The sequence below is a fragment of the Pinus tabuliformis genome, chromosome 6 (assembly GCF_031772625.1).
Source record: "Pinus tabuliformis cultivar Carrire ecotype Pingquan chromosome 6, CPIR1, whole genome shotgun sequence".
Taxonomy (NCBI): Eukaryota; Viridiplantae; Streptophyta; class Pinopsida; order Pinales; family Pinaceae; genus Pinus; species Pinus tabuliformis.
In genome coordinates, this window is record NC_142292.1 from 1,825,600,646 (window position 1) to 1,825,672,734 (window position 72,089).

A 72,089-nucleotide genomic window follows, 5' to 3' on the forward strand; every position below is an offset into this window, starting at 1 on the left:
CCCAAGATCCATTTCAATTTTTTAGATCTTGGGGGTCTCCCCCCAAGATCCAGATCAGTGGTATCAGAGCATATTACGATTCCATGGGAATGAGGGTTTCATGCATATTTCAGTTTCAAATTTTTGTAGCAATATTCAACAAACTTCAGGCACACGCTGTGACCCCCATAAAGCATTTTCTTGGGCCAAGCAGGAAGAATTTTTCTTTTTTCATTTCTTTGCAAGAATTTATTTTTTGGGCGGTGAGTTTGAAAATCAGATATAAAAAATTTGGTTTAATGTTTACAAAAAAAAAAGTAACATATCTGGATTACTTACAAAAAAATACCGAAATTCAAACAAAAACAAATCAGCTGAATCGGAGTGTGGATTAGGGAGATATCGCTGATTTAAAATCAGCTATATTGTAGAATTTTTTTCTGACGACAACTGGTGGATGATGACTCTCCTATCATTTTTTGAAGTTTTTGCGCAGAATTTTAGAAAAGAGATAGTAGATCTGAGCTCCTCTTGAAAAATTACTCAATTTCAAAAAAAAAATGGGTTGAATCGGAGTTTGGATGTGGGAGATATCGCTCATTTAAAATCAACTATTTTTTTTAGAACTTTTGTGACGGTGGAAGACATTACAGCGCGAATATGAGATTCTGCCATGTCCAGATAAGGATTTCCAACACATAGGAAGATGCAAAATGGTCATTTTGCTTCCAAAAATAGGTTATAATAAATATTCTGAGTTATATTGACTGAGTTATGTCCATTTTAATTCTGGAGCAACATTCGGAGTGGGTTCCCTTTGGAGACATGCCCTCCCACCCCGCTTTAGTAAGCACCTGCTTCACATTCATCAGTTTCAGCATAGCAGCATTTGACTTGTGTTCTTTGGAGATGTGCCCTCCCACCCCAGGCCATGTAGGCACCTGCTACTTCATCAACAACCAACATCACGGTTATGGGTCTACCGCACAAAATCCTTGTCATCGAAGTCCATTTGCTAGGTTGTACACTGTTAGTATCATAGTTGGTCACAAGCATTACAAGGTATATCTATCCTCAAATCTTCATTTTTTATGGTTATGGGTCATCCACAAACCCACAATTCATCGAAGTCCATTTTCTAAGCTGCACACTGTTAGTATCACAGTTGGTCACAAGCATTACAGGGTATCTCTATCCTCGGATCTTATTTCATGATGGTTACGGGTCATCCACAAACCCACACATCACCGAAGTCCATTTGCTAGGATGCACACTGTGCATATCACAGTTGGTCACAATCATTATAGGGTATCTCTATCCTTGGATCTTTGTTCATGATGGTTATGGGTTAACCACATAAAACCCTTCTTTTCAGTGTCTCTTCATATTCAACAAAGGCTTCGCAGGAGGGAACTTCACGCAATGGGGACCATTGCTTCTTAAGGAGGGAGGAATGATCTGAATGGAAAATAGCATCAACCTATGGTATTCATCCACCCTTGGAATTTACCCATGGTATTGTAAGTGGCATCCACCCATGGTATTTATCCACCCATGGTATTGTAACTGGCATCCACCCATGGTATTCATTCACCCATGGTATTTGCCCATGGTATTGTGATATCCATCCATGGTATTATGACATCCTCCCATGGTATTCATTCACCCATGGAATTGACCCATGGTATTGTAACTGAAAAGGCTATAAGTAACAAGTCGCATTTTGTAAAAGGACAGAGAGTCTGCCACAATGTAGCCTTTATAGTTATTATCAGTTTTAATAAAAAGTTTCTTTGTGGTTTTGTTTATTGGCCATTCTCCTCTTTTTCTTCTAGAATTTCAATTTTTTAGATCTTGGGGGCCTCCCCCCAAGATCCATTTCAATTTTTTAGATCTTGGGGGTCTCCCCCCAATAGCCGGATCAACCTCCCAATGAAAATTGCGCAACCTTCACGATCAATCACACAGGTATGTTGCAAGTCAGTCCTCAAGTTTGTTTTGATTTTTGACTGACAGATTTCTTGAAATGAGCTTTGCTATGTCTCCAAGCATCACAGGTGTTCGTTTGTCTCTCAGCAGCATAACTACAATGGCCTTCAGGAGAGCACAGTCAAAGGACACCGTTGAGAGCCCAACGGGGTTTGCAGCCAAGCAAGTGTCTATAAGCTCACCTAGCTATGAAGACATCAAGTTGTTCATAGACAATGACATAAGATACTATGGTAGCATCGTTACAGCAAGCAACACCATCAGCAGTAGCAGAAGGCAGCACACCTGCATGCAATGAATACAAGAGGAAGGTTGTTGACAACATAGAGGCAGAACAAAGTTGTAAGCTTAAGAAAATCCACTTGTGGTGAAAGAAAATTTGGAGACTAAGGCTATGAGGTGACAGCGTGACATGAAGATCACGTGAAGGTATAGAACAAAACAGAGAACGAGTTGCGTGTGCTGAAGTAGAAACTAAATGAAGAACAGGAGTTGCATAGACGAGAGAATGAGTTGCAGCAGGAACAAGTACAACAGGGGGCGCAACATGCACAAATGGATGAAATTGTGCCCGTACAAGTTATAGATCCATCCTAGTAGCTAGAACGAAGCAGACAAGGTGAGTAGTGTTGTTGATCACATGCAATGGAATTCAATAGCATGCACGCATGCAATCCCACCCATTTGGCACACTCACCGAGGTGAAGACAAGAAGAAAGTTTGACTGGGGCCAAACATGAAGTTTAACAATTGATGCACATGACCACCAGCAAACACTTGAAGATCAACACAGACACTATGCATCAACATGCTTTCAGTTTGGCCGCACCCAAGAAGACCAACGATATCAGATGAGTTGGACGGAGGAGCCATATCAATGCACCCAGATGCAATGGAGGCAAGATTTAGCTTCAACAAGATGTCACCGTTGAGTTCACACACACCATCATGGACGACCAAGCTTGGCATCAGCTCACCATCTTCACCATCACAAGGATGTCGAAGAGTTGGTCTCACCACAACGGTCTGAGTGTCAGTGATGTCTTGCATGACTTTCTCATGCCATTTTGTCTCACATGGGAACATCTGCTTTGTAATGTAACATCTTGTCAAGTGGAAGTTCAAGTGTCTATAGTTGAATGTAACAGTCATAGAGTAGTTGAAGAGTCATGAGGGTAGATGAATGGTCACAAAGGGGAATGTCAAGGGTCACCCCACCCTTTGTTATAAATAGTCCCTCATAACTCATTTTAAAGGATTTTGGTCAGCCAAGCTTCCAATAAGACTATCTTAGAGAGAGCTTGGACAATATTATAATGAGCCTTGGCTTCTCCACCACACATAGCTAGTATATCTCTTTGGAGGAGTAGTCGGTTGTGGCTGTAACGTTATGATATCAGAACTAATGGTTGGACATGGATGTATTGTATGACTCGAACTTACACTTCTTAATATAACATAGCCAACATTTTTCATGCATTTGTTGTATTGTATTTCAGCTATCTTGAGTACTCTAAATGATATATGTATCTATTTGGTTACGCATGCATGTGTAGCTATTTCTATATATGTATGTATGAATCTTTCTAAAATGTGTTGTTGGTTTAACCATCACTTTGGATTGATTGCTAACTTTCCTTCCATGTTGTGATGCATCTTTGCTTGTGTATGCCCTTCTTAACTCCATGCTATCATAGGTTTCCAAGGGGCCCACTCACCTCACCTTCCGTGTGTTAGAACTACTCATGCACCTTCCTTGACTTACCACATATGTCACACCCTTGCTACCAACAGGGACATTTTACTTGCCTCCGTGTGAAACCATGGTCAAGGCATTACCGTACAACCCGCTACTGGGACTCCTACACCAAATGGTCTGAGGTCTAATTGGGACTTCTTATCAGGGAGATCCTCTAACATGTTGGTGGGTCCAGCACCATCAACATTTTGGCACTAGAAGGAGGGCCAGATGACAAGCTGAGCCCTCACATCTGTTTTGAATCTCTACATATCCATCATGACTAACTACAGAGTTGCTCTTTCATAATGTATGTCTTATGGAAATGACTTCATTATCTCAGAAAATCTCTCAGACATCTTGTCACATAAAACATACGATGGTGGAGGCCATGCAACCTTGGTTAGTCACACGGTCGGCGTTGTAGGCTCATGCAAAAGGCATGGAACCTTTGAAGAATACATGACCTACACATTGTTCATTTACACGCTTCGAGGGCACCCAATGCCTTGGTGTGCCATGCTTCCTGAAAAATCTATTCATTCTCTTGCTCATCTGGTCACAGAGATAGACTATGCTTTCAATAACTTTAACCGTAAAGCACTCGATCAAGGAATTATGAAAATATGAAAAGCACCTGATGAATCCATTGAACAGTTTTACACACACTTTTGTAATCTTGCATACAGATTTCTCGAAGATGAGATTGATTGGGAATTTCTCAATGGAAGATTTGAGTATCTTCTTTACATAGATGAAAATCTGCAATTCTTGAAATCATTCGGGTCCCGCTCAGCATACTTCGGTGATGGAGCTGCACAATCACAAGCAGGCACAGTTGCTATCACAAATGACTGTCCGCCATCACCTCATCAAACAGTTCCACCACCGCAGAGTGATGTGGGAGATTATGCACATGCATATGTTGAACTGTCACATCCTCCCACCCCATCTGCTCTTGATATTTGCTAAGACTTGGCTTGTAAGCCTATTCGTTGTCACGTGGATTCGTTCCCTCAACCTCTGTCCCCATGTTCTATTGATCCTCTAGATTGCATTATATTGTTCTCTTCCATTCTGGACTCCTCACCTGTTGTGAATGAGGATCAATCTGTTGACGGAGTTAGTGTTGTGCAGCCAACATGCGCCATCATTCATGATGATTGTGTGTGGGAATATAAAGAAGAACCCACAGTGAAGTATCACTCCCTTCCATCCGCACCTCACCTGCTTTATCCTAACATCGCTTTTGATTCTGCCACTATTGATTTCACCTATGAAAACTCATTTCTAGATGTTTCTACTTCTGATCGTTCACAGGACACATCAGATTTCAATCTGTCATTACATTGCGATGAGGACACATCTTCCTCTAAAAATCCATCCAATCTGTCATCTGTCATTTCTGAAAACACAGAGGGTGAACATCCTTTCTTCTCATCTACCCCTCTGCACGATTCATCAAATCATGAGGATGCTGAAAAACATCCTGAATTTTCTGATCTTGGTTGTCATGATCTCTCTACTTATTCATTGGATCATGATATTGATTCAATCATTATCAATTTGTCTAAGACACAGGTCTACAATGATCTATCTGTCGACGAAGTCGAAACCCCCCAGACTGTCGAGGCACTTCAACCCGAGCTGATGGTTATGTTAGGCCCTCACTGTCCTGAGGTTGGTTTCACTTCCGATCAGGAAATTGTTGAAACATGTAAGGCTCCTCATCACTCTCTTATTTGCATTGAAGATCAACCAAACACTCAGATTTCACTTCCTCCACTCGAACTACACAATCCCATCGCTCATGCATTGGAGGAATCTTACACAACAAGCACACTTGTGCAACGTAAGTGGTCTACCTTTCTCACATTTGCTTGCATGTCATAGTCAAGAGAATGCATACACTCAACATTTGCACGCAGTGTAGCAAAACACCATGGCAAGTCCACAGAGTGCATGTCATGCGCTTTCACTTACTTCCTTTCTATGGATGCACTTAAGCTCGGAGTGTGTTCATCTTCATCGTTATATATTTCATGCTTGCTGGTTTGCGCAACTGCGAGGTTCGTGAACCATGCCTTCACCAACATGGGTTGACCAATGTGTGGGTGGTTGCATTGGAAATATCACTTGACCTGATTAGGCCCATGCACTATTAGCTTAGGAGTAGGAATTATGTTTTCTTTTGAGTTGTTTTCCTGCATGCTTGTTTGCTTACTTACTTCGTATGTTTTTTTGTCTACTTTCTTGTTTTCTTTCTGCTTTGCTTTCACATTTACTTCAAGAGGAAGGTTGTTGACAACACATTGGCGGAACAAAGTTGCAAGCTCAAGCAGATCCACTAGTGATGAAATAAACTTTGGAGGCTGAGGCTATGAGGTGAAGGTGTGAAATGAAGATCATGCGAAGGCAGAGAACGGAACAGAGAAGGAGTTGCATTTGCTGAAGCAGCAACTCAAGGAAGAGCAGGAGCTACATAGATGAGAGAATGAGTTGCAGAAGGAATAGGTACAACAAAGGCTGTAACATGCATAGACGGATGAAATTGTGCCCATACAAGTTATAGATCCATCCCAATAGCTGGCATAGAGAAGACAAGGTGAGTAGTGTTGTTGATCGCATGCAAGGAAATTCAGTAGCATGCATGAGAACCCATCCATTTGGCACACTCACCGAGGCAAAGACAAGAAGCAAGTCTGACTAGGGCTGAACATGTAGTTTGACAGTTGATGCGCATGACCACCATCATACACTTGAAGATCAACACAAACATTATTCATCAGTGTGTTGTCGGTTCGGCTGCACCCAAGAAGACCATGCACATGCTATTAGACGAGTTGGACGGAGGAGCCAGATCATTGCACGCGGGTGCAACTGAGGCAAGAGTTAACTTTAGCAATATGTCACCGTTGAGCACACTGACACCATCACGGATGACCAAGCTTGGCATCAGATCACCACCTTCACCATCACAAGGATGTCAAGGAGTTGGTCTCACCACATCAGTTTGAGTGTCTGTGATGTCTTGCATGGCTTGCTCAAGCCATTTTGTCTCACATGGGCACATGTGCATTGTAATGTAACGTATTATCAAGTGAAAGTTTAAGTGTCGATTGTTGAATGTAATAGTCATAGTGTAGTTGAAGAGTCATGACGGTAGATGAACGGTCACAAAGGGGAATGTCAAGGGTCACCCCACCCTTTGCTATAAATAGTCCCTCATAAATCATTGTAAAGGATTTTGATCATCCAAGATTCTCATAAGACTATCTTACAGAGAGCTTGGACAGTATTGTAACGATCCTTGGCTTCTCCATTACACAAAGCTAGTATATCTCTTTGTAGGAGTAGGGGGTTGTGGTTGTAACATTCTGATGTCGAAACTAGTGGTTGGACATGGATGTATTGTATGACTGGAAATTACACTTCTTAATATAACAGAGCCAACACATTTCATGCATATTTTGTATTGTATTTCAGCTATCTTGAGTACTCTAAATGATATATGTATCTGTTTGCTTACACATGCATGTGTAGATATTTCTATATATGTATGCATGAATCTTTCTGAAATGTGATGTTGGTTTAACCATCACTTTGGATTGCTAACTAACTTTCCTTCCATGTTGTGATGCATCTTTTCTCATGTGTTCCCTTCTTAACTCCACGCTATCACAAGTTTCTAAGGGGCGCACTCACCTCACCTTTCGTGTGTTAATGGGGAGATATTTTTGCAAGTAAGAGGAGATCTATGCACTATCAAGAGGGAGTTATATTCGTAGCTCAAGGAGGAAGTCTAGTCATTGTTCTAAAAGGATATCTAACCATGCCCTAAACGTAGTCACAAAGTATGTATAACTACTATCTTGAAGGTGGCATAATGTCCTAAACGCAAGCCTTATTCCACAACAACAAGAGGTCTAATCAGAAACTCTAATCTATTGTTAAGAGAGACCCATACGTAGTCTTGTGAAGCTCCTATTTGCTGTCATAAAAAGATGCTATATGCAACTCTCTTAGATGTAGTTGGAGAGACCCTAACCAGTAGCACATGAAGGCCTAAAGTCGCAGTTAGACGAGCCCTTATCACAACATGTAATGGACCCTTAGACGTAGCCAGAAAAGTGAACCTAGCCGTAGAAAAAAGGAGTATCTCATCAGTATGAAGGGTCACATTGTTGTAGGTGATAGCATGGTATAATGCAAGGTTGTTTGGGCATGTTAGCATTGTTCTTGAGCTCGATTTGAAGGGCAGAAGTATCCACAAAAAGGAGGAGCTAGGGACTGCTTTTTAAGGGTTGTTTGGATCATTGTTTGAAGGGATCAAAGCTACAGTCCACTGCTGAGCTAAGTCGTAGGCCATAGCTAGCAGTTGGAGGCCTTTTAGTAGCTGTGTTCAGAAGGTAAGCATCCCTATAAGGCAGCGTATCATTGGAGGATTGTATGAAGGCTAGCCATAGTAAATAGATGAACTGTGGGGTGTGTTTAGGGTGTTGTAGCACTCAGAGCTTGTGCCCTAACCAGTGACTAGGTCTACCATGAAATGCACCAATCCTTGCAGCATATGAAAGGTGCCAGATTATAAGCCTTGTCATGATTAGTGAGGCAGTGAAATACATATCTTTAGCAAGTGATATCAGAATTGCAACCTCACTATGTCATTGTCATGGAGAAGATCTTTGATCTCCTATTTGTCAAGTCAAGCATTGACTTAAAATCATTGTACTCTATCTCTTTCTCTCTGGTGAACTATTGAAGAATATAAGAAGAATTGATCAAGGGTTTCCCCACATTGGGGTTTGTCCCTGGCTGGTGCCACATCTTGTGTCCTCTTGTCTTGGCTTGTCTTCTACTATTTATGTTTATGTTCTATATGCACTTTACTATCATGCTGATGTGATTGCTAATTTGAATATTGTCATTGGGCTAATATGAAAAATTGAAGTAAATTGCTCTAAGCATATAACATACCAAAATTTAACAGATATCAACCCCAATGAACAATGTACTTTTAGGCATATAACAACATGAGTTTCCAGAATTACTATACAAAATTTAAGTGGATTGATACTCACTTCCTTAAGATCTTATTGTCGACATAAAAGGACAAAGTATAAATGTGTACTAGAAAAAGTGATAATCTAATATGAAGCTTCCCATAAGTGTTGTTAACTGTCATTGGAATTATCTTATCATTGATTTGATTTTTACTTTGGAAAATTATGAACCTTATCTCAATGCCCATTCTGAGTCATCCAAATTTAAGTACTTGATTGACTATCATGCCCGGAATCACTTGGATAGTTCACCAAATACCAGGGCTCAAGATTTGTGGTATTGTATGTAATTCCTAGTTTGCATGGAAGGAGATGGATTTTGTAGTTATGGGTAATGTTTTACATTATGCACGATTGTCTACCCATATGCTAAATGTACTTCCTCAAGCTGAATAGTTTACACATTATGGGCAACAACATACAAATCTATGGCAGAATATTACTCATAGGGAATGAAAATTGAATGTTCCCTTTTGTCCGGGCCACTAGATGTCAAATATTGAATTGACATATCAAAATGACCTCATGTAAGCAGCTGCATGGTCTTACCAAAATGACCTCATGTAAGCACCTACATGGTCAATAATGACTTACACAGTTTATTACTCAAGCTGGTGTCATGATGCTTGTTGCATGACTTGTGTGATTTATTATTTAAGCCAGTGTTAGGGTGCATGTTGCATGACTTGCATGGGTTTTGTTGCATGAAATGAAAGGCCCTTGCCTCAAGCAATAAATTTATCCTATGGTGTTTCCTATACCTATGTCTTAGTACCCTTTTGCATAGGTCCTAACCCATGGTTTTGCTAAAATTACTACAGAAATGTTGGGTTTTGATATACATAAATATACTACAGGGGAGATTACCTCTATAGTTATTGGAAATCTATTTGGAACAATTGGAAACAACAATATTCAGTTATCTATAGCAAAATTATCCTATTTAGACCAGACTTGTCACTTTTCTGCATTCCAAAAATGTACTGAAGATTAAAATACACAGTGTTGAATAGATATTGAACTCATTAAAAGGTTTACCATTGTTCTAATACAAATCTTTGTGTAAATCATGTTGAAATACTTGTGGTAAATCTACATGCATACAAGCATCTTAGTTTAGAGTCTAAAAAGTCTTATTGACTGCTCAATGACAGGTTATAAATATTATTTATGTCCAGTTAAGGAATCAACCATTAATAGTAATAATAAATACAGTGAAGACAAATCTAATCATGTAGGTTTATACTCTCTTTCAATTGAGTATATATTTGTTTTACTGTGTATTGTTATCGCTTTAATCCATGCAATTTCATGTTACTGAAAGTATCAAAGAGAATGTTTAGTGTGGAGTGTATGAATACAGATAGAAGAAATCAACCTAGATATTGCTAGAAATGAAGGGGTGGAGAGGGAACACGTGGTAGTTTCCAATTTCTTATGGATAATGGATTGTGTTACATCTTTTGCAGCCAGTAGAGCACATTTGCAATGCCACAAATTCCACAAAGTCTTATCATATAGAGTAATAGCTGCACAAATAAATTCATACTCCCAACATATTTGACCCCTAAAGAACTTCCAAATTTTGGAAATGCTCGGAGTTGTATTTGTTACACTAAAAAATGTCACCATGACTATTTACAGTTAGTATGGCTCTATCAACAGTCATGCTATCCTCCTGGGCAAGTCTTAAGCCTCTGCTCTCCATGTCAAACTCCAGAAAGAGAGAAAGTCTTTATAAATGTATTTATCTCTGGGTACGCAGGTTCTCTCAACCTTGCCTGCGGGTACGCACCTAATGTTCACAATAACTGCGTACTTGTACGCTCTGTATGTAAAGGGGCAGGTGCGTACTCCTGTAAAGGTCAAAATGCGCAAGTTTCATATTTAAAAAGTTACTTGTGGTCATTTCTAGAGCATTCTAGAAGGTTGTTCGACGTGTATTGAGCGCCTCCAGATGGTTCATGTACCCCTACCAAAGAGGAACTTATCCCATCAATAAGGGAGCTATCCCATCCAAAGAGGGGATTATCCCATTGATGGTGGACCTGATTAACTTCCTCTTGAGCACTATAAATATAGGCATTGGGCCAGAAGGAGGGGGAGGTTGAAAGCCAAACATTTCTAAGGGTAGATGCTGCAGGAATTAGGACTCCCATTTAGAAGCTTGTGAGGAGAGATTGCCATCTTTGCTTGTTCTATTTGGAAGTGGGTGAGCTTTGTCAAAGTAAAGGAGAACTCTTGATGGACCCTGGGAGGGACTTGCACAACAGCAAGGCTCAGGTTGTAATTGTTCCTTTTGTTTCCTATTAATGCAAATGAGTCCATTCTTCTCAATAACTTGTTATTTATGAGTTGTTTCATGTACTCCTTGGTCTATGTGTTAAATATGTTTTATTTTATGAGATTATCAAGTGCTATTTAATCGTTTGATTGTTAGTGAATGCAGGTTTCGAAGTGAAGGAGGAGCTCATCCGGATCAGCGAGGCTGGACTGCTACAACAGCGTTGGACTACAGGTAGGATCTAAACACTTGATTTCTTATATAGTAAATGCATGTTTAGAGAAGGATTGCTCTTTTTTGTCTTGTTTGTCACTAGAGAGTCTTAGGCTCCTAGGGAGGTTGATTTGTGTCCGCACTATCGACTCTTTCCGCCTGACAAAATGGCGACTCCACTGGGGAATCCATTGATGTGAAAGTCTTTTCCTTTGTATGCAACTTTGATCTGAGAAAAGTCATTTATTTTCTGGTTTTTGGCTCTGTGACTTTGTATTTGGGTGGGTTAGCTTAGGGTTAGATTGAATTTAGTTTTTCTTGGCTTTTTCAGTGGTACGCACCCTCTGAGTATTGCACAGTGCGTACATGTACGCACTGTTTCTGTGTGCACAGAGCGGGCCCGCACCTGTCTTAACAGGTTGCTTGCGTACCCTGCTAAAAATTAAGAAATTTCCATTTTTTACATTTGTCCTCTTAGATTTTGCTTTTTCTTAGTTTTTACTGCCCAGATCCATTAGTCTCTTGTCAAAGATCTTCACCTGCACTTGTTTCAATAGCATTGAGTGTTTTAGTGGATTTCATAGAAGTTTAAGCCCTAGGGTTGGATTTTTGAGTAGGTCCTATAGTGACTTTGGCGGTAGAAGTTGTCAAGCCTTAGATCTCTCTGGTGTTGTCAGCCTTCTTAGAAGTCGGACCTGCCATAAAGTCTACCTGTGAGAGCAACTTACCTTTGAGTGGTCTCTTTGGAAAATTTCGAAGTGCTTATTGATTGAGTATTGAATTCCATTTTACAAAAAGAACAAAAAGATTTGAGTTTTGTTTTGACTGGTCTTTTGATTCTGCATTAGCTGGTCCTTGACTTGATTGTGGTCAAGTAAAACAACCTAGAATCATCTTTGTAGGCTTTTGCCTCGTTAGGTTTGCTTAGAGTAAATTTCTTTTTGATTTGCTTGTGAGTCAATTTTTCATAGATTTTATAGATTTTGAGATTGATTTTTCGTTAAAATAGATTTATATGCTTTATTAAATAAGAAAAATACAAAAACATCTCCTTTGAAAAGTTTTGTTTCAAGTAGCTTTGAGGCATTTTGAAAGAAAAAAGAATTTTTCGTGCACGTAAAGAGTGGTCATGTTTGTATGCTTGGAAAGATAAAGAGAATTGTTTCTTTGATTGTCTTTACTAAGAAAGTTGTTTTCTATAAAAATTTGCATTTTCCAACTCTCTTAGTTAGGAATTTCATCGAAAGAGAAAAATAGTGTAAATCATCTTAGGTGCATCTTTGTAGTGGTTTGAGTCGAGTCTACACACCATTGGTTTCATTTCCGCTACCTTTTGTCTTTAAGAAAAACCATAAAATTAACGCTTAAAGTAAAATCAACTTAGTAACTTTTATTTACTAGGGCTCTGAAACACCAATTTAGATCAGGCTAGTGTCTTGGAGTAGGAGAGTAATTAACTCTCCAAGACAACAAAACCAAACAAGTAGCTTATCTTGTGATAGAATAAATCCAATTGTCTCATTTGTACTCTGGGAAAGCTCCTCTTAAAGGAGAAGCACGAGCTCGTGTCCGAACCAGTGAGGGGATCAATCCTCCCTCGTTGGGAACGACGCCAGACACGCACGTATTACAAACGGTAAACCTCGGATTAACCATTGTCGAGGAGCCAGGGGTCACTTGTCGGTAAACCTTGGATTATTGTCAAGGAACCGGCAAGGGGATTGAGCTTGATACTCTGCCCTTGCGTGCTGTCGGAGTGTAGACTGTTCCCCCAGGTGCATTTGTTGCGGTTGGTAACCTTAGTGACCATTATCTTTAGGATTCTACCGAGGTGACGGTGGAGGGAAGATCCCACTGTACCTGGAGCAGACGTCGGCTTGACTCACTTGGATTTTCCGGGGGGTTCACTTCACTCGAGACGGTTAAAGTGGAGGAACTTGTGCCGGTCTATTCATTAAGCAGGTTGCCGGGGTAACTGTTCCACCCACCACTTCTGTACTGAATCCGACGATGTTGGGTTTCATCTCCAACTAGCGTTTTCGGTCTGGAAGGCTACTGTTTGTGCTTGGTTTGACGCCCTAGATTCTTTAGGCGTGTGATTCAAATTTGTTTGGTTCTTTAGCGACTTTAGGTGGTTTGATTTGAGATTTTACTTTGTTTTCGTGTGTAGTAGTTAAAAGTTTTTAGCTGTGGCGGAATTACCGAGACAGTCCCGTAGACTTCGGGGCCAGTCTCCTGAAGTTGTTTCTGTGGCCGAATTGTTGAGAAGATCCCGTAGACTTCGGGGTGAGCCTCCTCGAGACGACCCGAGTAATCTAGAAGGTTTGAAGGTCCTTGTAACTCCTCCTAGTGGTAGTAGAGTAGGTTCACCTGAAGAAGGAGAATCTTCCTTGGTAGTCCATCCAGATTACCAAAGTCTAGAGACAGGTTATAATCCTGAAGCTGTTACAGTTTCTGAGCTTGCTGGTAGTTTTTCGTCTACTAGTGATATAGGCGAAGAACCTGAAATATCTGAACCTATTACTCCGACTTCTAGTGTTCCAGATTCACCAAGAGTAGAACGAGTTATCACCGAAAATCTTCCCACTGGTTTGATTGCTATTGAAGAACTTGCTCCGGAGGAAGAAATAGGCGTCTCTAACCTTGAAGATCAAATTACTATTGAGCTCAGGGAGCGTGAATCTATCTTTTACAGTCCTCCTAGAAGTACTACTTGGTACCTTTCGTTAACCAATTATTTAGACAACTCAGGGATAGGTTTTTCTCCACCTCGTACTCCTTTTCCACCTGGAGGTATTTATACTCCTGTAAATATGTCTGGTCAGTCGTCCGTGTTTACTCAAACTCCTGAATCTTTCTTACACGGCGGTCCTTCTGTTCCCACCGAGTATCAGTCACTTTCTGGTATCTTTGCGGGGGAATCTCCTCAACCAGTCGATCATGGGTTATTAGCTGGAAACAATGGTAATAAACCGTTGGGTATAGGGGACATTTACATGATGTCAGGATCAGTTCCCATTTCTCAACCTCAAGGTGGCCAATTACCGCCTGGGGGGCAGCCTCAGTTAACGCCTGGGGGGAAACCTCAAGGTACACAAATTGTGTCTGGGGGGCAGCCTCAAAGTCAGTATGTGCCTATGGTGCAATACATGCCTCAGGGTCAACCCCAGCCTCAATATGTACCCCAAGGTCAACCTCAGTATCAATATTTACCTCAAGGGTATCAACCCCAAGGGTATCAACCTCAAGGGTATCAACCTCAAGGTCAAGGTCAACCCCAGTATCAGTATTTACCCCAAGGTTATCAACCTCAAGGTCAATACTCGAGTCAAGGTTATCAACCACCTCAAGGTCAGTCATATGTTCAAGGTATGGGAACTGTACCTTTCAGTTATCAATCCTATCCTCAATCCGGTTATGGACCTCAGTATTCTCAACCTGTTACGGGTCAATACCCCGGAATGTTAGTGTGGGATCCATCACAGGATCAACAGGTGTTGCAGCCAAGTATACAGTTGGTACCTCAAGCTGGACAACCCGTAGTTTCTGGTTCACCCCAGCAACCGCAACCTGTCCAATCAAATGTTCAAACTTCTGTAACTTCGGTAGTTACTCAGCCGCCAATTGCACCTAGTACTCCATCTCAAACGGCTGCTGCAACTACCGCTACATCTGCCGCACTTACTTCTGGAGTATTGATAGCTCCGGTTTCTACTGTCTCTGCAACCACTCCTCAGGCATCTTTACCGTTTTCTGGATCTACGATTCAAACCACGGTCCAGATGCCTATAGGTCAGCCTGGTATAAGTACGGTTGTCACTACTCAACCTCAATTTGTTCAACAACCGTACCAGGGACAGTACCAACAAGGGCAAGCTGTCCAACAGCCGGTTTACCAGTATCAACCGTATCCTGGGTACACTTATCAACAACCTCAACAACCCCAGTACGGTCCGGTTAATCCTGGTTTTCCAGGAGGATATAATATCCCTAATGCGATTCCTGTTCCTAGTTATCCTGGATATCCTCCTCCTGGGACTGGTCTTGTGACCCAGAGTTTTAGAGATCCTAACCGGCAATTACCGTTTATCGCAACTTTGGATTTACCAGACTTGACGCGCCTAACGAATGATCCAATTCAATATCTTCAGTTCTGGCCGCCAATGCCAAATAAGTTGCCCAGTGATATACCCAAGTTCGAAGGTAAGCCTGGAGAGGATCCGTCCAATCATGTGATGACTTACCACCTCTGGTGTGCTTCAAATTCTATCTCGGATGATTCGATCCGCTTACGTATTTTCCAGCGTACACTCATTGGTCTCGCGGCCAAGTGGTACATTGAGTTACCACGGGCCTCTTTTTACAATTTTAGCCAGTTAGCTACCTCATTCTTAACTCACTTTCAGTTGCCGGTCAGATACGATAATGGCACGGAGTTATTAACTTCACTAAAACAATCGACGTCCACGTATATTTCTGATCACATTCATGAGTGGAGACGTCGAAGATGGTTAGTGAAAGTTTTTATTCCGGACCAAATCTTAGCTGAATGGTTTGTTAAATCATTGTTACCGAAGATTACTGAAGATGTAGCTAAGGCCGGAGTAGTTACTGAGGAGCAAGTCATTGCTCAGGCGCAGTACCTTGACTTAGTTTATACTCAGTCGGGTACGTTACACGAGAAGATCCCAGATCTTCCAAAATCGAATCAAATCGCTGCTGCTCCTTCGGGATCTCATGCCACTGATGGTATGATTGGTACGGTGAACACAAAGAGCAAGAAGAAGTCTTCCAAGAGTTCTACTACTCCTATAATCACCTTGCCTGATTCCCCGACAGGAGAGTCTTCTCCTGAACTTTCCGCCGATATTCACGCTGTAGAGTCATCTACGACCAAATCAAAAAACGGTGGAAAGAAGAAAGGGAAGAAGAAGGCTAAAGCAGACAAGGCTCCGAAGGAGAAAACAGAAAAGTCGGAAACCAATGACGAAAAACGCAAACCTCGATATCCTTGTCTTATTTGTGAAGAGGATCATTTTACAAGAGATTGCCCTCATCGGGCCGAAGTTGTGAAAATAGTCAAAGGTTCTCCCACTCCTGCTGTGTTAAAGGATCCATTTCCAAAGCAGGAGAGTAAGATGATAGGTTCTTCCTCGACTGCCAGTGAAGAACCCATTTTGATGATGTCTCATGTGAGGATTGCGACTCGGTCGCAAGATTATGGTAGTAAGAGTCCTGTTGATGGTAAGGAAGCAGAATCTTCTCATTCTAATCCATCAACCTCAGCTCCTGGTTCCGATCCACTACAGATCGAAAAACCTAACCCGGACTTAGTAATTAAACCGCCCGCCAAGGGTGTACTTCGAAGGTCTGCTTTCAATCCACATGCGAGAGCGGCCCAGAATTACAACATTGTTGAGGACTTAGCTGTTTCACCCTCAGCAATGTCGGCTTTAGAAGTGCTGCAATCATGCCCAGCACAACGAAAATTACTTTTGTCGGCTATCGGAGCTGTTGATGTTCAGGACCCGAATCTGATAATCTTCGATCTAGAAAATAGTACACCGCGTCTACCCCATCAAATGGCTTTCCAAATTTCAGTGATAGTCAAAAACAGGCCTATTCATCGGACTGTAATTGATGAGGGAGCTTCTACGTGTATTATGTCGATTCAATGTTGGAGATCGCTTGGTTCTCCTTCGTTGAACCAATCCCCGACCATCCTTAAGGCCTTTGATGGTCGTGGGTTCCGTCCGTTTGGTATTCTACAAGAATTGCCTATAGGGGTAGAAGGTAAAACCGTTAGTCTGGATGTGGAAGTGGTTGATGCCCCTCTAGACTACAACCTTCTTTTGGGTCGAAGTTGGTCATATGCTATGACAGCGGTCGTTTCATCGGTCTTCAGAGTAATAAAGTTTCCACATAACGGTAAGATCGTGACAATTGATCAGCTGACATACTTTTCATCCGACCCAGCCTCTTCAGAGAGTATCCAGCATGTCGGTAAGACGACAATCCCTTATAGGGATGTTGGCGTAGGTTTAGTTAAAGATTCTGGTTTACTGGGAACTTTTCCTTTCCCTCCAATCAACGCAGACCCTTCATTTGCATCAATTCATATGATTACATCAGACACTATTATTTACGATGATCCTTGGATTGTCCCATCTGAATCTGAGATAGACTCATTCGGTGATGCTATGCCTTTGAGTCCATATGAAATTGCTTATGAAGCCGTCATGTCTTTTACCGACTCGCATTCAACCCAAATCGACCAAATGAATGTGGTCAGTGAAGAATCACTTTTCACATCAACCTTGGAACGGATAGCGTTTCCCGAAGTCGTGTCATCTGACGAGCAACTTCGCGAAATCCTAAGTGTAGACGATCTACCATGGGAAGATCTTCATCATAGATCTTCGTTTTTACCTGAGGATGATGCTTTTGAAAATGATTTTTCATCTATCTTTACCGCTGAATATGTCAAAGACGCTCAGAATCCAACGAAACATTCTGATTCAGAGTTGAATTTAGGGAATATTTCTCGCACTATTCCCATTGACATTTCAGTGAAGCCCGGAATTGAGGAAAACATTCATATAGGTGCCTCATGTACAGAAGATGAAATTCAAACTTACAAGGCCCTATTCCAAGAATTCTATGATGTGTTTGCCTGGTCTTACGAGGAAATGCCAGGAATCGACCCTGCCATTGTTGTTCATGAAATAAAGACCTACCCGGACGCTAAACCCGTCTGGCAACGGTTGCGTCAGATTCACCCTCGGAAAGCGGCTGCGATTAAAGCAGAAGTCGAGAAGCTGTTGAAAGCAGGTTTCATTTATCCAATCCCGTTAACGGATTGGGTATCGAATATTGTTCCGGTTAACAAGAAACAAGGAACAATAAGAATCTGTATCGATTATAGGGATATAAATCGAGCTTGTCCAAAAGACAACTATCCAACGCCTTATATCGATCAAATAATTGATGATTGTGCCGGAAGTGAAATGTTTTCCTTTATGGATGGTTTTTCGGGCTATAATCAAATCAATATTCTACCTGCCGATCAACCAAAAACGGCATTCATTTGTCCATGGGGGACATTTGCTTACTGCAAATTACCTTTTGGGCTTAAGAATGCCAGAGCCACTTTTCAACGGGCGATGTCTTACGCATTTCATGACATCAAGCACATTGTGCAACCGTACCTCGATGATTTGCCTGCTCATTCTTTACATCGAGCTGATCACCTTGTCCACTTACGAGCAATCTTTATGAGGTGTAGGCATTATCGAATTCGGTTGAATCCCCACAAGTGTGTTTTCTGTATAGAGATGGGTCGATTGCTAGGATTTGTTGTTTCAAAAGCCGGCATTCGCGTCGATCCCTCGAAGGTCGAAGCTATCATCAAATTGCCTCCTCCTTCGAGTTTGCGCCAACTCCAAAGTTTGCAAGGGAAAGCAAACTTTTTACGCCGATTCATTCCAAACTACGCCGAGGTCACTAAAGGTTTTACACGGTTGTTGAAACAGAACGCTCAATTCTTTTGGGACGAGATTGCCCAACAATCTTTTGATGCACTTAAACACGCGTTGACCCATGCACCGTTGTTGCATCCTCCCAACTACAACCAGGACTACTTCTTATACCTCGCAGCTTCGCATTCCACTATTGGAATGGTGTTAGTTCAAGAAGATGAATTCGGAGCGGAACATGTGATATATTATCTTAGTAGGACATTAAACCCCACTGAGCTAAAATATTCGCATGTGGAGAAATTGGCCCTGGCAGCCGTTCAAGCTGTCCAGCGTTTTCGTCACTACATTCTTCTTCGTAAAACTACAGTTATTTCAGATTGCAACCCTATGATTTATATTTTGACAAAAAAACTGCTAGGGGGCAAGTACTCTAAATGGATCGTTATCCTGCAAGAGTTCGACTTGGAGTTTGAGAAGTCCAAGTCTAAGAAATCCTTAGTTTTTGCGGAATTGATGTGTGATTTCCCGCGTGCTGACACAGAAACTGTGGCAGAGGAGTCCATTGCGGACGAATCTTTGTTTCTTATCAGTACTTTAGATCCGTGGTACAGGGATATAATCATCTATCTCCAAACCCAAACCTTTCGGCCTGAAGCTTCAAAGTCGGAACGTCGAAAAATTCGTTTTCAATCCCAGCAATACAAGATTATTGGAGATACACTTTATCGCCGGGGGGCAGACTTAGTTTTTCGACGTTGTTTAACTCACGAAGAGGCTGAGAGGGTTTTGAATGATTGTCACTCTGGAGCATGTGGCGGTCATATGTCTGGGTATGCCACAGCTCAGAAGGTGTTGCGCGCTGGCTATTTCTGGCCGTCCATGTTTAAAGATTGTATCATTGCGGTCCGGAAGTGCCACAACTGTCAAGTGTTTGATCGCAAGATGCGCGCACCACCTGCTCCTCTCCATCCTATAATTGTCGTTGGTCCTTTCGCCAAATGGGGTATCGATTTTATTACTTGTAACCCTCACTCGACCGGGGGGCATGCGTATATCATCCTCGCGGTTGATTATTTTACTAAATGGGCCGAGGCGATGCCTACATTCGACGCAAGCGGCAAAACAGCTGCAGTTTTCGTATTCAATCATATTATAACTAGGTTTGGTGTCCCACAAGCAATCATCACTGACCATGGGAGCCATTTTCGAAACATCATGATGACTGAGCTTACAAGCCAGCTTGGTTTGCGCCACGATAGCTCTACTCCTTATTATCCGCAAGCCAACGGTTTGGTTGAGTCTATCAACAAAGTTCTGGTTATCATGATCCGACGAACCATTGGTATTCATCGGTCGAATTGGCACAACATGTTATTTTCAGCGCTATGGGCATACCGAACCTCAGTGAAAACTTCAACAGGGTTCACTCCTTTCCAGCTAGTTTATGGCTTGGAAGCTGTGTTACCCATTGAATGCGAAATCCCATCACTTCAAATGGCTGTCGAATTACTCCCAGCTACTTCCGAAGAGGAGAAACGTTTATTATACTTAGCTCAGTTAGATGAGACTCGACGTGACGCTGCATTGGCAATCGAGACTCACGCGAAGCGAATGAAAGCTCAGTATGATAGAAATGTGACCCCTCGAAGTTTTTCGGAAGGAGACCTAGTGCTATTATATGATCAAGCTAACGATAAGCTAGGTGCTGGAAAATTCGTTCCTATGTGGCATGGACCCTACATTGTAAAGCGAAAGCTAGCAAAAGGGGCCTATGAGCTAGTAGATTTTGATGGGGACTCTTTGGGTAAACCCAGAAATGGACTTTACCTTAAGAGGTATTATGCTTAAATGATGGGTATGGAGAATTTTAGTTAGGTTAGGTTTTCTTTCTAGCTAGTATGTTTGTTAGTTTAGATAGTGTGCTTAGCTTAGAAAGTGTGTTTTTCGTCGTTATTCTGGCTTATCTTGGTTTTACTCTTGATATTGCAGATGTCGACGCCTCTCCAAACGTACATTGGATTTTCTGATGGTGCTTGTCGTAGTACACGGAATATCTCTTCCGCAGCTTGGGTTATCTATTCGCCCTCTGACGAGTTAGTTTCTATGCATGGGGTGAGCCTCGGTCAAACAACGAACAACATTGCAGAATACAGTGCAGTGGTTGAATTATTGTCTGAATCTATTTCATTTGGAATTTGACGTTTGATAGTGAGGTTAGATTCTGAACTCGTTGTATTACAGCTTAATAGAGTATATGCCATTAGAAATCCTGTGTTATTAAGGTTGTTTTTGAGAGTGCGTCTCTTGGAACGTGAATTTGATTACATTGAATATCAGCATATTCCAAGGTCTTTAAATACATTAGCAGATGCAATTGCTTCTCGAATGTTGGACAGACATTTACGATAATCATGCAAGTAAATTTAAAAAAAAACATTTCATCACATATGTTAAACAAAATGAGCCGGTAATAATGATATATATATAGATAGGAGTGTGTCAAAAAATATACATCGTCTTCGATCATAGGTTGAAAAACACCTTATGATCGGCAAAAATGATAAGTACAAAAAACCAAAAATGTCATGTGTGTCTACAAAAGTGACTAGCCAATCACTGGTGGTGCTCTCTATACGAGACCACTGCCCGCGCTACCCTACACAAGAACCTCCTAAAAGGTCCTTGGATTGCGACCACATAGCGCTGAAGTCGAATGGGAATGTCATCTATGGTGGTCTCTGGTATATCCGCCGTCAGACGCTCTAGATCCTTTTCCAGCTCGGCTAAGGTCTCTGCGGCCGCATCCTGTGGGGCTGGTGCTGGTACAGCTGGTGCTCTCCTCTCAAAAGCCCGGAGGTTGGCTGGACGCCGTGGACCTACATCTGCATTTTGAAAATTTGTGCTGTCAGTTTCGAGGCGATATATAAAAACAAAAAAAATACATAATTTGAAAACTCGTGGAAAATGAAATACCTCTGTCGTCCCACTGTTCTCCCTGTGGAAGAACCATGTCCAGATCATTCCGAAAATCCATTCCGGCATAAGGAAAATCCTGAATAGCAAAGACCTGGCCCTCTAGCCAGTGAAAGTAACCATCAGGAAATCGAACCACTGTCGTGCCCTCATCAGGATGCCGGGCCATCACTGTAACCCATCTCGTCAACTTAGGCTCCCGAGGAGCCCCAACTGGAACAGTAAGCTGCTGAGGGATCAACATGGGAACTCTCTCTAGGGAAAAGCTCACAACCAAAGGCCCATACCCAAAGGTCTTTAGTTTCCTAGTCTTTACCCTAGTTAGTTGGGCCTTCATGTTGGCCAGCACAGCTTCGCACCAGTTGAAAATGGTGCCTTGGTAGCAATCTATCGCTATCCGCATTTGGGACCCAGTGGCAATATGCAAGGCGGCTGCACCGCAGAGTCTGGTAACTGTAAAGGCAATTACCATAAGTTCAGGCAGGGATATATATTTGATTTCTATCCCTTTCTCCTGGTTCAGATTGTTGCACCACTCTAGCCGGAGGTTAGCAAGGGATTGGCCACCCGGCCTAGTCCCGGAGAGAGTCAGTTGCTCGCCCCTGTTGGGCAAACCAGTGAGAAAATATACATCAGAGGGCTCTATCTCGAGCCGGTGCTCTCCGATGTAAAAGCATTGTTCCTGGACGTTCCACCTTTCAACCAGCCACTCAAGGAATGTCACTTGGCCCCTCATGCCAGCTATGGCCCAGTATTTGTATAGTCCGCATGCCTTCAAAGCATCAATGGAGGGTTGATGATTGATTGCGGCTAAATCAACGTCCTCGTGCTCTCTTTCACGCCAATCAAGCATGATGTGCTCCCTGCACATCATAAAACATCAGTTAGGATCCATAAAATTTAAAAATTTTGGTCTATTTTGGAGGTATGAGGGTTTCAATTTGTTTTTTGCGGGGTACGCACCCCGGCCTTTGGAGACAGAGTGCCCGGACGCAGCTTCCCTTAAGGCCGGGTGCGTACACCCCGTAATTTTCCCATTAGGAAAATATCGGGGTACGCAGGTCAGCAGTGCATGACCTGCGTACCCCGAAGGGCGCATTTTGAAACCCCAATGCCCCCAAAAAATCAAATAAAAGCTTAAAACGGAATTCTAAACGGATGGAAAACAAGAGAGGGGTGTTGTAGAATACCTGGTGAAACGACGTTCGATTCTAACGGTCGGATTCTCCGCAATCTCCACGGGAAGTTTCTTGTCAAAAGCCCTTTTCTCAACCTCAACAGTAAAATGGTAAAAATGACATGGTAAGAAGTCTTTTTATAGGTTTTTTGGATGAATGAATGCTAAGTTTGTTTATTTTTCACCATGAAAGGACATTTTTCAATGTATTTTTTACCCATCTTAAACAGGTATGAGTAATGTGTCGTTTTTGTGCAGGACAAAGGGACTTTAGAGTAAAATCATCATTTTTCATGAACCAAAACATCAGAGTCATCTTTTAAGCTCTTTTCTGACTCCTAAAACATGAAAAGATTGCCGAGCGTTTCTTTTACACTCGTTAAAACGGAATTAAAAGACGGTCCCCTTATAGCTCTTTTCTGACTGTAAAAACAGGAAAAGATTGTCGGGTTTTTGTCGTTTCAAACTCGATATGGAAATAAAACGACGTGTCCTTGATCGCTTTTTACTTTTCAGATCAGAGACTCTAATCATGAAAGTACTCCTTGGTCGCAAGATCAAGCGGTTCTCCCAGGTATTATTTTATACTTTTTCGGGCTTGGGGGACACAAATTTACGAAAAAGTTCAACCTAGAGTCTTCTTAAGTTTTTCAGACTCTCTAAAATTGAAAAACGCCGAGTTTCTCCTATACTAGGCTCGTTAAAATTTCACAGTAAAGGACCTGTTCAATTACAAAAAGGAACGAACCACTCCTTCCTAGGGTTCGAATCAAAACTAGGTTGGACTCATCTGAAGGATGAGCTTATAATCAAGCATATGTTATCCTCCTCAAGTTTGTTAAAAATAAAGAGGTACTTGCCAGAAATGGTGGGGGAAAAGAGAGAAGAATGAGCCTATTTGTTATCCTTTGTCTCAGAAGAAACCTTATTACCACTCTTGGACACGACACTTTTCATTCACCTGGGTTGGGAAATCCTTTACCTCACAGTTGATCAAACCACATTGAAAGTCTTCAGCCGGGTTCCGGGGATTAACTTTGAGTCGTTTATCACCAAGCCATCTATTGTGTCGTTATGTGTTCAAGAGGTCTGCAAGCAAAAATTTCATCTGCAAAATACTTGTCATCCATTTGACCATCCCTGAGTCAGTCCTTACAGCAACATTTCTTCAACTTGAACAATGATTTCGTGTTGTGGGCTTGCCTGCAACGGGTCGCTTTCTATCGACATCAACACATTATCTAGAGAGATGACTTAGAAATCGTCAGTACCTTGAAGTCTTCATGCATCAATGGCAGGTTTCTCGCCTTTGACGTCAGTTTACATCATTGACTTTTGATCGAAGGATTCCGTGAAATGTTCGACATCAACTCATTCATTCACATCTCATGGATTGTACTGGGTACTTTGAGAACCATTGACATTACTGGTGGTCTCTCTCACACTTGTTAACAGTTTTCATCATCGACTGGTAATCAAGTGGTTTCTACCATGTTCGACATCAACTCATTTATTCGCATGGCTAGAATCGTACCAATTCGGGAAGTAGAAATGAAGACCCTGGATCTAGTTTCCACCATCCAGGCTGTGAGGAGTTTTGTATTCATTATCTAAGTAGACTAATCATAAACAGATGGCTGCGCCCATACTGTGTCTACAAAAGTCTATGATTATGATGTACTGTAAGATCATTCCTGTATCAGAGTAGTTAGTCTGTTAGTTAAAGTTTTGATCTGAGTATGGGAATGCCTACCTCAGCGATGATATAATCTTATACATGTATTTTCTGTTGAAAATTGCAGGTTATGACCAGGCTCTCCACGAGATAATCCTTGAAATGATAAAGCGCTTCACCCTTCCTAGATAATACAAAACCCTAATCTACTACAGGCTTCGCACTTTAGGGGGCAATCTGTTACACTAAAAAATGTCACCATGACTATTTACAGTTAGTATGGCTCTATCAACAGTCATGCTATCCTCCTGGGCAAGTCTTAAGCCTCTACTCTCCATGTCAAACTCCAGAAAGAGAGAAAGTCTTTATAAATGTATTTATCTCTGGGTACGCAGGTTCTCTCAACCTTGCCTGCGGGTACGCACCTAATGTTCACAATAACTGCGTACTTGTACGCTCTGTATGTAAAGGGGCAGGTGCGTACTCCTGTAAAGGTCAAAATGCACAAGTTTCATCTTTAAAAAGTTACTTGTGGTAATTTCTAGAGCATTCTAGAAGGTTGTTCGACGTGTATTGAGCGCCTCCAGATGGTTCATGTACCCCTACCAAAGAGGAACTTATCCCATCAATAAGGGAGCTATCCCATCCAAAGAGGGGATTATCCCATTGATGGTGGACCTGATTAACTTCCTCTTGAGCACTATAAATACAGGCATTGGGCCAGAAGGAGGGGGAGGTTGAAAGCCAAACATTTCTAAGGGTAGATGCTGCAGGAATTAGGACTCCCATTTAGAAGCTTGTGAGGAGAGATTGCCATCTTTGCTTGTTCTATTTGGAAGTGGGTGAGCTTTGTCAAAGTAAAGGAGAACTCTTGATGGACCCTGGGAGGGACTTGCACAACACCAAGGCTCAGGTTGTAATTGTTCCTTTTGTTTCCTATTAATGCAAATGAGTCCATTCTTCTCAATAACTTGTTATTTATGAGTTGTTTCATGTACTCCTTGGTCTATGTGTTAAATATGTTTTATTTTATGAGATTATCAAGTGCTATTTAATCGTTTGATTGTTAGTGAATGCAGGTTTCGAAGTGAAGGAGGAGCTCATCCGGATCAGCGAGGCTGGATTGCTACAACAACGTTGGACTACAGGTAGGATCTAAACACTTGATTTCTTATATAGTAAATGCATGTTTAGAGAAGGATTGCTCTTATTTGTCTTGTTTTTCACTAGAGAGTCTTACGCTCCTAGGGAGGTTGATTTGTGTCCGCACTATCGACTCTTTCCTCCTGACAGTATTCAAGACAGATCTTCGAGCTTCCATGGGACAACTATGCTTGTGGAGGTCTGTCTCTGAATATTAGTCACATATAATCACTATGTAATGGCCTATGTATCTGAAATCTCTCATCAAATTGTGTGTGATTTTAAGGTTGTAATGAATAACTTAAGTTGACAAAGATGTTCTCCATGTTCAACATCTCACTTGTAAGTGATAGATGGATCGACTCTTGTATCAATTGTGCACACAAAATTTCTCTTAAGTAATAAGAAATTTAGTAGCAATTAGCAACATAGTTTATTAGCAATTAGCAATAGACTTATTATATTAAAAACTCAAAGAAAAATAAAAAAAGAAGAATGGAGCAATCAATCAATCATCAAAAAAATTGTCGAGGATCTCATTAAAGAAAAAGAAATCAATTGAACAGTCCTTGGGAGAGCACCAAGTAGAGTGTCTAGAAGTTAAGTCAACACTTGCATAGAATAGATGATATGCATTGGGTGTTAGGTTGTCTTTGGATAACCCAAGATCTTATGAAGGGAAGAAAAAGAAAATAAATCAAAGACCAATTGATAACGAGCCTAAAGAATTAGTATGTTCAGAAAACCCCAAAGAGCATACAGAGATTCCAAAAAGGTTTCAAAGAAAATTCAAGGATTCAAAGAAAAGTGAGACAGATGAAATTCTTATATCTTAGATAGAAGAATATCAAGATGTTGATGAAATTAGTGATACAAAACTGGTTTCAAGCATTCACAATGATGCTCAAATGAGTTTATATCTGCAGTCAGGTGAAGATAAGTTTTTGAATAAAAGAGTGAAGACTAACTTGGAAGAGGATGCAGAAATATTTGTTGGGGTAGTTTCAAATAGATCAGTTGGAAATTCACAGTATGGTTTACATGAGCAGACAAACAAGGAGAATCCATTGAAGAAAATGGGGAAGAAGATGTCAAAATAATATGCTGTTTTCCTTACTAAAGGGAAATAATTGAATGGGTTGCAAGTTAACCCTAGGTTTGGTTCATGCCAGGAATTGGTTGGAGCAAAGCCATTGAAGGGAGGTGCTAAGAAGGTAGAGGATGCCAAAATCCTTGATAGGATGGCAAAGTCTAATGGAATTAAAGGTAGTGCCCAGCCCCTTATGTGCTTGGATGGAGATGAATGCAAGCCTGGAAATAGAAAAGCAAGGAAAGTAAAAGTTGATGCTGAAATCCTTGGTAGGGTGTCAGAGCTAAATGCTTTGCACAATAGTGATCAACCCAACTACCAACAGATAGATGAAAGTAAGCATGGGAAAAAACAAGTGAAGGAGGATAATATTGTATCCTTACCAACCTTGTCTTCCAAACAAGCTATTATAGCTAATAAAGTAACCACAAACACAAAACCCTCAAAGAAGCTCCCCCCTATGGCTATACCATCGGTTGCTTCTAGTTTTTCATTCTCTATTATACATTTTCTCTCTGTTGTTAGAACAACTATGCTTTTCCCCTCTACAGAAGATATTTCAAAGGTGGTCAATCATTCTAAAAAAAGTGATGGGGAGAGAGAGAGCTCAAACCAGGAGGGTCAGTGCACATTTTCTTCTGATGGGAAGGCTGAGGATCAAAATTTTGTTTTCTTAAATTGCTGCCTTGGTGGCCATCCTGACATGTGTAAAACAGGTATAGATCCAAGTTATCTAGAATGTAAAAGACAAGCCAGCCCATCCTCTATTCCTTTCCAAGAAATTTTCAAGCGGACACAGATGAATTTGGGGGATCCTTGTGTCCTTGAAAAGCAAGAGCCATTTCAGGATCTAGTTCGTGGAGCATTAAATGTTCGTGGGTTGTAGCGACTATTTATTTAGAGACCCAAGTTTCATCACAAAAATCAGATTGAATTTTTGGATTTCATTTACCTACATCAAGGTCACATACCAAACATTCTAGGGAGGAAGATTAATCCTCACAAAACATTCACTCAACCAAATTTGTCAATGTTTAACCCAAAACTTGTGCGCAAAAGGGTTATTAAATTTCAATTATATTCATTTACATTTGAAGCAGAGTTCAATCAATGAAAGAAGGTCACATTTTTGTCTTAAGTAAGGGCCAAATTCTTCAGCAAACAATTGCAAATTCCCTTGTTAACTCTCACTGGTTTCGCATCATTATTTGTGGAGATCATGTCTCTTATTTCTAGAGGTCAAGTTTCAATTGAAGAACAATATACCTGTGGTCGAGTTTGGCATTGGCACAAAGTGATCAATACCCTTGACATATTAACCTTTTTCATAATTTAATTTGGAGTGCTATCTTTGAAGGCCGAATTGTTTGGTCCAAGAGGTCAAATTCATGTGTAGTGGATTAGTAATTTTCCATTGATAATATCAATCCTATAGTAGACTTCTTGGAGGCTGAATTTTATTTCCTAAAAGGGAAAGTTGTTCCAGATTGCATGAAGTATAATTTCTAGACATCTTAACACTAGAGGATCCATGAATTTAATTCTTCTTGTCAACTGAAGCAAACTCCAAGTTTTGCCCTCAAATTGCATTGTAATCATTGGAAAACATTCTTAATTAAAGTTCAAATCACCTCGTGTTTTCCATATTTCACATGCTAATAGTTTGTAGAAATGTGTTAAAGAAGAAGTTCCAATATTGTAAAAAAAAATTTGCTTGAATTTTTGCTTGGGTACACTGCAATGGTATCAGAGCATGACTCTAGCCAGCTATGGGTGATATCAAGGAAAGGAATGCAAGGACCATAATTGAAGGCCAAGGGTAAAATGTTCCAAAATCTAAAATTTGAAGATTATGACTGAGACTTTTCAAACATATTAGAGCAAATGGAAGTGTGGCTATTATCAAAGAAAGGAAGGAGAAATTACGAACTTAAAATGCAAGATCTTGAAGCAGAAGATAAAAGGGAAGTTAATATATCCAATTGACGAGACAGAAGAAAACTTGAAAGTAGTTTATTTAGATGCAGTTGAAGCTTTGAAACACATATTTGATGGGAGCAAGGACATAGTGGATAGTGATCCTAAAGAAAGCTATACCCAAAGGGCATTTTTCTTGAATGGGAAAATACATGATCTATAGAATTTTCCCAAGGAAAAAAGGCATGGATTTAATCCTACTAAAAAGCTTATTTAGCATTGGGTAGCTAGGATTTAATAACTTTCCATCTGGAGATACAATTGTTGCATCGAACTACATTCTGATGGAACCAAATCCAGGGGTTGAGACAGATAAAGTAGCTCCAGTATTGGATTTTGTGGGAAGTTATATTTGTTTGGAATGCTACCCTGGAATGTTAATCACTCATAATGATGTTATATCTAGCAAACTTCAGTTTATATTTGGAGATAGTAAGCATCATCCTTTATCTTATTCTCAACATCTAAAATGGCCATGTCTCTTTGATCCTAGAGGTCCCATGCTCCTTTCCAAGAAAACACGGTGGGTATGGAGAAGACAACATGGGAGGTATTTATTTCTTATTAAGATTCTAAGGGTCGGAGATGTAATTCCTTTACCCGCAGTTGTTGTGGCTCCCATATGTTTCACTGGAAAAAATCGAATTTGGAGTAATAAATCAATCATATTTTGTTCCAGATCATGTGTTAGCGGATTTCTCGCTAATTGTACACTAGTTACCTGTCATGGATTTCTTAGGAAAGTGCAGTGATATTATGGACCAAAGCAATAGCCTATTGGTAGAAAAATCCAAACCAAAGGGAGCTTTCTTGGAGATTGATCAATGCAATGGAGCTAATGCTTTTGAAGTTTGTAGAAAACTTTTAACAATACAAACACCATAGTGCACTATGACTCTTATTGAAGGCTTGTCATTAGGGAACACTAAAGGAGATTACTCATTGATAATGAGCCCAAATGGAAGCAGTAAAATATCTATGTTGAGAGCTATTGCGGGAATGTGGTGTTCTTGTAAAGGCACCATTAGTTTCCATATTAAACACAACAATAAAGAATCAAATAAATCTACTTTACCAGAAGATGTCAAGCATATTCATCGACTTAGGTCATGTTGTGATCTTGAAGCTACAATAAATGACAAGGCCTGATCTGGAAATTTCACCTTAAGAATTGAAGGGGTCTTAGGGGACAACAATAGCTTGAAACATTGGAAATTTTCTTACCTATCAGTCAACAAACTGAAGCATACATTTTCCATGTGCATACCCATCCTACAATTACCTTTAACAAGTACACATATGTTCTTAGGAGAGGACACATATGCTCATGTTTTGACATGGAGGAGATGTATGATCAGTGGCCCACAGAAGAAAATTGCTTTGGGTTTGATGCCAATTTTGAATCTATAAGTATAGGCGCATGCATGTTATTGGAAGCCCTCTTGTGCATCCTTTGGGAGTTGATATGGTAGCAAATTTTGCTTCAAAGACAACACTTCCAAGAGTCAAGGGTTGGAAGCCCCTTGCAGTCTATGATAAATCTACCAGGAGTTGGTCATGGATTGGTCCAGTGGTATGATCGTATCTAGCTCCCCAAGGCACGAGTCCATGGAAGTCCAGAGTTCTCCAGAAGCATGGGGCATTTCTCAGAAGATGCTTTTAAAATTGGTGGAAGCATTTGCAAATTGGATGAAAAATGGGCAAGAAACTCTTCAGCAGATTGTTCTTCTACCTACCCCACCACCACCATCAATGCCAACATGTATAGATGAAAAGGAAAGATTTCGAGACTTGAGAGCTTAGAAAAGTTCAATCACTATCACCCCAAGTTCTGCTGATATGAGAGCTTATTTCCATAGAGAATAAGTTCTTCGATACTCTATTCCTAACGAGGCCTTCTCTTACACTACTATAGATGGGTGTAAGGTAGTTGTTGCTCCACTGAGGAGATGTGGTGGCAAGCCTACCTCAAAGGCTCCAGACCATTTTATGCTGAAGCTTGATAGGCCCCCTCAGGTGACAATACTATGCCTTGTGAGAGATGCAGATGCTAGATTGCCTGGGAGCATCGGCACAAGGGAAGATGTTTGTACACTTATCAGGGATTCTCAGTACATTGTAGAAGATGTATCAGATGCACAAGTTAATCAGGTTGTTAGTGGAGCATTGGATCGCCTGCATTATGAGCGCGATCCTTGTGTGAAATTTTATGGAGATAGAAAATTGTGGGTTTACTTACACTCTGAAAGAGCTGAAGAAGATTTTGTCAATAACTATGTGATTCAATTTGATTTTAGTTTTGTACTCTTCGATGTATTCTGGAGTATAAAAGATCATGGAGAGATCTTTGATGATCTTATATTCTCTTAATCATCATAGATAAAAACTCTAGTTGGAAATGATAGAAATCAGTTTGCATAAACAAGAAGTAGTCTGTGAAATATCAATTATGTTACACTAAATTCAAAATCATAGCACATGATTAACATGGAGCCAATCCTGATTTCTGTTGTTATCTTTCCACAATGGGCCGTGTAGAAGCTGTATTCCAAGTTTGGATAAAAATGAAGTTGCACACAAGTTCTTCCACAAATGTTTGTAATAGAGATAGTGTTATGGAGTGCCATGATTGTTGCATATGTACAAAATGGTCTCCATCATGAAGCTTTGAATCTCTTTCATCATTTATACGTTATAGGATTGAAGCCCAACTCTATGACCTTTGCAAGTATTCTCCCTGAATATGCTGATCTATTAGTCCCACAAGAAGGTCAGGAAGTCCATGCCTATATAATAAAGAATAGATTGAAGGGGCATTATTTTGTGGGGAATGCACTAATAGATATATACACCAATTGTGGAATTGTCAATATTGCCCACATTGATTTTGATGGCATGTCTCAAAGAGGCATGGTCTCATGGAATTTACTAATGATGGGTTATGTACAAAGTAAGAAGTGTAGTGAGGCCAATAAATTATTCTGTAAAAAGGGTATTGGATGTGGTAAAATATGATGAGGTCACATTTTCCATCCTTTTATTGACGTGTGTTCACATAGCTGCTCTGCAGCATTGCACAAAGACCCACAATTAAAACTAAATTTTATGTTTAGTTAATTTCAACCCAAATTTCCAAACGAGAAAAGGAAATTGCCATTAGAACATCTTACCTTCTCAGCTCTCTTTGGTTTTATATTCCATGATGGAATCATTTTGAGGATGACGGGACATCTTCTACAAAGAGATGGAAAAGGAAAAAGAAGGACAATGTCGAGAATTTGAACCCTGCGCCTTGTAATGATGGTACTTATCATGTCATGGATGATCAGGATGGTTGTGGCTCAAGCCTTGGGTTTGATTTCTGCTCTCTTGATTATAATGGCGACTCATCATCTATATATTCTGGTGGCAAGGCAGAACTTGTGTACAATAAGAATGGTTCTTTGACTCTTGTGCTCACTGCAGAGGATGCACTTGAGACAAAAAAAGGAAATCACTCATTTCTATAGGGAATAATGCCTTATCCCTCTCAGAAACCCCTGCAAGCGTTGACAGCCTGCCTGTACAGAATGTTGATGGCACTATTGTCCCTATGATCAAAAGGTCAATACATAAAAAATTGGAGACTAAGGAATCTAATCTATCCTGGACTGGTTATGTCCAGATTGCTTACAGCAGAAAACCATCAGACAATGAAGAAGGGGATCTTATTAAGTCCATCCTTGGAGTATTAGCAAATAGCAAAGTGGCAACAAAAGAAGTGGAAGATGTCAAACATAATGTCACATAGGAAAATGTCAAACATAATGTCAGGGTGCCAAAAGTATATGTCTGAATTAATGGCAACTTGGAGTTATTGATGATCATCCATATATATGCTCAATCAAATAAGCCTAGATTATTTATGCCCTGATGGACTTTCATGTGCTATACTACAAAAATAGCTTTCTATCAAGACAATATCAACGCCTATATCTACTCAATCCTGAGAAGAGTCCTAGAAATCCACAATAAAAGAGGTTGTGGCTCCAAAACTTAACATGTTGGATAAGTCCTCACAATATATGTGGAGGCTTTTGTAATACAAAAGTTGATTCAAAACTTGTTCCCATAGTAAATCTGGGCAATTGTATTTGTACTGTTTTCAAAAAATTTCTTATTCCTACACTCCTATGTCAGACTAGTTACTTTGCAATGCATTTATAGCAGCTTTTCATTTACACATTAATTATTGTGTCATGCCATTTCCCAGTTTCCTAGAAATTTGTGAGTGACATTTTTAAACATGTTCCATTTCCCAATACCATATGCACTTCTTCATCTTGGTGGCAAGAATCACATCAAGTGGCAATGTTTTGCTATTGAATTGTGTTTGTATGGTGAAGCGTGGACCTTAAAATCATATATATGGTAGCTATCCATTATTCCCAACCCAAATTTCCCTACAATGATATTGTACCACCACTTGATTCTATAAAGAAGTTGCAATCAATCTAGTACCATAAAGATGACAACATAGTTCATGGTTTTATAGCTCATATTCTAACTGAAATTATATCAAATGATAGAACACAATCATAGATTGAAGTACTTTGTCCACTTAAAAAGCATCTGATACTAGCCAACATGATGGAAATTCACTAGTGAGGTTGATGGAATGTTAAGCCACCACCAGTGTTCCATTCCTTTAATGCTCTCAATAAATTCCTCTCTGATTTGTTGGAGAAGGGCCATTCCATAAGAAATTCAATGAAACTATCATCCAAAACAACAAAAAGTGTCTGGACAATGTTGAAATAGCATATTGATGTTTCTTTGACTTTTGTCTTATAGATATATGAGCAGAAGACACATAAAAGAAGATCTCTCTAGACCTCACTAGAATAATCCATCTCTGTTGAGCCTTCAAAGACTACTCCTAAGTACAAGAAAGCATGAACAAATTGAATGTGAGTTCAATACGAGAAAAGAAAATTTTAAAAATTCAATATCACCACTAGACATATTATTAATATCCATGATAAGGGAGGAGTCCCCTTACAGAATAATCTTGACAATGTTGGTGTTTGTCAAGCCCCACAAGGGTACAAGAGAACAAAAAATAATGGAAAAGAAAGCAGTCAATCCTTTCTACAATAGAACTTTTCTGAGCCTAGACATATACTAGCAACAAAAGAACCAATCTTCAAGTTTTGATGCCAAATTGAATATGAGCTGAGATGAGAGCACGACCAAAACTGCACACTTCAATTGTCAAGAAATAGGTCTTTCTAAAGATACCGCCAAGGTTGAGCAAGATGATGTTGGTGGCATTGATTGTTGAAGTTTGTTGATGTTGGTGGTATTGATTGTTGAACTCCTCTACCATGGACCTAACAAAAATGTACCCTTCACTCGAAGGAAAATAATTGGTTAGGCATGCTAGGTTTTTTCTACCACATTATAAGGTTGAGGGGATGAACCCTTCACTCAAACCAAAATCATTGGTTAGGCATGTTAAAAGGTTGAGCAATCCAAGTCTGAAGACTTTGATCTAGATGATGTTTATGTATCTCTTGTTGATGATCCCATTTTTAGTAGTGTTGAATCAATGATGTGTTTCACGACTGGTCATGTTGATCAGTGATTTGTGGATTAAAACACCCATGAGCCTTCAGAGACTACTACTAAGTACAGGAAGGCATGAACAGATTGAATGTGAGTTCAATACAAGAAAAGAAAATTTTCAAAAAATCAATATCACCACTGGACATATTATTAATATCCATGATAAGGGAGGAATACCCTGACAGAATAATCCTAATAATGTTGGTGTTTGTCAAGCCCCACAAGGGTAAAAGAGAACAACAAACAGTGGAAAAGAAAGCAGGCAATCCTTTCTGCATTAGAAATTTTCTGAGCCTGGAAATATACTAGCAACAAAGGAACCAATATTCAAGTTTTGATGCCAAACCAAATATGAGCTGAGATGAGAGGATGACCAAAACTGCACACTTCAATTGTCAAGAAATAGGTCTTGCTAAAAATAATCACCAAGGCTGAGCAAGATGATGTTGGTGGCATTGATTGTTGAACTTTGTTGATGTTGGTGGTATTGATTATTGAACTCCTCTACCATGGCCCTAACAAAAATGTACCCTTCACTCAAAGGAAAATAATTGGTTAGGCATACTAAGTTTTTTCTACCACATTATAAGGTTGAGGGGATGAACCCTTCACTCAAACCAAAATCATTGGTTAGGCATGTTAAAAGGTTGAGCAATCCAATTTTGAAGACTTTGATCTAGATGATGTTTATGTATCTCTTGTTGATAATCCCATTTCTAGTAGCATTGAATCAATGATGAGTTTCACGAGTGGTGATGTTGATTAGTGATTTGTAGTTTCTATGTCTAGTTTTTCTGCTACTGCTACTGAGGTTGCAGAGGATTCTTAGGAGCCCTCAAACTCTAAGCCAGATTATTTATGTAGCTCATGTTGATGCTCCCATGTCTAGTAGTGGTGATGAGTTTGATCATGATGAGGAGTGATCATGTTGATCACTGATATGTAGACTTGTAGTAGGTTAGTGGCCCCATAGCTTGTAGCATTGTTTTTGGACTCTAAAGGTCATTTAGAGCCTCATTGATTATGTATTTTGTTGTTGATATGTAGTGCACTCAGTTCCCTTTTGATATATTCACCTTTGCATGGTATATAGATGAGAAAAATTTTCATATTTTTTCTTTATTGGTTTGGAATCATGGTTTTAAATCTTAAAAATAGTTTTTTCATTAAAAATTAATTATTTTATGTATTTTTTTAAAGCTCGGTTCATTGAGATCTATTAAAATTGGCAAGTAGGGCCAAATTCCACCATTGGAAAGCTCATTTGTTGCATATGATTATTGCATTTAACTCCTCTTTTCGAGAGGACCAAAATCAACCTAAAGATCATCAAATTTGGACAAGAAAAAGTGTGTTTTTGAATTTATGCCCACCCATGTGCAAATTGTCAAGGTCAGCCTCATCATCATAAAGCCCAATGGTCATGTCTTTTGACCCTCAAAAATTTATCTATATAGAGGTGCCTTCAACCTCATTCGATACATCAAAGGGCTCCAATTTATATCTAAGGTATCCAAGCTCTTGAGGAGGATGAAGGGTTGTTTGTTTTGGGTTTCTTCTTCAACAAATAGGGCCAAGATTCCTCAAATATATAGCCACAGGAATTGATGAAATTTCATGGCAACTTGTATGGGTAATCCTATCATTATAGGTCTGAATTAAACCTCATAAATTTAGGTCATGTTTGGGTATTGACTTCGAGCTGATCTATGGTCAATTTAAGGAAAAATTTCTCCCTTTCTGTGTGCACACTTTAGAGCCATTACTCCAGGTATGTCTATAGGCATGCACCAGGTTAGACAGAGTGGCTAAGAAGCCTATCTTGGGTTTAGATAAGTTCTAAGGGCCAATTATGGACAACCATTTTCTTTCCAAGGAAAGCCACAATTGAAAGGAGGGTTTCTTTATCAATTGAATGGAACAATAGTGGACTGTAAGAAACCCTAACCAGATCTTAGCTAACTAATGTTGTGAAAATGATGATATTGCAGTTTTGGTTTATTCACTTGTCCAAGGGTAGTCATATTGGATCTTCAAATTGGCAAGTCATTTTGACTTTAAATTATTGTACTTTCTCTCTTTGTTGAACATTTTATATTAATAATAAGATTAATTGATAAAGGTTTTTCCCCATCTTGGGGTTTTTCCCTGGCTTGTGTCGTATCCTTATGTACTCTTGTCTTGGCTTGTCTTTTGCATCTTTTGTCTGTGTTATTTCTTTAGTTACTATCATTATAATGATGTCTTATGTGATTGCTAATGGAAAATCGGGCTAATATGGATCTCTAAAGTAATTGTCCTAAGCAAAGAACATGTTAACCTAAAATTAGCATGGTATTAGAGCTTAGGTGAGGATGAGCCCAAGCAAGAGAAAACACAATCAATAAGATGGTTTCATCACGTCAAAAGATAGAAGCACTACCTAGACCGAGCTCCTTGTGGCATTAAATCAAATTCTTGGCACAATCACTATGATATATGTGCCTAAGCTAAAAACCTAATTAGAGAGTTCATTACAGTAGTTATGTGCTCATTTTGGAGGATAAATTCACTCTAATTTTAATTGAGTTTGGAGTCTCCTTTGTGCATTTACTTGTGGAAGGATATTATGTCTTAAAAAACAAAATCTTCTATGATTTCTAAACCACTGTGGTGCCTTGTTTGAAGTGTTATAATACTTTTTTTTAGGACCGAAACATCAGGCATATAGCTAGAGTATGGTATTTTTTTCCCAAAAGAATAGCCCAAGAGATATCTCCCTCTGAGATCCTCCCATTGATCTGAGAGACTTTGCTGATAGGTATTGGATCTGAGATTTTTGACTATACCTTTCCCTCTGCAATTTTTCATAGATCTCATCTACACAGAAGTATCGCTATTCCTACATGTCATAGGTCCTGCTTTCACTCAACATCTTTGTCTCAGCATAGTATCCATGTTTTATATGGCATCTTACAGTTGGCACGATCCCTCTATAAATAGTATCGCTCAATCTCATTTAGCACAGTCCCTTTTGTATATATCATCATACAGGTAACCTGATCTCCTTGTATATGACTTCACTCTATTGGCTCAATCCTATAGCTTACATTTTAGATGTATCGTTTGGCACATCCTATCACTGTTAGGCACCTCACATGGTTCTGAATCAATCGTACCTCTTTTGGCTCATCTCATATGTAATTTTTCATTCTTGGCACATTGGCATTGAAAGTATGTCTCCAACAATATATGTAAAGAGTAGGAAACGTTTTGGTATGACAAAACCATATAGAAATCATTGTATGGTTTCAGATCTGAGTATTGCATATGGTATGGATGTCATCTCAGCCGTGTAAGATTATCTACATTGTATGCATAGAATAGATACTCTAATTATAAGAAGACATTATGGTATTGTGTATACATATTGACATGGTTTCTGTAGTATGTGAATGAAATCATATTTGTAGGCAGAGCAATATTAGCATCAACAATCAACATATATACATAAATTTAGTCATTATTGGTATATGCATGGCATTCTTGCAAGCCCTGAAATAATTGTGGTATTTTGGCAAGCTATTGAAGTATGGAAATTTTGATCAAAGTTATGATCAGTCATGGCCTTGGGTAGTATGTTGAAATTTGTTTCTTATATCTCTCTGTAGAACTTCTGATCTTCTCTTCCTCTCAAAGCCTAGAAAAGAAGAAGCTTAGTTCTCCTATTTTTCTAGACTCAACTATAACTCAACTCATAAAGAAAAATAAGCCAAGACCCCTATGTTGATGGATCATTAGTAAGGCTCCCAATCATTAATGCATTTTGTACGTCATATAGTGATTAATGTTGAATGTGAACCAAGTCTTGACCTCTCTACAGTGACATGATCTATAGTTCTTATATCAGTTGAGCTAACTTTTGGAGATTTTCTGACTTACAGTAGCTATAGGCATCAAGCAATGAAATCATTTGATATTTATAACACAATTAACCCTCTTTTAGTTTTTCTATACTAAGCCTTAAGTAGCAGAGCAGAGCTTCTGTTGAAGACATGTTTGTAAGCAAAGATCTTGGATCGTTCGAAAGGAATCATGCTCCTGGAAGTTTGAAGACCTGAAGCTATCATAGAACCCTGTACAGTGAAGATTGTTGGTTACCTCACAATGATATGTGGCATCAGTTCTGCTATGTGTGACACTTCTCTACAACTCAGCATCATCTATGATCTCTTTTCAAGTCCAATATTATGCATGATATTACTACAGTCCAGTAGCCATAATGATATGTTGTAGCCCCAGTAAATTGATGACTGTATTATAGCCTTGTTCACAATCAAAGTTGTGAACAAGACATATGGAAACATTTGATAGCTTATCTTTTGAAGAAGCTATGGGGATCTTCCCATAAAAGAAATTGCAGCACCTTAGATTTTGAAAAGGGGTGCAACACTCTTGAAACCATTTTTTTTTAAAGAACATCTAAGTGAAGAAGTGCATGGGACTTTGGAGAAGATCTCGATAACAACCCTTATCAACATGAAAGCTGAGGTGCCTTAAAGAAAGTGCATGAAAGATTCTATACAATCACGATAAGTAGATGAGGTGTTGATTTTGACATATGTCACCTAGAGATGGAGGATAATATAGATATTTTGAAATAATCTCATGGGAGGATTTCTTCTCCCTGATTGAAGAAGAGCCATGACAATTCTTTAAAATTTTCCTCTTTAACCTGGAGCTTCCTTGAAGTTTACTATTGCAGTTGCCTCATGAAAAGTCTCATCCCTTGCTTGAGAAGCTCATAATTGAAAGCTAGATGATCATGTGAAACAAGCCTTCAAAGGAAGCTATAGAATACTTGGAAGTATGACCTGATGACTCTTCTTGCCAAATGTTTACTTATAAGGGAAATAACTCAAATATATCCCTGTTATTTGAAAGACTGCATGGAAGTTTCATGATCATGACTTTGGTTATATTTTGGCAAGGTAACTCTTCTATATATCTCCAAAGTAAGTTATAGAAGGTGTAGATATTAATGATATCTAATTGATGACCCTCTCAAAGTAAGGGGGATTTGACCTAACCTTGATAATCTATTTCATGCACTTAAGATCGGATGAAGAAGTTGTTGGTCTGCATATGCATATCTTGTGGGATCCCCGGTGTCCTAGATAAATGCCTCGCTATGAAGACTCTATCTATATATTGATAGATAATTAGTAAAATATCTTAGTGACTCTATTGTTTATAATTTGAGGTACGTAGATGAAATCCAAGATTCCATGAATACTCTAATGCTGGCTTGGTTGGCAGTATGATGGATAGGAAGAGAAAATCTAGTACTATATCTCTTGATTCAGTTTCTCTGAAAGCACTATTGAGGTTGATTGTATAAATTAGCAAGAATGGCTTATTATGAAACCATTTCGATTCGAGAAGTTTTTTAGTGAACTATTTGAGCATGTGTTATATTGTGATATTCTTCAGATAATCAATACTCCACATATATTGGGTACCGCTTTATGGTGCATTGGAAAGCTACCTAGATTCATCATTGTTGAATGAGAATATTACATTCTTTAGAGAGAGGTTGGGATTTGTGGATAGACCTTACTAGGAGGGCCCCGATTAAACATTGAGCTCTGGGAGCTCCTGAGGGCCTAAGGTACTTCTTGAGAGCTATTAGGGACAATAGGGTGAGTGGTTCACCTTCCCCTGTGATACCCCATGATGGATAACATGCGTGTAGGGTGAGTGGTTCACCTTCCCCTACGATTGATGAGATATCCATAGGATGAGTGGTTCACCTTCTCCTATGGCATATGAGCAAGATAAGTGGTTCACCTTCTCCTATAGATACCCCAGTGAGAGATGCATTCAGGCATATTCTTGTGGACATGTTGGTGGGATGTGGTTCATCATTTCCACACATGTAGGATGCTTATTCCCTACGATTGATGGTTGACATGTCGTTGGGACGTAGTTCACCCTTTCCCCGTGTGTAGGATCCTTCCTATGATTATTGATTGGCATGCATGTAGGACGTGGTTTATCCTTTCCCTACTCTTGGTTTGCATGCATGTAGGATGTGGTTTCTTCTTTCCCTATGTATGGTTGTGACATGTGTTTATAGGATGTGGTTTCTCCTTTCCCTACGTATGGTTGTGACATGTGTTTGTAGGATGTGGATTCTCCTTTCCCTACGTGTGGTTGTGAGTAGGATGTGATATATTCTTTCCCTACTAGTGTTCCTACATCATCCTACCCATGTAGTCTGGGACACATGGGAAGTACCTATCATCTGGCCAATGAGTTGGGAAAAGTGGTTTGGGACCATATCACTACCGATGGATGCATCGTGTACTATCGTACTCCCTATGTCTAGGATGAATGATGTTCAACAAACTTGATCACTTGGGATCAAGTCTGATTACAATTTTACATCTGGTTATATGGATCGACTTTTGTTGGTGGAGAGTGGTAAGGTCTTGTGACTCACTCTCAATTGATTCTTCTTCATTATTCTTATCAGTGTTTAACAGAGTAGAGAAGAGATAAGATACAAAGATGGCACGTGATGTTAGGATATTTCATGATGACCGGATGGCATGATAGACTGCCAGGTGGAATTCTCCCTAGTTGAGAGGGAGTGTTAAAATTGACAACTAGGGATAGGTTCCACCATTGTACAACTAATCTATTGGATATGATTATTTCATTCAAATCCTCTTTTCGATAAGACCAAAATGGACCTAAAGATCATCAAATTTGGACAAGCAGAGGTGCGTTTTTGAATTTATGTCCACTCATTTGCAAATTGTCAAGGTCAGCCTCATCATCATAAAGCCCAACGGTCATGTCTTTTGACCCTCAAAAATTTGTATATCTAGAGGTGCCTTCAACCTAATTTGATACATCAAAGGGCTCCAATTTATATCTAAGGTAGTTGAGCTCTTAAGGAGGACGAATGGCTACCTGTTTTGGGTTTCTTCCTCAGCAACTAGGGTCACGATTCCTCAGATAAACAACCGTAGGACTTGATGAAATTTTAGGGCAACTTGTACAGGTAATCTTGTCATTACAGGTATGAATTCAACCTTAACAAGTCAAGCCATGTTTGGGCATTGACTTCGAGCTAAACTATGGTAAATTTAAGGAAGAATTTCTCACTTTCTATGTCTGCACTTCAGAGCCATTAACTTAGGTAGGTCTGCAAGCACGCACCAGGTTAGAAAGATGGGTTGAGAAGCCTATCTTGGGTTCATATCAGTTCTAAGGGCTAGTGATGGAAAACCTCTTGCTTGCCAAGGAAAGCCGTAGCTGAATGGAGGGTTTCTTGATCAATTGAATGGAACAATACTGAACTGTAAGAAACCCTAACCAAGTCTTAGCTGACCATTGTTGACAGAATGATGATATTGCAGTTTTGGGCTATTCACTTGTCCAAGGGAAATCATATTGGATCTTCAAATCAGCGAGCCATTTTAACTTTAAATTATCGTAATTTCTCTCTTTGTTGAACATTTGATATAATTAGTAAGTTGAAGTATTGATCAAGGGTTTTCCCTGGCTTGTGCCATATCCTTGTGTACTCTTTTCTTGGCTTGTCTTTTGCATCTTTCCACTATGTTCTTCCTTTAGTTATTATCATTATAATGATGTATTATATGATTGATAATGGAAAATTTGGCTAATATGGATCTCTGAAATAAATTTCTTAAGAAAAGAACATGTTAACCTAAAATTAACAAGATCTAACCAGTCCTGGTTTGACCGGTTCTAGTTTGAAACCCAATTTGATAGGTGGATTAGTCCAGTCACTGGTTCTAGTTTTGAATACTATGTTCTGGAGAATGTAATAAACTAATAGGGTTAAAAATAAATAGTTTGAAATAAGTTAGATCCATTACTTGGCTTTATGTGTTGCAAAGTTTCATGATTGAGAATCTGTAGTGTTTCTTTTGTCACAGCATAGTGGAGCGATACATGGTCACTTGTCGAAAGAAAATCATTAGAAATATTCATCTATTTGGTGGTTGGGGGGAAATATCTACACCCTCTCACAATTTTTCCATTCACGTAAAAGGAAGTTTAAAATCACCTCTATCATTACTCATGTCCCCAAGCATAAGAAAAGAATTATGTAAATGTTATACACATTGAGATGAAGTTGGTCACAATATAATTCCTATGAGTGCAATGTTTCCAGATCCATCATTCTAAAGCCAAATAAATTCTCCATGGCTTGAAATGTTTTGTTAGGTCTCGTCCTTTGAAAAAAATCATGGGAGGTCATTGCAAATTACCCTTGGGTAGTCTTTATTTAAAGATAGTGTTTGTTAAGGCATTTTCAGAAATGCACACAGATCCAACATTCGAATGCCAAAAAAATATTGATGTTCTAGAATGTTTCTTTAGGTTCATTAATTCTCAAATTCCAGTAGAGAGTTGACCTGCAAAATTATTTATTTAGAGGCAAGTGTTCTAATAAATAAAATAGAGGTATCAATAGCACATACCTCTTCGAAATCCTAATAGAGGACTGTAATCTTGGATGCCAAGCTCAATCCAAGCTCTTGGTGGTAAGAGTGTAGGCTGAGGCTGGTCAGTTGGTGATCCGGAGCATGAGACCATGGTGACGGGTACCTTGGAAATAGGGCTCGAGAGATCCAAGCCAACTGGAGCTGGAAAAGCCATGTTTCAAAAACAAGTACATGTGCAACAAGACTATGACAATATCGACCACCTCTTCGGCCCTGGTTGTATGGACATGGATGAACTAAAATGCTAGATCCGTGGTAAGGGTGATATTGATAACCTTGTTAGATGAGCTGAGCCAGAGGATCAACTACGATGGTTGAATCCTCCTCTGGGTGTCTCGGGGGAGATAAGCAAGGGAATGAAGGAGCACAACCATGGCTGATTCTAAGCACCCACATGCTGGACGAAGGCAATGCCACAGAGGGTTTCTTAGTCGATTCTGCTACCATTCAAGAAATTCATCGTGATCACCAGAGGAAAACCAGCAGTCGAATCCCAATCCACCTGCTTTCCATCATTGTTCATTCATTGTGATCACCAGAGGAAAACTAGCAGTTGGATCCTTATCCAGCTCCTTTCCATTAGTGTTCATGGCCTCCGTCATCTTTTTCGAGGCCATTGTGGAATAATGGTGGATTTTACATGAGCATATGAGGATTTCATTGTATTATTTCGGTCAGGTTTATCCAAGTCTTTGGGTATTTAGATGCTTAAGATAAAATGAATTCATTGATGTAGATTATTGAGGGAAATATGAATTTGTTCTCGAAAAGTTTTATAGCGCGAGTGTTTGTGATCATATTTATTTTTTATAAAAGTTGGTTGATTGGTATTAAAGGATAGATAAATATGTAGTTTTATATTAAATTTTTTAGGATTTTCTTTTTATTATAAATTTTATAGAGATTTTTATTATTTTATTTGTTTATAATTATTAAAGTTTTTAAGTTATTGGTTGATTAAAAATTAGTTTGTTGAAATTTAAAATGTTGTAAAATATATATTTTTTCAAATTTATTGAGAGTGTAAATTATAATGAATTGTTGAGTGTAAGAAATTAGTTTAGCTAAAAAGAATAATTAAGGGGTCTTGACATGGGTTCCATGTCTTTCTAAGAGTAAAGTCATATTTTATTTTGTTTAGGATATAAAATTTTGTGTGTGCTTTTAATTGTTTATCATGTGTTATGTTTGAAGTGGATTTGTAACCATGATTATTGTTGCCTATGTAAATACTAATTTAGGCTGCATTATTTTGGTATCAAAGTAGGTTTGAGGCCCACATATGAATTGAAGAACAATGTTATCAAAGGGAATTTGTTTGGTGGAGCTATAACAAGGAGAATTGCAAAAGAGCACATAAGGGAATTAGGAATACAAGCATAGGGTAGAGGGAAACATAACCACGAATAAAATCCCCTAGATGTTGAGGTTCATGTTAACTAGAATGGATTCCATGGAGGAAGCTAAGAAAAGAGGGGTTGCAGTAGATATTCATGATGTGAGTAATGAAGAGTGAAAAGTAGAGGCCCCATGGGAGATAAGACTAGATGATTTATTAGATTGGGAAGATGGAGAAATCCCTCGAGTTTGAGAAATTGAGGACCCCAAGAGAGTGAAGCATATATTCACAAAGTTGAAAGGGCATGCATCTTTTTGGTGGGATAATATATTTGGACAAACAAATAAGAAGGAAAGATAAAATTAAGACTTGGGATGGGATAATTTCCAAAATAAATGGTATTCCACAATTTCTACTTGTTGGCTTGAAAATAAAGACTAGGTTGAGTGTCCATCTTCATATTTGGGATCATAGTATTTAGAAATACCTTTTATTTTACATTATATAGTTTAAATGAGGGAATATAAATAAGAAAATGATAATTATTATCAACTAAAAATACATAAGAACATACATTTTTTATATTTAAATTTAAATAATTCAACTATTTTCTAATTGAGTTTCCTCTATTTGTTATAAGGGGAGAATAATCCAACTTTTACCTAGGTGCAAGATTGGAAACTGAGCTCTGCTTTGCAAACCCTGCACGTGTTTGTAGAATTATGTATAGAATAATATGGCTTTAGAGTAATCTACATTTATATTAATTGATAAGTTTTAAATTAATCAACATACTTTGAATTCAAATTAGTACAATAAATATTGCCTCAATGAATCTAGTGCAATAATCAACCATGATATGTAACAACACCACAAAAACCCCACAACAAATAGTGTGTTGTCTCTCTAAGATGTGAGGAACAAATTCCTATTAACTCTTAAAACCCTTCAATATCAGTTTCAAACTCTCTTTCTTATTCCTCCTTCCAAAAGGAGTGTAAAACTATTATATATTGTAAACTTATACTCAATAATATTGTATAAAATTGTTATAATTCTAGCATTATAGATGGATTCATAGGCCCCTTTGAGGGGGTCGTTGAATCCATCTAATATATAACTTTTAACATTGTAGATGGATTCAGAGACCCCCTATAAGGGGGTCAAGGGGGTCTCTGAATCCATCTATAGCATTAAAATTTGGTGAAATGTAACAAACTAGTATTATAATTGCAATTTTCCATTTCTAGAGTGTTTAACATTACAGATGAGGGTCTATAAATTTTAACATTGTAGATGGACTCATAGACCCCTTTGTCTCTAAATTTAACACTGTAGATATTAATGAACAAAATATAACCTCAATCTCCTATAGAGACTACCTATGAATGGTAGCAATGAAAACACTGTCAAAAGCAACATCTACAACAACGTTGGTCAATCTGTTCTTGTAGTCAAGTGCATGCCCAACGTTTGAAAAGTATCAAACAATTCAGGGCCCAAATCATCGAAGCTCCTCTTCTTCTTCTACTCACTCTATTTAGGTTCATAATAATAGCAAAGGTCTTGGAAATTGATGTGTGGGTAAAAGTTATCAAACCATTTGGGTTCTTCCATTTTTAATCATTTTCTATAAGCATTGAGTCTAAATTGAAAAATCCATTTAGGTTCCTTCTTTTGAGGTGAAATTAACCTAATCTTTGGAGACTTGTAAGGTTTAATGGATCTAAGTATATTATACTTAAAATATAGTCACATGGTTTAAAATTGTAGGCATTGATATCAGAATCTAGGGATGAAACAGAAAATATTATGTTCATGATTACAAGAAATTTTAATTTCATTTAACAAAGTTTGTAAAAGGTCTAGTATTTGCATCATACCATAAATTTTTCTTACATAAATCAAGCCCTTTGAATTTGGGCATGGTAGAGTCCATTACACAAACAATCAACCACTAAAAAAAAGGTGAAAAGAAAAAAAGAAAAAATAAAAAACTAACCTTAGAAAAGTTAGGGAGCAGCGAACTCATCTGTACAATAAGGACGTGCAAAATGCTTACTTGTCCATTGTCTTTTGATGAATTGTTGGCCGCAATCAAGATCTTCATTATCATAATCATTAAACCCTTTGTATTGTAAGGACATGCAAAATTCTATTGTCTTTTAATGAATTTTTTGTTGCAATCAAGATCTACATGATCATAATCATTAAACCCTCAACTCTAGATGAAATTTATTCTTTGATCATATAAACCCTTGAAATTGTTTACCCATAAGAAAAAAAATCATATTTAGTAAAAAGGAAGAACTCTCAAGAGTCCAAATTCATACCCATGTACAATTGGCCAAAATCTCCATGCACAATGACCTTGCCCTTCCTCCATCTAATTCTTGATGCTCTCCTAAGGTGTTTCCTATGCAAACTCCATCTGGGGTTTGAATCCCATGAAATCCATAGATCACTTTGATGGTCTTCCTTCTTCTGGCATTTCCACGTAGATATCAACAAGGCAGAGAAAAATGGAGTGCTACAATGTGATGTTGTAATCTGTGAATATTTTATTTGAACTCAGTGCTAAACTAAAAATGAAAAAGAAAAGAAATATTTATAATGGAAAAAATAAAATAAATATTTATAATATAATATAAAATATATAAATTGCAATTGGGTTAAATGATTTATTTTTAATAAGAATGTGTTATTTTTGCATAAGACGTTAAATTAAAAAGAAGAAGTTAAAAATGATATTGGGATGAGCGTAAACATTTAAATATGGCCTTAAATAATAATAAAAAGTTAAATTAATAAAAATAATAATTTTTTTTTTATATTTTGTTTTTGTTAATAACTTGTGAATAACCTTTGTTACAATACCATGGGCCAATACCATGTGCCAATACCATGACTTATCGATACTACAAGTCGAAAAATCATAACTTATTTCACAACCAAAATATTTTCTAACAATATGACAAGATTCTTAACCCTGGATATTCACCCCCACAATACAGTAGATATTATTAACTTGTAAAAGATAGCATTTGTTACAATACCATGGGTCAATACCATGGATTATCAATACCACATGCCCAAAAAACATAAAAATATTTTATAACAATATGACAAGATTTTTAACCATGGATATTCACCCTCACTTTAGCATGGATATTAACCAGTAAAATACCATCTAAAAGGGAAAATGTTACAATTTGAGATATATATATATATATATATATATATATATATATATATATATATATATATATATATATATATATATATATATATATATATATATATATATATATATATATATATATATATTACAATACCATGGGTCAATACCATGGATTATCAATACCACATGCCCAAAAAACATAAATTATTTCACAATAAAAATATTTTATAACAATATGACAAGATTTTTAACCATGGATATTCACCCTCACTTTAGCATGGATATTAACCAGTAAAATACCATCTAAAAGGGAAAATGTTACAATTTGAGATATATATATATATATATATATATATATATATATATATATATATATATACAACGGGCATATATCCATGTTAAAAGGATCCAAGGGATGAGAGCAAGAAAATTGACTAATTATAATAGATTAAATATAGCACATGATATTTTAAAGATTTTTATTATTTTATTTTCTTTGACATGATTGATCCAAAACATAGCTTAATATTTTACACCCAATTAAGTTTTTTTAATTTAGATAATTTCTTAAACACAATACAATGTGATCAAATTTAAGAGAGAGTTGGGGAGGGGGCGGAGAGAGGGAGGGAGATAGTGAAAAAGTTGGAGAGCTGAGAGAGAGAGAGAAAGCGAGAGTGATGGGGGAGAGGGGGGGAACGAGAGGAAGGAAGAGAGAGGAGAGAGAGAGAGGAAAGAAAAAGACATAGAGACATAGAGAGAGAGAGAGAGAGAGAGAGAGGGGAGAGATGGAGAGAGAGTGAGAGAGAGAGAGGAGAGAGAGGGAAGAGGAGAAGAGGAGAGGATAGAGAGAGGGAGAGAAGGGGAAGGGAGAGAAATGGAGACATAGATATGGAGAAGGATAAGCAGGGGGTAGATAGTGATAGAGTTGGATGGAAGAGAGAGAGAGGGAGAGTGATTTTGGGGGGAGAGATAGATGGAGGTGGGAGAAAAGGGATAGAGATGAAGGAAGATAGAGATGAGGAGAGAGAGATGGAATTGGAGAGGACATGATAGGGAGGGAACAAGAAAAACATAGAGGGAGAAAGGTGGAGAGAGAGAGAGAGGGTGACAAGGGATTCATGGAGAGAGAGTGAGGGAGAGAGGAGAGCAGGAGGGAATAGAGAGAAGGATATAGATAGAGAGGGAGAGAAGGGGAATAGGGAGATAGATAGAGAAGAGGAAGAGGGGGATAGAGAGTGTGTGTATGTTTGGGGGGTGAGATAGAGAGAGGGAATAACAAAGAGACACAAATAAAAATATGGATATTATATAGTACTAGATAACCAACCTAGATCCATATTAACCCTATAACTATCAAGTGCCGAGAGGGATCCAATCTCTCGAGGTTCAAACATTTCATCAAGTCTTGCACTAGAAAAAAAAAATTGCACCCCGAGATATTGGATCCCTCTCGGTGCTTGATAGATCCAGGGTTAAGATGGATCTAGGTTGGTTAATATGAAATTAAAGTAATTTTTATTTGATATTATAGTCTTAAAAAATAAAATTTCTCTTCAAATTAATTTCAAATTGGAACTATATCCAATTAGATTCAATGAATAGATTTTTTAAAAATACATAAAATAATTTATTTTTTTCAAAAATATATTTTTAAAATTACAAATTATTAGAGATAAATAGTGCAAATTTGGATCACCTATACACCATGTGAGGATGAAGATGTGTTTAAGGAGGGATAACCTTTCAACCAATCTTTAACAACCTTTCAATCCCCTATCACTTGTTAGTTTAGATTGCTTGACACAATTAAGACGACTAACATAAAAAAACTAATTCATATTATTGTAGTACTTGTTAGGTAGTTGTATTTTTGTTCTCAGACTAAATTAGTCATTCATGTTAGTCATTTTTAGTTGTATTACTTATGAGCTAGTCACATATTTTAACCTGTGACTAAATTAGTGATTTATGTTAGTCGTTTTTAGTTCGGTCACTTGAGATTGATCATTTTTGGTAGTATTTCACTTGGAAAAGCTATGGTGACTAACTTTTTTAGTCACCTAGTCACTAATTTCTCATTTTCTACTAGTGGTATGACTAGGAATCTGAGCATGAACCCATGGTGAAGGATGACCTCCTTCTGTCTGCGTCTCCTCCACTTTTTCCTGACATCTTTGGTGATTCTGCTATCTCTAATTTTCCTTGTGTAAATCCATCCATGGATACATCTACTTCCGATCATTCGCAGAACACGTTGAATGCTAGTCCATCATTTGATAGCAGAGAGGACGAATCTTTCGTTGAGAATCCACTTGATATTTCATCTACCTTTCCTAGAAATGCAGAGGGTGAACATCCTTTCTTCTCATCTACCCTTCTGTATAATTCATCAGATCATGAGGATGTCGATGAACTCATTGATTTTTTTGATCGTAACTGTCATGATCACTTTACTCCTATATTCGATCACAAAGTTGATTCAATTGTTGATATTTCTAAGCCACCTATTTATCATGATCTATATGTCGATGAAGTCAAAATCTCGAAGGCTATCGCGGCACTTCAGCCCGAGCTGATGGTTATGTCAGGCCCTCGTTGTCTTGAAGTTAGTTTCACTTCCGATCAAGAAATTGTTGAAACACCCAAGGCTCCTCATCACTCATCTGTATGCATTGAATATCAATCCAATACGGAGATTTCGATTTCTCCACCTGAATCACATGATCCCATCACTCATGCATTGGAGGAATCATACACAACAAACATAATTGCAAGGAGTAAGTTGTCTCTCTATCTCACGTTTTCTTGTCTGTCACAATCAAGAGAGTGGCATGCCTATCATCTGCACATAGTATGTTATAGCACCATGTCAAGTCCACAGAATACTTGTCTTGTTCTTTCACTCTTTTCTTTTTTGTGGACATGTTTAAACTCAGAGTGTGTTGGTCTTCATTGGTATATCTTTCATGTTTGTTGGTTCACTTGACTTTCCTTTTCACGAACCATGCCTTCACCAACATGGGTCAAAGAATGTGCTGGTGGCTACATTTTAAATATCACTTCACGTGAGCAAACCCATGAACCATTAGCTTAGGATTAGGAGTAGTGTTTGATTTATGTCTTGTTTGCTTGCATGCATGTTCACTTTCTTTCTTTGTTTTTTTTTTCTTGCTTGCCTTCTTTTTTTATGCATTTGCTTCCACTCTTTGCTTTATTATTTTATTTGATTGTTTACGTCCATAGGTTAGTTTCGCTTGAAACCATGTACGAATCTTAAGACAAGCAGGGTAAAGTACAAGAGGACTTACACAACTATCAACACTTTGTTATTCGTTGTCTTCTCTCTTTATGCAGAATTTTTTGTCTTCAGTTAACGATACACCAATGGAAAATATGTTTAGTTCGAAGTGAATCTTGGCGAAAACACAACACTTGTTCTCTAGCTAAGACCACCTACCCTAATCAGTTATTTTTGGGTTAACCCTTGTCATCTCAGTCAAGTAGAGTAAGGTGAGGGGAAAAACCTTAACAAGTATGTCAGAGGTATACATAATATACTTATCTGAAGGAACAACCTCTTCTACTCTCAATAAGTTAGGATCCATGTTCCGCCTCTGAAATAAATAAGTGTCTATGCACAGTTCTATGAAAAATGAAAAATGAAAATATAAAAAAAAATGAAAATGAATAAGGTGAAAGAAGAGAAAGGATTCCTGCGCAAAGAGCTGATGCAAGTAACTCTATCGGGGTACTGACTAGGCTCGTTGGTAGTGGAGCAATGCTTGTGTTCCTACGTGACACTACCAGGGTACTATCTAGGCCTGCTGGCAGCAGAGAAACACCAAAGATGAAACTTAAATTCTGATAGACATATTACATGTGCACCAATATACCCCTCATCACCAATCGAAAAAACTAAGTTGACTTGGCTTGGAATGTGTGTTGACTGATCAATAACATGGCATGTGCTACATCTTTCACTCAAGTTAGGGTGAAAACCACGATGATCAAAGAATCAAACAATCCTTCCAGAGGAGCTAGACTTGATTTTCACGAAACAAGGTCCATTCAGAGAGCTAGATTTCTACAAGTGTATCGTGAATGTTATAATGGCTACAACTATCCTCCAAAATTTTACCTTGGCTTCGTTTTCGAACCTTCATACCAATCATCCTTAGGAGCATATCTTGAACTACCCAGGTACTTATGCTTTCAGTTGAGTTTCTTTGACTTATCAACATGTGTTCACTAACTTGTTTGCCTTTCACCCATCAGCTAACCTCCCATGACTTGGTCTCCAACCAGTTCTTGTACTGACCTGGAGAATTGTGCAGAACTAGAGAGAAACCAACCTTGATCTCGAGAATTATGCAGAGTATCCTAGCAACCAGCTACTCTGCAAAATTGCATAGAGAATGCAGGTTGCCTTCCCCTTGAAAAATGCACAAAGTAGCCCATCACTAGGATTTCTCTCATAATTTGCACAGTTTTCGCTGGCAATGTTGGCTTCAGTCTAGAAATTGTGTAGAGCTTGAGAGGCAGCCAGAGCCACTCAGCCCAGAAACTGTGCAGAAGTCATCCCAAGGCTAGTTGTCTATTTCATGTGTTCACAGGTTGACCGGTGCCCTCCAGGACTATGCAATATTGCCTTGCATGCATGACATTTTTTTCCTAAAAAAGAAAAAAGAAAAAAATCATCCCTATATTTTAAGGATCTATTTTTCGCAATTGAGGGTTACATGCAAAAGCCATTTTAGAAAGCTCCTGCCAAGTGTCACTTTTTCCTATATTTGTGGCATGCACGTCATAAGCCTTGATCTTGTCAAAAATATTTATTCGACACTTCAGAGCTAATTCCTAACTTTGATCTTGGAGCTCTGACATTCCCATCATATCTAGGAACTTTTGGCACACTTAACATAGCTTTTTCTAGGTAAGTACACTTTTCATGTCTTTTACTTCTTTCCTGTCGGTTTTTGTATTTTGGTTTGTGTGAGTGTTGTTTTCTTGTTTTTATTGAATTCTTGTTGTCATTTTAATGAATGTTATCTTGTAGAATAATTATTTCAAGTTTTGCATTACATTTCCTTGTTGTAGCATGCATGACATTGTTTCTACACTAACAGTCGTCATTGTGGCAACTCACTTAACACATTTATTTCTTTTTCCATATTACTGAATCCTACACTTATTGATTACATGCATGTTTATTCACTCATTTATTTGCCCATATTCACACATGCATTCAGTCCTTACTATTTTCAATCACCCGTCAGCATGTCTTAGCTGCCTTGGCCCAGACCCTGCCTTATCCATCTTGCACTACGCATTTTTGTGATGGAAGGCATGGCCTTGCCCCCATAAATTGTGTAAATATTGCCTCACACTGGCCTCCCTAGACCACATAGAGTGGGGTTACTTGCACCCCTCAAACCCCCTATGACTCCCACTGCTACGCAATCAGCGCAACGAAGGGGGGGCTCCACACCCCTTCTAACCCCCCGGTTAACGATGTGGGCTAGTCGTGGAAAGAATATAACACAACCCAACATTCTCCCTCTTGTTTTTTTCTTTCCACAGGGGGCCACAAGAGAGCTTAGTCATTTATCTAGCCCTACAACACCCATTGTTTCTCTACACCAAGAGAACTTCTCAAAGCTCATAGATTTTGTCAATGCATCTGCAATATTCTTCAAAGTGTCCACTTTTACTAGCAACACCTTTTTGTCTTCTATCATATCCCTAACAAAGTGATACTGAACATCAATGTGCTTTGTCTTTGAATGATATGCAGGGTTCTTTGCAAAGAAAATTGCACTTGGTTGTCACAGTCTATCCTTATAGCTCCACGTACTAACCCCATACTTGAACACAATCTCTGCAGCCAAACTGCTTCTTTGCTTGCATGAGTGGCTACCATGTATTCTGCCTCTGTAGTTGATAGTGCCACTATAGATTGTTTCTTACTCATCCAACTGACTGCACCTCCAAATAGGTTAAACACATACGCACTTGTAGATCTTCTTTGATCCAGATCTCCAGCCCAGTCTACATCAACAAAGCCACAAATATCCAACACTGTGTCTAATCCTGGTCTTCCTTGGTATCACAAATCATAATCACTAGTGCCACGCAAATACCTGAAAACCCGCTTCCCTGTTGTCCAGTGCTCCTTCCCTAGTTTTAACATAAACCTACTCAATAATCCCACTACATGCGCAATGTCTGGTCTAGTACAGACCATCGCATACATCAGGCTATCGACTACACTTGCATATGGAACATGGGACATGTCCTCTTCCTCTCCTTGTGTCTTGGGACACTATTCAACAAATAACTTTACACCTATAGGAATAGGAACCTTCATTTGTTTACTATCCTGCATATTAAACCTCTACAATATTGTATTGACATAATTCCTCTTTGTCTGATCTCTTTTAATTTCCATGCCCAAAATATAGTTTGCAGCACCAAGATCTTTCATGTCGAATTTGGAGGACAAATGGGTCTTCAAATCCTCGATAATTTCTTTTTCATTTCCAACCAGCAACATATCAGCCACATACAAGACCAGATAAATAACACGGTCACCAATTAATTTAAAATACACACAATGATCTACTTTGCTTCTAGTGAAGCCAAGTTCCCATATAAATGTATCAAATTTCTGATACCACATCCTTGGTGACTGTTTTAACCCATACAGAGACTTCTTTAACTTGCATACCAATTCTTTCTTACCCTTCACTGCAAAGCCTTCAGGTTGTTTCATGTAGATCTCCTCTTCCAGATCCTCGTGAAGAAATTTTGTCTTCACATCCATCTATTCTACCTCAAAATCAAAAGCAACATCAACAGATAAAAGTAATCTAATAGAAGTTACCTTGGAAATAGGAGAAAAAATATCACCAAAATCAATTCCCAGCACCTGGGAATAACCTTTTGCTACCAACCGATCTTTGTCTTTCTCCACCTTTCCTTATGCATTTGTCTTCTTATTGAACACCCATTTGCTGCCAATGGGTTTCATTCCAACCGACAACTCCACTAGATCCAAAGCCTCATTTTTGTGCAAAGATGCCATTTCATCAACCATGGCCTCTTTCTAGAGTTTTCGATCCTCCGAATCTACTACTTCCTTTACAGTTCTGGGATCATCATCAGTAATAGATAAAGCAAAATTTGAACAAAAATCAAATGGACTATACCTTTCTAGTTGCCTTCTTTCTCGCACTAATCTTCTCACACCCAGAGTTTGTGGCTTGTCATCTTTTGATTCCTCCTCTGTTGTAGAGTCTGATTCTTCCTCCTTTAGCTCAAACTCTATCTTCTCAGGTTCCTTTGGTTGGACTTCATGTTTAATAACATCTTTTACCTCTCTGAACACCACATCTTGGCTGTACACAACCTTTCTTGTTACTGGGTTCCAAAGCTTATAACCCTTTAAACCATCCTTATACCCAATAAAGATGCACTTTTCAGATTTAGTATCCAACTTGGTTCGTTTCTCCTTTGGAACATGTACATATGCATCACATCCAAATACCCTCAGATGTGAAAGAGAGGATTTCTTACTAGTCCATACCTCTTGTGGAGTCTTATCCTCCAACGCTAATGAAGGTGATCTGTTGACCAGGTAACATGCTGTCTCCACCACCTCTGCCCAGAATTCCTATCTTAACCCAACACCACTAAGCATGCTTCCTACCCTTTCCATCAATGTCTTGTTCATTCTTTCTGCAACTCCATTTTGCTCAGGTGTGTATGGAGTAGTCTTTTGTCGTGCTATACCACACTTTTACAGAATTCTTCAAATTCCTTACTGCAAAACTCTCCACCGTTATCTATCCTCAGCACCTTTATCTTCTTTTCTGTCTGGCTTTCCACCAGAGCCTTAAATTCTTTAAACATTTCAAAGACTTCAGATTTCTTCTTAAGGAAATATATCCATGTATTCCTTGAGAAGTCATCTATAAAGGATACATAGTACACAAACTTACCCAGTGATGGAACCTTCATAGGTCCAAACACATCACTGTGCACAAACTTTAATATCTGTTTCGCCCTCTTACCACCAGAAAGGAAACTCACCCAATTCTGCTTCACATATACACAATTTTCACAAAAATAAAAATCCAGTGAGCTATTACTCATACCTTCTACCATACCTTTACCATGAAGTATTCAAAGGCCCTTCTCTCCAATATGTCCAAGCCTTTGATGCCACAACATGGTCTTCTCTCCAGAGACCACTAGATTTTCTACCTCACTTTCAGGAACCACAGAACTATTGCACCCATCAACAACAGTGCTACCTTGCAGCTTGTATAGAGTTCTAATTCGAACTCCTCGCATCAATACCATTGCATCCCAAACCATCTTGTAGGTATCCTTCTCGAACACTATTTTTACACCTACATCATCCACCTTGCTTACAGAAATCAGATATTTGGCTAATGCAGGAATATGTAGAACACCCAAAAGTGTTCTAACCCTTCCACCTTGCAACTTCAACTTTACTTTTCCACGACCAACGATTCTAGCCTTCCTGTCATCCCCTAAGAAGACATCGCGACCATCATATTTCTCATACTCGCAGAACCACTCTCTATGGGGAGTGAAGTGAAAGGATGCACCTGAGTCAATCAACCATGCCTCATGATCTACATGTGTACTTGAAGAAGCCAAGTACACATCCCCACCTTCATCTGAGGTGGTTTTCACTTTTGTAGAAGGAGCATCATCAGGTCCCTTTCCTTTATCAAGAGCTTTAGATTTACAGTCCCTTTTGTAGTGCCCTTCCTTTGCGCATTTCCAGCACACCACCTTTACTAGTTTTCCTTGAGATTTAGATCTACCTCTAGATTTAGATCTCCCACTCGATGACTTATTTTTGTTTCTGTTTTGGGACCATCCTAGTACAAACAAGGAATCACCATTCTGGCTCTCCATATTTTTCTGTCTCATCTCCTCCATCAACAAGAATGAGACTATTTCATCAAACTACAACGCAGTTGCATTGCTACCTATTGCAATAACCAGACTATCCCACGAGTTTGGTAGACAACACAACAAACTGATGCACTTATCTTCATCTGAAATTTTAATATTGACAGATAATAACTGACTTACCACAGTATTAAATGCATTCAGATGTTCTGTCACCGAGTCTCCATCTTTCATTCTTAGGTTATACAACTTTTTCCGTAGGAACAGTTTATTCACTAGAGACTTAGATTGGCACAAAGTCCATAAATTGTCCCATAAAGCCTTCGTCGTAGCTTCCCTGATACATTCAGCAACACTGAATCTGAGACACACAAACGTATTGTGCCCTTAGTCTTCCGATCTAACTTCTTCCATTCTTCATCGAACACTCCCGTTGGTTTAGTACCCAGATCTACCGCAACCCTCTGATCTTTATCCACCAACAGATCCTTCATATTGAGTTTCCATAGCTCAAAACTCTAACCATTAAATTTCTCAATCTCTATCTTTCCACTGCTCTCCATCTTCTTTTGCCACCAAAATCAATCCCGTAGATCTCCCACTGAATAAGGTCTACCATAGGCCCGAGTGAAACCCCTCAGCAACAAAGGCATCCCCTTGAAGCCAAAATAGTTATGATGCCAAATGTAGGTTTTAACCCTGTACAGAAATTACCTGCATGCGAATTCTAAAACACAGAAAATAAATAATGCGAGAGAATAACACATAACACACATATACACAAAGATTTTCCCCTGGATCCCAAAACCGGGACTACCAGCTTGATTTTTCATTATGTTCCTTTCAATGTCACAATACATATGTATACATGTTGAAGCATCCAATACCATGGACCAAAAACCATCGCTTCCAAAACTATGGACCGAAAACCATCGTGTAAAACCATAGGTAGGTCCCCCCAACCTAACATAGGGTCCAAAATCAAAATTTTCCAGGGCACTGCCCCAGACCCCATAGAGTGGGGTTACCTACACCCCCTAAACCCCCTATGACTCCCCCTAATACGAAATCAGTGCAACGAAGGGGGGGGCTCTGCCCCCCATCTAACCCCCCAGTTAACTATGTGGGCTAGTCATGGAAAGAATATAACACAACCCAACAATTTTCAGCTTGTGCATGATAACTTGTTGCATTCCCCTCATATGTTATTTCTTCGAACTTGGTCTAGCTGCAGGCTGAGCATCTCCCTCAAGAAATTGTGCAATTCTAGAGGGTAACTAACCTTCCCTCCAGAAATTTCTCAATCCTGACTGGCAACCTATTGGGCTCTAGAATTACGCAATCCTGACTGGAAGCTTGTTGGGATCTAGAATTGCGCAATTTTGCCTGTCAAGCTTCATTGGAAAAATTGCGCAATATGTTCCAGCAAGACTACTCAGCCGAGAAATTGCGCAATTCTAGGTAGCAATCAACTACTCAGCCTAGAAATTGTGCAATACCTCTGGGCAGCCAACTCAACTCCCTCCCATAAATGAGCAAATTTTCCCATCAGTCAAGCAGGATGTTTCATGTGCTTTCAAGTTAACCGGATTCCTATGGGACCAAGCAAAATTGATTTGCATGCATGGACTACTTCTCCCAAGGCAACTTGCAAAGGCATCCCTTGATTCAGGGATCTATTTTTAGCAGCTGGAGGTTACATGCAAGGATCATTTCAGAAACCTCCCGCCAAGTGTTGCTTTTCCTAGATTTGTGGAATGTGTGTCACAGCCTCAATTTTATCGAAACTCATCAATTGGACACTGCAGAGCTAATTCATCAAATTGACCTTGTATCTCTAACATCCCACATTACATCTAGGAGTCATCAAAACATTCATCTCAGCTATTTTGGGGTAAGCCTGCTTTTCATGTCTTGCATTGCGTTTCTATCGATTTTTGTGTTTCGCTTCATGTGAGTGTTGCATGCATGATTTCAGTGAGTGCTTGTTGTCATTTTGATTCATGTTAGCTTGTAGAAGCACTGTTATGGTTTTCGTTCGCATCTCACTGTTGTCGCATGCATGACACTTTTTTTCACAAATGATCTCCGTTGCGGCAACTCACTTCAGACACATGCATGCTTTCCCATTTTCTGAATCCTACACATGTTGTTTGCATGAATGATCATTCAATCTTGTTTGCCCTCATCTCACCATGCATCCATACTTCTCATGTTTTCAGTCACCCGTCGGCTAGTCTTGGCTTCCTTGGCCCCAACTGTGCCCTACTCAGCTAGCACTGCGCATTTCTGGAAGCGAAGGCTCTACATTCCCTCTAGAAATTGTGCAATTCTAGCCCAACATTGACCTTTGGACTTGCATTGTGCAATTCTTGGAGGCAGTGTCCTGCTGGTCCCAAAAACTACACAATGCAATTTGTTCGTTGCATGTCACTGTTGACTAAAATTGCGCATTACATAGTTTCAGTCCTCAGCAGGCTAGGTTGGACTGTGCATTGTGCAGTTCCAGCAGTCAATCAGCATCCTGAGTGCGCAAAATATGCCTTGCGCAGTTTTGGCAATCAGTGTCCCGACCTCCTAGCAGAAATTGCACAATCTTCACGATCAATCACATAAGTTGCAAGTCAGTCATCAAATTTGTTTTTGTTTTCGACTAATATATTTCTTTCCATGAGTGTTGCTATGTCTCCAGGCATCACAGGTGCTCATCTATCTCTTAGTAGCACAAGTACAATGGCCTTCAAGAGAGAAGAGTCAATGGACACCATTGAGATCCCAACGAGGTTTGTAGCCAAGAAAGTGTCTATGAGCTCGCCTACATATGAAGACATCAAGTTGTTCATAGACAAGTACATCAAGATAATATGGTAGCTGCATTACAACAAGAAACACCATCAGCAGCAGCAGAAGGAAACACACTTGCATGCAATGAATGAAAGAGGAAGGTTGTTGACAACACATAGGCGGAACAAAGTTGCAAGCTCAAGAATATCCACTTATGATGAAATCAACTTTGGAGATTGAGGCTATGAGGTGAAGGCGTGAAATGAAGATCACACAAATGAAGAGAATGGAACAGAGAAGGAGTTGCATGTGCTGAAGCAGCAACTCAAGGAAGAACATGAGCTACATAGATGAGAGAATGAGTTGCAGCAAGAACAAGTACAACAGGGGGCACAACATGCACAGATGGAGGAAACAGCGCATGTAAAAGTTATATATCCATCCTTGCAGCTGGCACGGAGCAGACAAGGTGAGTAGTGCTATTGATCTCATGCAAGGAAATTCAGTAGCATGCATGTCATTATGCGCACGCATGCAATCCCATCCATTTGGCGCACTCACCAAGGCAAAGACAAGAAGCAAGGCCCATTGGGGTTGAACCTGTAGTTTAAAAGTTGATGTGCATGACCACCAGTACACACTTGAAGATTAGCACAGACATTATGCATCAGTGTTTTTTCGGTTTGGCTGCACCCAAGAAGACCATGCACATGCTATCAAACGAGTTGGACGGAGGAGCCATATCAGTGCACTCGAATGCAATGGAGGCAAGAATTAGCTACAGCAAGATGTCACTGTTGAGCGCATGGACACCATCACAGATGACCAAGCTTGGCATCAGCTCACCACCTTCACCATCACAAGAATGTCAAAGAGTTGGTTTCACCACAATGGTCCGAGTGTCTATGATGTCTTGCGTGGCTTTCTCAAGCCATTTTGTCTCACATGGGCACATGTGCATCGTAATGTAACATCTTGTCAAGTGGAATTTCAAGTGTCGATAGTTGAATATAACAGTCATAGAGTATTTGAAGAGTCATGAGGGTAGATGAATGGTCGAAAAGGGGAATGTCAAGGGTGACCCCACCCTTTTCTATAAATAGTCCCTCATAACTCATTGTAAAGGCTTTTGGTCAGCCAAGCTTCTGATAATACTATCTTAGAGAGAGCTTGGAAAATATTGTGACGAGCCTTGGCTTCTCCACTGGGCAGAGCTAGTATATCTATTTGGAGGAGCATGGGGCTGTGATTGTAACGTTTCGCTATCGGAACTAGTGGTTGGACATGGATGTATTGTATGACTGGAACTTACACTTCTTAATATAATAGAGCCAACACGTTTCATGCATATGTTGTATTGTATTTCAGCTATCTTGAGTACTCTAAATAATATATGTATCTGTTTGCTTACGCATGCATGTGTAGGTATTTTTGTATATACATGTATGAATCTTTCTGAAATGTGTTGTTGCTTTAACCATCACTTTGGATTGCTAGCTAACTTTCCTTCCATGTTGTGATGCATCTTTGCTCATGTGTCCCCTTCTTAACTTCGTGCTATCATAGCTTTCCAAGGGGTGCACTCACCTCACCTTCCGTGTGTTAGAACTGCTCATGAACCTTCCTTGACTTACTGCATATGTCACACCCTTGCTACCAACAGGGACATCTTACTTGCCTCTGTGTGAAACCATGGTCAAGGCATTACCATACGACCCACTGTTGGGACTTCTACACCGAAGAGTCTAAGGTCTAATTGGGACTTCTTACCAGGGAGATCCCTTGACATGTTGGTGGGTCCAGCACCATCAACAAGAGTACATAGTGTTTCCACATTCTAAATGATATAGGGATCTAGAGCACACAATGTCTCCACCTGCTAAATGATACAAGAATCAAGAGCACATGATGTCTCTACCTGCTCTTCTCTTATCTTCACTTCACACCATACTACTCTGCATGCTCCCACATCCGTTGATCTTCACGTCAATCTTCTCTCTTCTGTGAGCTCTCTTGCATTTTTCTATTTGCATATATGAGCATATTATGTCTCATTCTCTTTCCCACTGGTCTCTTTTGTTGTTGAGCGAGTTTCCCACCTTTTTCATGTTGACCACACCAACATGCACTATGAGGCTAGGGATAATATCAATTCATCATTCACTTAAGTAGCCTATACACAACTTCAATGTTTGCACCAGCAGAGCCATAAATTCATCAAGGGGATAAGTGGTAGAATAAATGAAGTGGATTGGGTTCACATTCAACACAAGAAACTCCTCCTCCTCAAACCTTTGAATTTGTGTCCACTCCTCGAGTCTAGTCATTATTTACATTTCCATATTTTTTACACAATTTAATATATACAATGATATTTTACAAGAAGGGTAATAATAAGGGCTATCACAATAATAAATTGTAGAACCATAGTCATGAATTCTCAATCCAACATCCACATCATCAGGGCTTCAAGTTAGCACCAAGGAATTACTACATTCCAAAGATAAATATGAAGAAATTTGATGGTAATGATCCTATAGCATGGATATTTCACATGGAGCAATACTTTGATCTACACCAAGTGGCATCCTTACAGAAGGTAAATATTGCATCCATGATTTTAGAAAAATAACAACATGTATGGTATCAATGTGTTTGTGAAAGAAAAAGGGATTATGTGATATCTTGGTTCATTTTTACAAAAGAATTGATAACATATTATGGGCATATTGAGGGAAACGCATTCTTTAGTCAATTGGTAAATCTTCAACAAAAAGGTCCAATTACAGAGCACATCCAACAATTCCAAATGTTGAGTCTCAAAGTAAAGAATATTTCAACAGATAATTTGTTAGACCTATTTATGGGAACTTTAAAGGAAAGCATCCAACATGAGGTGTATCTCTCTGAACCTAAATTTGTAGAGCAATATTTCAATTTTTCATTGAAAGTTGAGAGTAAAAATATGACCACAAAAAAATCATCCACTAATAATTATAGCATAGATCATGCTCCCAATAGGAAAAATATCAAGAATTAGAACAATCACAAGATTTAGAGCTAGGAGAGACTACTTCCAAAAATATCCTGCAATGAATTGACTAGCACCAATACTCCACAAAGCCTCGAGATAGAAAGATATATCAAAAACAAAAAGGTAACATTTTTTATTGATTCAAGCAATACCCATAACTTCATTAATTACAAATTAGCAAAACTTCTCAATTGTCTCATATATCTAGCACTAGAGTTTCAAGTAATGGTTGCAGATGGAGATGCCATTAATTGTTCATGGAAGTGCCATAATATTAAGCTTAATATGGTGGAGTGTTTCCTGGATAGTCTCATGATTGTAATACAATTGGTGGTTCCAATTTTGTATCAAGGTTCTAATGGTTACAATTATTGGGGATAATGACCTTTAATTTTTAATGTATCTTCATAATATTTAATTCACAAAGGAAGGAAATTGAGCTTAGAGGTATATGAGGGAAACTCTCTAAATTAATAAGCTCTAATGGAAAGAAAAAATTACTTAAATGGGGAAACCAAGGTGTAATGGCACAATTATATTCATTAAATGTTCAAACATCAATATCTTCTACGTAACTGGATCTCCATAAAGTTATCAACAATCATCCCAGGGTATTTGGATTAATGCCTAAGGGTCTTCCACCTAATTGAGATCATGACCATATTATTTATTTGCACTTGGGAAGTGTGACAGAGATAAATGAAGATGAAAAAATAATTCTAGAAGTAGAAAAAATCCTTGAAACAAGGATTAAGTAGCCAAGTAACCCAACAATTGTGAAGTACATTATCAAAGAGAAGAACCTACCAGTGGAAGAGATGACATGGGAATATGACTTATTTTTACATAATCACTAGTAGTAAGTCAAGTGTTGAGGACAACACTTGTTTGAAGTGGAGGAGCATGTTAAGCCCTCTTTAATCCCCATGTTAACCATAAAACCCATTATTAAGCCCTAGATATTGAGTTCTTACATTTATATTATTATATTGCCATGTAGGCTACAACGCCTCATGATCCCATTTTACTATAATTGTACCCATGTATCTTATATATATACTAAGGAGACCTGGTCTTAGAATCCTAGAGTATTTTCTTGGACATTATATTCATTGTAAAAGGAGTTTTCCTCTTTAAATAGGATGGTAATTATTTTTTCTTATGATTTTTAAGGCGCAAGGATCATAACAAAGAAGGCTAAAGGGAATTTTTTTGTTAATTCCTTATCTAGATAGTTTCACTCCTTTCCTTATCACTACCAAGTCAAACATGGCTTGAGGAAGCGCACAAGAGATGGCTAGAAAATAATATTTTAAGGTAACTCATCCAAAAACTTCAAATGGATCCCAAACATCCTAAACATTATACATGTTATCAAGATACATTATGGTATAAGTGATTCATTATTTTGGAAAAATATTAAAACCTAAAACAATGAGCGTTATAGTAGATGCACTCATCACCAACAATACCTGTCTTCAACTTCCATTAAGCCTATGAAATAATTGAGTGTTCATTCTTTTGGGAAAGCATGAACATGATATCTAGAATCTTGTAGCATCCTAAGATGTTTTTGAAAGAAACAAGGGGGAGACAAAAAATTTACTAGCGGCATTATGACCTCTACCAATTCCAACATCGCTTTGGATAAATATGTCAATGGATTTTATTGTGGGACTTCCAAAAGCATGCAATAAAATAATCGTTATGGTCGTGGTAGATTTTCTTTCAAAATCTACTCATTTTTGTGTCCTAGCTCATCCTTTCACCTGTTCCTTACTTTCCCATCCCTTCATGGATTCAATATTTAAGCTAAATGGTGTACCAACTTCGATCTTTTCATATCAATGCCCCACATTTACCAACAAATTGTGGAAGGAGCTATTTAAACTTCAAGATACACAACTAAATATGAGCACCACATATTATCCTCAAGAAGATGGTCAAACATATGTGGTCAATATGTGCTTGGAAACCTATCTCATATAGTTTTCTTTTGAAAGGTCGTACTAGTGGGCATAGTGGATTATGCTTTCTAAATGGTGGAAAAATACCATTTATCATGTAGCTACCAAAATTACATGATATGTATTGGTTTATGGCCCAAATGCATATGGCCATGGAATCCTATTTATTGGGTACATCCAAGTTTCATCCATTAGATAAAATGCTTCACATTAAAGAATCTATTATATGTATCCTTAAGAAAAACATGGTTATGGTGTAAAATTGAATGAAGCAACAAGTAAGTCAAGCATATCTTAGCAATTTTTTGTTGAGGATGATTAAATGTTCATTTGTTTGTATCCTTATAAATAGAAATCACTCAAAGATAAAGTTACCTGGACTACTCCGCCGGCAGTTGTGTATGTCCTTTTGTGTTGTGTGTTCTTAGCCGAGTTGGGACTGATCCCTTTCAACTTGGAACTCACCTTCACCTTCTTCCCCTCACAGTGAAAGAACCATTGACATAAGTACACTTAAACTCACTAGGCATGTGAACCTCACTTCTCAAAGACAAAGCGAACCGCTCTCCTATGCTGACAAGAAAGAGTTGAGGAAAATACTTAGGACAATGGCAGTCGGGCCATCATACCGGATGGGACTCCCACACCAAATGGTGTGCGTTCTAGTTGGGAATTCATACCGGGGTGATCCCCTGAATGTTGGCGGGTCCATCACCATCAACATTTCTGGCGCTAGAAGGAGGGCAACCAGTTATACATGGCCGAAATTCCCCTCACACTCACTCATCAATCATCTGGTCAAGGCAGTAACTCACACTCCCTCTCACATGACTCTGCAGTTGGTTACTCATAACCTCCCAGAATTGAACACGACATTTTATATCAACACCTTCGCTTCGTCCATCCCATCACTCGCCAGTTCGCAAAAGTAGTCGGACTGATCCCAGGCATATAACACCTTCCACACACTTCTAGGAATCCAAAAGCCACTCCCACAGGAGTTGTTGTATCATCGGTGGAAGAAGTAGTCCTTGCCACGCTTGAAGGTCTTGAGGAAGCTATTGAAGACGGAGAGGAACCTCCAATCTTCCTTGAAGATGAACAAGGAACTCTTATAATCTTGGGATGGAGCTCTGGTATAGGAGGTAGAGGGGAAGGCAGTGGAGGAGATGGAGGTGGAGACGAATCGATAGACTCAGATCCTGAACCATCAGACTCTGAAGGAGAGGAAGAAGATGAAGAAGACGAAGAGATGGCTGACCCAAATCTTGAATGGATGACTCAGGGACCATTGGCCCTCCCGAAAATTCTGCACAAGATGCTGAAGCAAACAGAGAGGATGAACATCAAGTTCAACCCTAACAATGCGATGAACATAGAAGACCACTTAAACAACTTCTACGTATAGTTGTAGACCCTTGAGGTACCCTATGACATCGTAGCATGTAGACTGTTCCCATGTACCTTGGATGGCCACATAGCTGCTTGGTATCACAGCGTTCCACCCAACTCCATAGAGAACTGGGGTTCTTTCAAATGTATGTTACTCAACAAGGTTACTGGTGACAAGACCCCAGCCATGCTACTCAAGGAATTGAGAAGCCTCAGGATGGAGGGAAAAGAGAAAGTGAAAGACTTCAATAAGAGGTTTATGGGTATTCTGAACAAATTTGCAGCAAAAACTAAACCTCATGATTCCATCACTGTTGACTATTACACATCTGCATTGCTGACCACCATTGCGCAGTTCATCAAGTGAGCTGCGAAGCCAACACTTTTAGAAAGTTGTGAAGAGGCTATTGTTGTTGAAAAATACTTGTGCGTAATTGGTGTCATCAAGGATGATGAATCAACGAAAGACTCTAAGGATGTCAGCAGAAAGCCCCAAGCAATGACAAACAAGGGTGGAGACAAGGAAGCAACTGATATTGAGACCCTCACTTGTCCTGTCAAGAACTTGGCCACCGAAATGTCCAAACTCAAGCAATGGAAAACAGACATATTCACAAGCAACCACTTGCCCAGACAGAGACAGGAAAGTTGTTCATCAATGACTAATCAAGCAACAACTGGTTCACTTCCAAATTTGAGTAGAAGCCTGTGTTCCAACTCTATCATTGTGTTGATCCTAATTTTTGTTCATTCCACGAAGAGTTCCACCCCGAGAACTCTTTCTCAGATTGGAATCGAGTCCTTACCTCAGTTTGCAGTCATACACTTGATGTGAAAGGCAATATGCAGGAGCAGCCAGAAGACACTGATGATAGCGAAGAGGTTTCACCTCATGAAACACCAAGTTCTAGGCATGTGGTGAACACTTATCATTTCTCGCAAGTAATCTCTTAGATGAACACCGAGAAGCAACCCAAAAATCAAAATGATCGTTACAATATTAGGAGTAAAGGGGCTCCCCCTACACTTGGGGAAATGCAAGATAAATTGAGGCAATTGATAAAGAAGGCCGATCCACTCGTTGCCTCGAAGTAAAAAACACAAATCAAGTGTAGGAAGACAACAACAAATAAGAATACATCCATGAGCAGCAAGTTGCAAAACACTCCATCGGACAGCACGAATACTCGTTCCACCTCGTACACCTCAGCGAGTCTACCACCTCCAGACTACAACATAGTCGATGACATGAAGGCAACTCAGGCGAACATCAATTTCTTCGAGTTAGCCAAATTCTAGAGTTAGTGAGATATCCTGCTACGTGCATTGGGACAAACAACAGTGGACAGTGCAACCTCTACTAGCAAGGGAACAAGCACACCTCCCAGATCACTATCTACTATGCTAAATACACTCCGCATGGAAGAAGTAAACTCAAGTTGCCCCCATTTCCTCCTTTCATTCGAAGTTTTGAACTACAATGTTCACAATTGTTTGGTTGATTCTCGCACGGTAGCCAACGTCATGCCGCTTTCCATTGCTAAGAATATCAATGCACGATGGAGAAAAACATCTGCAAGAATCATAAAACTTGAAAGAACATCAGTACTAGCCATTGGTGAACTTCAAGATGTGATCATCCGATTATCTCACGATGGTCGAGTTCACCAATGCATCAACATAGTTGTTGTGGACATACTAGAAGTATATGGTCTGCTACTCAGCAGAGACTGGTCCAACAAGCTAGATTGATATTTTTCTACAGACTGGTCTCACATGTGGCTTCCGTACAAGGGAAGATACAACCAAATCTGTGTGTTATCCAAGAGGTATATGAAACATAATGTCACTCCCCTTAATGACGAGAACGAATGTTGGCCTTCGCAGAACTCATGTTTGGCAATTTCCTCCTGGAAAATATATTGGAGTGTTATCTTGCATGGCCAACTCCAACCTCATCAGACAAGCAGTTGGGACTGCTTCTTCATCCAGCTAATGATAATGAAACTTGTATAGTTTGTTTTTCCGATAATAGCAGTAGTACCAACAACGGTAGTAAAAGCAATACCAGCACGCCAAATGGTCCATGTATAGATGAGCTGTGGGCTATGAGCCTTGACAAGTTGGGAACACCTGATGGTCCAAAGACCGAGTGTATCTCAGTCATCCAAAACAATGGACAATGCATGATTTTGATCTTTCTGAAGTTCGAAGGCACAAAAAATGATGCTGAGTATGAAGCACTCATGTTGAACACACAAAGGACCAACACTACGAATGAACAAAGAAACCTAGGAAACTACCACGATTCCAAGATAGCCAATCTCGGTACAAGCATGTAGTACAGCAACAACAAATCATCAACTGCTTGATCAAATAGTACCGAGATGGGTCTACACGAGTATCCCGAGTACACACTGCATGCGAGCAATCCAACATGAGATTCTAGGTAAAGGAGGAGACAATCCATTGCAACAAAGAACAGGTAACACATACATGTTGTTTTCTCTCCTTTTAACGAAAAGTTTGACTAACATTTTAAGTGTTTGGATTACTTGCAAAGTTCGTCATCATGCTTGGTTTTCTAATTTAAATCTGGCATGTAAGAAATCTGGGAAAATTCACTTACGCATTGACTTCAGAAACTTGAATCCTTCCTAGAATAAAATCAACTACCCCATGCCATCATCCGAGCCCATGTTGCACATAGTACTTGAAACAGTGGTGTTGTCTTCACTTGAAGGTCTTCTAGAATGCCACCAGGTTCCGGTAGTGTAACCTAGTGGGCTTGCACTGGTCTAGGAGAAGCTTGGCCCACACAAATATCATTTGAAATCACTGGGCAGGAGGATTGACAACCTTCCTTCCAATGGCCAAGATCTCAAACATTATTTTCAATAGGTCGGGCTACACTCGTGCCATGTACATAGTCTTCTTGCTACTTGTTATTTCATTTGGTTTGTTTTGATTATTATCTTTGCTTTTGCTTTGTTTGATTTTTCTTACTATTTTTGTTCATGTTCATTTTGTTTATTTGATATATTACTATTTTTGTTTTTGGAAATAAGTGTTGCCAACTACTGTGTACTAGCTTTTGAATAAAGTATGTAGCTGAAATTGGAATAAACTTGTGACACTACAACACTTGGTGAGTCTTGTGTCTGTCTTCTCTATGCTTGGTTGTAACCTTCAACCGATGAAGTCTTGATGGAAAATACAAACCGTTTGCAATGGAAGCTTTGGTCCAACCATGAACCTGTGTCCACACTGGGAAGCCCCATGCATGTACTCAGCCTTCTGCTCTGTGTGTATAAGCTCATCCAACTAGTAGAAATGGAGAACGGGACAATCTAAATGAGAAAACCTATGTCAGAGGTATTACATGCTTCTCTGAAGGAACAACCTATTCTGCTCTCAATAAGATGGGATCCCTCTTCCACCCCAAAAATAAATAAGTGCCTATGCATAGTACTCTTGAAAAAATACAAAGGTGAAAGAAGGGAAGGCTTCCTACGCAGAGAGGTGAAGCATGCAACTCCACTGGGGTACTGACCGGGCTCACTAGTAGTGGAGAATATGTGTGTTCCTACGTGACTCCACTGGGGTAATGTGTAGGCCTGCTGGCAGCAAAGCAACACCAGAGATGAGAACTTATACTCTGAAAATCTTCAACTCGCGAGCTAAACTACCCTTCCTAGATTCGAAACATTGAGATCTAAGCTGAACTTTTGATTGTGTTTGACTAAGTTGGCAAAGGGTGAACCATGTATGTCCATGGGGAAGTGGGAAGCAGAAGTAACCCGTATAGTGATTCAATACTCTGCAAAAGTCCAAGGCCCTATGCTATAAATGAACCAAAATAGAGAAACTGGAGTTCTACCAATGTGTCGCCAAGTGTTGTAGCGGCTACAACCACCCTCCAAAATTTTGGCTTGCACCAATTTCAAAGCCTCCCTTGAAGAGTTTCACTTGATGGCTACACACATTTGGGTTCACTATGTGAGATCGTGTGAGTCTTTACATCCACCTTGCGTGTGCATTGCATTCAAGTCTCTACATGTTGATGTCTAAGTCATGCTTGCGACCATGTTCTGGTTATGCTCAAAGTCTTTGCTTCATAAGTGCTTGTTGGGTTTGCTATGAAAGCAGCTATCGCACTCACACATGGAGTCACATTCACTGTCATGAAAGCATCATCTCGATAAATGAATGATCAATCATGAGTGTCACGCTTGTCACATGCACTGGCGGTCAATCTTGTTGAACATTTGTGTATGGATGGTTTGGTCGTTTCATCATCAAGTCATGCGAGTGTGTACTCGTATACTTAGCCATTTTTGCTAAAGGATCTGACAACCTAACTCCCTTCTGACAGTTGGACCATCACCTTGCCATCGACTCGATCGATTGTCAACTAGAACAACGCAGAAGCACCAAGTTGGTCTTTTCAAGTTGCGCTGCCCACAAGAAATTTAATCAAATCTCATGCTAGCCACCCGAACAATCGAACCCAACAATCACCCCGAGACTGACTCCCCTAAAAAATTGTGCAGAGGCCACTGACTTCTCTTTCTCAACTGATTGAGGAAATTGCGCAAACAGGGTAAACAGACACCTAGTGTCTGTCCCTATTTCCCTCAGAACATTGCCCAGCTTTCCCAGTTATTCATCCCGACAATCGACCAATAGTTCATCTCAGAAATTGTGCAATGTTCATGAGCAGGCCTTCTACTTCCCATTAGTCAGTGTAGCTCAAAAAATTGCACAAAGATGATAATTAGGTTGACCTCTTGACCTCAGTGCATTTTTCCTTGCGAGTCGCCCCTAGCAGCAAACTGCCCCCTATGGGAATTGTGCAGTTTCTGCTCCCAACCTCCTGGGCAGCCAACTGGCAATTCCCTCTGGGAATTGTGCATTTTTGGCCGCTAGTGACCCCAGTAGCCAACTGGCAGTTCCCTATAGGAATTACACAGTTTTGGCTGCCAGTGACCCGGGCAGTTCCCCAAAAAAATTACGCAATCCATGCCTGCTGACCCTTCATGTAGCCTGAACCATTCCTTTGGAAAATTGTGCAAATCTGGATATCCAACCCCACTTTCTGTTCATTCGGAAAAATTTGCAGAGCATGCCTGCCTTTCCTTCCAGCAACCCAGACTATTCCTCCCAAAATTTTTGCAATTTTGCATCCGAGCCGAGCCAGACCTTGCATACAGTCACTGTCGACTCAGATTGCCTATCTCCATCTCTCAGTGACTCTTGCAGAATTTTCATCCAAATTTGCCCGGAGCCATCATCCTGCATTATAGCCCTGCTACCTCTCCTAGTCACCTGCATCCTAAATGATCATGTGTAATGGTAGACTAGCTGGTTTTGGATTTGATGTCGACTCGTCATGAGTGACTGCACATACTAGTACACCAACAAACATGAAAAGACGACGGATGGGATGAATGAAGGGAGCACATGCAGAAGGACATGTTCACCAATGGACGAACGAATGAAGCATGTGAAGCAAACGGACGCAACAAACATGCACCTTCGCGAATAGATGAGCCTGTCAAGCCTTCCAACATGCAAGCAAGGAACAACATGCTAAAGCTTCATCAAGTGAACCAAGGACCATCGAATACTCCATGCACTTCGCCATGCAAAGGTGAAGCTATGATACACCATGAAGACATCCATCACCTAGTGTTATAGAAATTTTTGGGCACTACAACCCCAAGCATGAAATGTCCATAAACCAAGGGCTCCTAAGTCCCTAAAATTGTTGTTCTAACCCCTGAAGAAGCAAGGTCAACTGATTACAGCTTCTCCCAAAATTTCTCCATGAAAAACTGCTCAGAACTGGTCAAAACAGGATCATTTCAGCTGCTCCATAGGCAAAGTGCGTTGCATCTCACCTAAACACACTGTGTGGGTGCGTTTCATTTCAAAAATCCCTTCTATGGGGTGCGATGGGCGAGAAGTGACAAATGGCAGTGTCATTCCGCGAGGTGGAGAGGCATGGAAACTTCCAGAAACTTCTCCTGTGACACTTGCCTCTCTGAATTCGACCAAGGATGAGTAAGAGATCATCAATCTCCAAGTGGACACAAGAACTATCAGAGGGAAGACACTAATCAAATCATAAGCGGACTCATCTCCCTTACAGATATCTATATATGGATCCCTCATCCTAGAGATCCAGAGGCTGGAATTTTGCATATTGTAAGGAATTGTTGTTGGTTTCTTGAGACAACATCAGATTGTTGGATGATCTAAGCTTTGTATGAGGTGAAGAGGGGCTTCCTTGCTGAGAGGATGATGTTGGGTCAGAACAACTGGTTGTAACTCCCCTTGGCTCTTTCTTGTTTATCAATAAAAAGTTATTCAAATTTTCCTCCATACTCTTGTGTCATTTATGTTTACTGCATTTGTATGGTCAATTTACATCTGATCCTAGATTGTTTATGATTATAGATCCATGTTCTCGTATAGTGCTATGCTACTGTGATCTTACAGGTACTCGGTGAATTTGGGCGTG